Raw genomic sequence first — 72089 nt, forward strand, 5'->3', positions numbered from 1 at the left:
AACTCCTCATCCATGGCTTCTCTCCAATGGGGGTATTTATTGGCAGTGGTGAAATTGGTGGGCTCAATGTAGGTGTGGTATGGAGTATGTGAAGTGGCAAGATAGGCTTTAGGTTTCCTAGTGTCATCTTTACTGCGGGTGACCATAGGGTGGGAATTTATGGGTTGGGTAGAAACAAGAAGATCTACAACGAGTTCTACATTGGGAAGAGTGGGAGTTGTTTTGGGTGAGGAAGGTGGAGAGGAATCATAGGAGGGGAGAAGGGGGGGGATTGGGTTCGGCCAGAGTGGAGGCGGTGGGCGAGCAGAGGAGTCCAAACCAAGTGTAAAGTCAGATAGGGATGGGACTTCCAGAGATGGAGTTGGGTTGGTTAGGTAAGGTAGGAGTATCCAAGGGAGTGAGGATGGAGGAAGACAAGGGGAGGGTTTACTGGAGAGATGGAGGCCCTTCACCAAAGGGAAAACGTTGCACACCGAAAACAACATGATGAGAAATTATCAATTTTCCAATAGTCTTATCAAAACATTTATACCCATGGTAACGGGATCTATAGCCTAAAAAAACTGTGAATTCTAGAACAAAAATCAAGCTTGAGTTTTTTGAAAGGTCTAAGGAAGAGATAACAAACATACCCAAAATCACGAAGGATTTGATAGTTTGGGGTTTCACCAAAAATTTTAAATAAGGAAGAGACATTCCCCAAAACCCTAGTAGGCATCCTATTTAGAAGAAAAATAAATGTTTCAAGCACATGGTTCCAATATTTTCAAGGAGTGTGGGAATGGGCTAGTAGAGTCAATCCAGTCTCAATTACATATCTATGTTTCCTCTCGACATCCTCACTTTGTTAATGGGTGTGTGGGCAAGGTAATCGGTATGCAATTCTTGAATTAGTCAGCAAAAGTGGAGAAAGATCTATACTCTCCACCCCATTCATTGTGAAACAATTCTATATTTCGCCCAAAAAGATTCTCAACCAACTTCTTGAATCTCTTAAACTCACCAAATGCTTCGGATTTTACAGTTAAAGGATACTATCAAATAAACTTACTATATGCATCAACAAAAATCACATAATACTCATAACCTTCAACATAAATAATGGGGGAAGGCCCCCAAACATCTGAATGAATCAAGTCTAGAGGATGCTCAAACGGGTTTAGAAATTCAAAGGGGAGTTTATGACTCTTCTCTTGTTGGCAAGCACTACAAACTAAAAAAAAATCCTTTTCTTTAGTGAAAGGTAAATCAAATGTAGAAATTAAACTGGTGAAGCCCATTAGAGTTCCGTCCCTATAGAAGACACTTCCCCATGATGCGATCCTTCACATAACAAATGTCAGGATGAAATTCAATGACAACATTATTATCTCTTTTAAACTGAGAAATAGAAACAAATTTTTTGTAATTGCTAGCACATGTAAGACATCCTGAAGAAATAATGAACTAGATGAAGAGAGTGGAAATTACCAGTGTGAGCAATTTGCAAATTAACACCATTACCAATCTAAACTTGATCATGACCATGATATGGTTGGGTTGCATTTAGGGATGTGTTGCTCTTGAATCAGGGTACCAAGTAGAGTCCGCAATAGGAGGAGGTTCATATGCAGAAAAATTTGCAACAATTGAATTATTTATTCCACTTTGAAAGGCATGATTAAAATGGTGACGGTAGTCCAATTCTTTATGAACCTTTTGATTACAAATTTGACAAAACTCACCATGTCCAAAAGTTTGAGATCCATTTGCAGTTGGAAAATTTGCATGATTATATCCATTGGAATGAGATTGATGGTAATGATTTGGTTGGGGCCATCCTCTATAAGGTCTTCCACAGCCAGTTGAACAGCCTCTATGTGGGGAGAAGGGAGGCCAAATGGGTCTAGGAGCAGTAGGGGATGCTCCAACAGCCAGATTGGTTAAAGGGGGTAAATCAAGAGAGGAGGTCTCATCTTTTAATCAAATTCTTGAGTTAGCAACATTCCACATAACTCATTTTAGGAGATAGGATTCTCACAAGTAGAGATAGAGGTCAAAAAGGCAGCATATTCAGGGCCAAGCCCATTTAAAACATAGAGGCATAAATCTTCATCTGATAAACTCTTACCAATAGCAGATTTGGATCCGCAATAGATTTAATCTTAAGAAGATAATCATGAATGGTGTTACCTCCCTTTTTAGTGTTCTGAAGATGAAGCTGAGGTTGCATGATTGAGGAGGTCGAGTAGAGCTTTTGCTAACTGATCCCATATGGACTTAGCATTAGTGGATCCAATGATGTGCGTGAACATTCTCAATTAGGGAAGCAAGGAGCCAACACATTAACAATTGATCTTGATGAACCCAATGGACTTCAGGTTTGGGAGATGTGTAGAGGAGTTGCAGTGGAGGAAGCGTCCACAACAGTTGGGGGTGGGCAAGGATCGATCCCATCGATGATTCCATACAAGCCATAGATTCCCAACAAGGGAACAAACTGATTCTTCCACATCAAGTAATTGCTCTCATTCAGCTTAATAGAGAAGAAGTTGTTGAAGAAGGGAACCAAGGGGATGGGAGAGCAACCTGGGCGTCTGATGCTATGATAAAAGTGTTATTTTAAGTGAAAGAAAAGAAGTAAATCAGAAGGAGAACTCAAGAAGTTAACGTGGTTCAGTTGTGTACTTCAACCTATGTCCACAGTTAAGAGCAGCTACTGGTTTTCTTTTATTGTGTTAAATTGTATTTGTACATGGCTTTATATAGAATTTAACAAGAGTTTATTGCTATGCTAAGACTCTTGAAAACAGTGCTGCCATGGATAAGAGTGAGTGATGGTGATAGAGTCCATCTGCTGGGTTGTTTTACATGTGTTGGAACTCTTAGCTTCAGTTTCAAATTTGAATTGATTTGAATGTCTATCTCCACACATGACTAAAATACCTTGAGGTGATTCACTTGAGTTAGAACTCTTCATAATCGAATTGTATTGTGGTGATTCAATTGGGTTGAAAATCTTCAGATCTAGCTTCTGCGAGTTGTTATGGTAGAGTCCTTGTGGGGCTTGTGGAGGTTCTTTAACAAAGCTTAAATTCAAGGTCAAAATTAGGCTCAAGATTAGGACAAAAAGTTAGAGATGGGTTGCGGCAGATTGGGTAAGACAAATCACTGATTCAAGACCTACCTTGGCTAGCCCCTCAGGGCAAAAAATCTTGAGCCAGGCTTTATTGAGGCTCAGGACCATCAGGGCCAAACTTGCACCCCTTGGATTCTCTAAACCAACATCAGATTCCATGCCAACAAGATAAGTCCATCTCAAGTAAGTCTTTGGGTTTTGGGCTTCTTGCTTCCCACAAAAGATCATGAAGTACCAAGCTCATTCCTCATGACTTGTATGATGAGTTGATCTTACCTAACCTATTGTAGTAAAATAGCATTGTTTCATTGATAGATTGCTAGGTTATATTCTTTTGCTTTCTAAATGAATCATACACTATCATAGACTATGTGGTTTTATTTAACCTCTCGCTTGCATAACTATTAGTTAGTATGGTGTTATGGATACTCTAGCATGGGAAGAATATGTTTGGATAGCATAGGAGGCATAAGGGTTCCTGACCGTTATTACGCACGTGATAACTGTGTTTTTTTTATTTTTTTTTTTTTTATTTTTTTATGAGCACTACTTTTTGAATAAAAGATCAGACTTTATTACATTTATATAAGAAATGCAATACAAACACTAACAGGAACCTAACCTAACACGCTCAATCTCACAACATCAGTCATCTCCAATACACCACCCTCATTGGTTCATTTTAAAATTTTGAAAGGACAAATGTAAGAAAAAAAAATCATCAAACTATGACGACCAACTGACTGCCCCTTAGAGAAACCATAACCACTTTAGGCAAAGAAAAACTTTGGTTCCTGAAAAGCATCCTTGCTCAATTCATATGAAACATGTTCAGGCCAACCATCAAGGGGAGCTGAAGCTTGATCCTTTGCAGCTGACTTTCCAAGATAATTTGCGTTATCTTCCAGTCTATACCCTCCAAATACTGCAATATGTGTTGCCACGCATTGATGTACCACAAACCGGAGTATTTTCTTCAAGGATATTGCAAGCCCTACTAATATCATTGAATCTAACTGCACCCATAATTTAGAAATGCCTAATTCACAAACCACCATCGCAGCACCAACCTGGGGTATTTTCCTCAAGGGTTATTGCAAACCCTGCTATCATTGAATCTAACTGCACGCACCCATGTTGTGGTGAAAATACACTCTCAACTCCTGGATCCAGTCCTAGTTCCTGAGACCAAAGCAAAGGTGAAAGTGGGCTGCCTTTGAGGACAAGAAACCACCTCCAATGATTAAGTTAGTTTAGGTAGGTAAACCAGAGGCTCCACTTTGAGGAATAAATGCTCAAGGAAATCGAGAAGAGAATGTTCTTCAAGAGTAAATGCAAAAGAGTAAATGGCCGGAGAACTCAAGTCAGCTTAGCCTTTACCTATGTGTCATTTGGTCATTTTTGCAATTGGACTATACCTAAGAGGGTGGCTGATTCACCGCGGCCCTACGATTAGGATGGCCTAAGTGAATGGCGGAGATGGTCTCTTGACAAGGCTTGTATAGCCAGATGATACGCATGGTTCCCAAGACAACAAGAGCTCCCATGGGCGACAAGTTACATGTTCTTGCCGGGGGGCGGGGGCCCCCCCCCCCCCCCCCTATCAACTCAATTCAGTGGTCGTCCGATTTAGGGATGAAAATGAAGCCCTTCAACCAAACATTTACAATTTACAAAAGCTGTTGTCCTTGCCTTCCTTCCTTTGCCACGAACCCCATATTTTCCTCAATCGAAAACATGTTCTCCCATCACAAGTCGAAACACTCACAAAAGTTCCTCCATAACCCTCTCACGAACTCACATTCTATAAACATATGACCCCCATAGAAGATTCCCTAAAGCAAATAAATACAACATTGCCTTAACGAAATCCTGTCTGACAATCTCCCAATAATGTTGAAAGAAAGCCCTATATACCCATCCAAACCAAGAGAACTATCAAGGTCTAGGTCCCACACTACATCTTTTACTACCTCTTTCTCAAAAGATAAATAATCAAGCATCATTTGATCCTCATCCAAATTAACTTCCTAGCATTTGTTTTTCAAGAGTTCTTTTATATGAGTGAACTTAAAGTTAGGGCGCTTTATATTATCCATCAATGAATGCTAGTAGCTTCTTACAATAAAAGCAAGAAATGTTGTCTGAGAATTGGCTAAGAGCACAGAGCTGACTATAGGCTTTTTTCATCATAATTTTCACATTTGTCTTCTAAAAATATTGTGAAAGGTTGGAATTTTGAAAGATCTTTTCAGTTGTTTATTGAGTGTTCCCCTCCACCTTTCAGACATAAATAATACAGAATAGAGGTTTTAGATTACTGGGATGAAAGAATTTGAGCAGTCATTTCATTAAGAAGAACATGTTTCCTTGAAGATAATTCAGCAGTGAGTGGCAATAGAGGATTAATTTGGAAGATTGAATGTGAGATATCCCATTGCTTGGATGAAATTCACACAGTAGGGACTTATTGGCAAAGAAGGCAGCTGTATCATAACATCGACAGTTTTAGGAGGACTATCCACATTTTGTGACATATTCAACCCATAGTCGAAACTTATTAAGGAATTAGCAAATACACTTGAACGGTTGATCTCACTAAACTTCTTCAGAGCTAAAACGTACCAGTGGTACTTTCTTGAAGGTATTTAGACACCCCGATTTGTGCAATACGGATTCTAAAAGTGTCTTCACCCCAAGATCAGTCAGCCCAAACCTTTAAGGTTACACCCTAGAAAGGTTACTTAAGGTTTAATCATGTTATGTTCACGGCTTAATAGAATAACAACAGGAAGAGAGAGAGAAGGAAAAAAAAAAAGGAAAAAAAAAGGAAAAATAAAAGAAAATAAAAGAAAAAATAAAAGGAAAAATAAAAGAGGAAAAATCCAGTGTAAAGAATGAAGTCGAAAATTGGTTTATATAAAGCTCCAAAGGCTGTGGGTGAAAGGGTAATGTCACATCTCTTTGTGAGGGTACCTTTCAGTTCAACTCCCTTCAGTAATGTACCTATCCAGCTAACCTCCTTACAGGAGAGTGCCCATGACAAAATAGGTTTTTTGGATCGAGACTTAAGACCCAAGTCCCAACTCATATAGATTTATTATTAATTAATATTAATATATATATATATATATAATCATGGCAATGGTCACAACAGGATTCAGGCTTGGTTCGTGGCGCACAAATTAATATTACATGGGCCCTTACTATATATAAACAATATAATTAACTCCTCTCAACCCAATGTGTGAGTAAATAAAATCATAGAATAAAAGACACGATTAAAATATATATTTATATAAAATAATATTAAGTCTTAAACATATTTACAACACCCATTACTTTCATTAAATACAGATTAATCGATTAGATCAACATGATTTAGTCATAGAAACCTTTGAGAAATGTGGTTTTCTTTATGTTTCAGTGTTACCTAAGAGTGTAGCTGTTCCTAACCTAGATTGACTCTTTCAATTGAGCTTCTGGTTGTTTGATCGTTCACCAGTTGTTGTCTAGATTAATCATGAGTGTTGACATAAGAGTGGCTAAGGCTGGAAGTGTCTGGGAGCAATTTTCATGCAGGGAGATTTGTGAGAAGCAGCACAACTATCCATGCAATTTCCCGTGGAACTTCTACTAAAATAATTATACACTTTGGAGATTTAATTAATATTCTTTTTAATAAAAGGATCGAACTTTTAATTAGAATCTTTTTAAAATATTACATTTTCTCAGAACCAAACACTCAATCTTATAATAATAGATGTCCTACAAATTCACTAATTCTAATAGTGATATTTATATTATTTCATTTTAGTTAAATATTATTTTATTTTGCTTTATTTCTTTCACAACCAAAGCCAGTTGAGATGTGTCACCTGAAATCACATATTGCCACAAAACTAGCTGAAGTGCATGGAAAAACGTCTTTAAAGAAAACAACACATGATTTCAATTCACATACATGATGGAGGATAATAAGTTCGAAATATCCTTCTAATTCATTGGATATATTTGTCAAATTTATCGCTAAAAACAGTTAAATTACTATTTATTTTCAAAAAGATTTCTATAATAATCAGTGTCTAAACGGTTATGTCATAAATGGCATTTAACACCAAAAAAAAAAAAGTCATAAATGACAAGCCTTAAAGTAAGGGTATTAATTGCGTATCAAAAACGTTTAACCGTATCAAACCGCGTTGTCTAAAACTGCATCATAGTATACGTTCAAAATTCGGACGGTTCCCAGTTTTGGGTACTCATACCGTCGGTATGTACCGAACCGTACCTTATTGGTACTGTACCAAATTAAAGAATATAAATTGTAATTCTACTATTAAAACACTTTACCCTATTCCTTATTCCCTATTTTAGTTTTTCGTTTCATCATTCACTCCTCTTCTTACTTATTTGGTCTCTATTAATCAGATTTACTTGTTTTATCTCTGTTAATATGAAATTCTATCAATTGGTTGATCACAATTTCATTAGGATCTTAATGAACTAATAACAAAAGTGGCATAAGTTCATTCGAACCAAAACTGTACCGTATTAGATATTGTGTTTAAACCGTTTTTCTGCACTGATTTAATATCGAAACCGCACCGAACCGTCTTTGTAAATACCGAAACCATACCATACCTAATTTGGTTCTGGTTTTCGATATTCAAAGTTGGTACCATACCAAAATTGTACCGAATTACCGAAATCATACCGATTGACACTCGTACCGTACCTTAAGGTAAGGATAGTTAATATGATCCTGAAAAGGATTTTGGGTCTTTTGTGTTGTTACTGTTGTTTATAGAGATATCATTTTCCAGTTTTACGACACAAAACCCAAAACTCATAAACCAATGTTATAAAAAAAACATAAAAGGCAGAAAATCTATGTCAAAAACATGAACGAAAAAATATTACAGAAATTGTCTCCATACAAAACCCCTGTTATAGCCTCTACTCGAGTCCGAATCCTCACCCCGTCGGGGGAGCACAGACTGCTCCCCGACGGCTTCCCAACAACACAAATACGTGGGCCCCACAATTGAAAAACACTTTTTGAAAAAATTATATAAAAATTCAAATTTTCACCTGTGAGCCCCACGTATTTATATGGTTGGGAAGCCATCGGGGAGCAGTCTGTGTTCCCCCGACGGGATGAGGATCCGGACTCCCTACTCAACTCCCTATTGTTAAGGGTAGAATTGTAATTTTCTAATATATTTTGTATTCTAAATTTTAATTAAAAATAAAATGGCCATAATCTCCCCTCAGCATTAACAGGGCAAGGGATGGTGTTAAGTTTTTCTCTCTTTTTTCCCCGGAAAAAGAAAAAGGGGTGCACATTAAAAATTCTTATTTTATTATTTTATAGGTAGGTTAGGTAACAGCATGAAGGTAGGGGAAATGTCTAACCTAGGTCAAACTAATTGTCTCCGCCATACAAAATTAATATTTTAACCCAGCTCAATCTGAAGGTGTTTGCAATTCTAATTTCCACCCATATTGGTTTATTTCACACCTTGGGAATCTTATGTATATGTATATATTATTATGTTGGGATATTATTGTTGTTCCCCTGTAGTTTAATTTTATTACTAATAAAATCCTGTTCTTTATAAAATTACTGTTGTCCCCCTTCCTTATAACGGTGTTAAGTAGCCGTTAAGTTTGAATATGTAATTTCTAATTTGCCCTTCATTAAAATTAAGAAATCAAAAGACGATGCTACCCCGTTTATAAAAACCAGATTAAACGTAAATTTTATCCTAAACTTCATTTATTTTAAATTAATGAAATGGACAAAATCCAAATCCGATTTGGTTTCCCACCTTTACTAAACTTCATTTATTTTGAAAGAAATAAGCAAAATCCAAATCTAATTTGGTTTCCGACCTTCACTAAACTTCATTTACTTTGAAAATATTTTAGGTGGAATTCAATTTCCAATTTGAATTGAATTCGATTTTCCTTCTTCTTTAGTTTCTATTTGAGTTTTATTCAATCATTCTTTTTTTATTTAGTGGTTTTTTTAAAATTAAACGAATTATAGTTATTTTTTTTCTCCACAATTAACTAAGGGTATTACTGTAACTTGACAAAAGGGTAAATAAGTAAAGAGATAAGTATAAGGGTATGTTGGGGTTTTTGAGAAAATATAAAGATGCTACATCATCAGTAAACTAAGGGAACTTAACGGCAGGGAGGCAATAGTAATTATAGACAAAGTTGAAGGTTGGATTAATAATTTTAAAAAGTACAAGAGATACAGCATTAATAAAATCAAAATACAGGAAGCAATAGTAATTATCCCTATTATTTATATAATAATCAAAAGAAAACTATTGGTCAAATATTCAGATCCATATAAGGATTGGACAAATTTGTTTCTACGACCGAATTTATGTCAAATTTGATTCTGTGAATGAGAGGAAGAAACTCTCAAAGTTTCTTCCCTCAAATCGTGTAACTTCCACAGCCATGAATTTCTTTCCCGGCATCTTTCGTCACTTTCGTCGCATGACAAAGTCCAGAAGCTCCAAATCAAGAATTGTCTGCGACGGAGATGTTTGCATCCTCCCCAAGGTGAGAAGCTCACGATCCGTTAATTCTGAAACACCCAAATCCAAGAACAAACCAAGCAGGAGAACCAGAAAGAGAAGAAACTCGATTGCTTCATTCTTCTCCCCAGAAACCACTACCTCGAGCTCCACCACCATTGTTGAACCAAAAACAACACCTGAATCACTTGCTGTTACCGTTCCCTGAAGTGGGCTTTAAAGAGATCTATCGTGTCATGATCGAGAAGGGCTTATCTTCCACAGACGATTCTTGGCTCTTCGTAAGAACCAAATAGTAACCAGTAAGCCAAATTCTGGTTTCTGTTTATAGATGATTGAAAGCAAACTCTAGTAAGTTAGTTTTCGTATTCGATATTTATTTTCTTTCTCAATTTTGGGAGACGTACCAGCCGGATTCCCTTTCAGATTGATGGAGATAAAGATGAATTTCCTGCAACTCTTACTGTTATGATTATGAAATCTTCTTCTTCTGGAGATGTGTCGGAACTGCTGAGGGAAAGAATTTCTTCTTCCTTTCTTCTATATTTTTTTCCCCCTCTTGTTAAGGATTTATTTTTCAATTCTTGAATATTGTAACTTTTCTTTTTCATGTTTTCTCTATGGAAACCTTCTTTTTTTTAATTTTTTTTTCTGAAACTATTGTATAATTTCCCATAATAAGTCTCGAATAGCCCCCATTTGCAGAAATTCTACAATAGTGTGCGACTCATGTTGCACGGGTCATAGTTGCCGCATGGTAATTGCCTGGTTTTCTTCTTTTTTTGCTTAAAAGCAAATTTAGTCCAAGGCTAAGGGCATAAAGCCGAAGTGGCGTGAGATACAATTACGTAACTCCGCCAGTCATTCGAAGTGGAAATAGGTCATTCTATTGGGGCCTGTTTGGTTAAATATCTGGAGATTTCAAATATTTAGAGATTTCAAATCTATGGAGTCATAATTTATAAAATTAAATGTTTGGTTAACTGAATATGTGGAATGAAATTTGTGGATTCATCTGTGATTTTTGTGAATGCGGAAATGTTTAGCGTTTTTATAATAGACATACCCATAAATCTACAAATTCACGTTTTTAGTGTATAAAGATGAATCTGTAGATTTCATGAATCTAGAGATTTTCACAACCAAACGGATATAAATCTCGCAATCATGAATCCAGAGATTTCAAATTTCTAGATTCATGTAACCAAACAGGTCCTTAGATACTGCAAAGTCCTTCTAGCTAGGGTATCGGCAACAACATTTGTCTCCTTAGGTACATTAGAAAACAACAACTGAAAGAGTAGGAAGAAAGTCCTATTGTCACTGATAATTACCTCAAAATTGGATGGTTCTCTGTGCTCCTCATATAGAAAACCATATGATAAAGCCCAACAATCAAGAACCCCCCCCCCCCCCCCCCCAACGCTTGTTACAAACCTTCTGCACCGAGTACACCTTTTTAATTTATCCACTCAAATGATTGTAACGTCCAAGTAAAGTAGTGAGTTTGCACGCAACGTACCCTGCCTGAGATCAAAGCGCAGGGAGTTTTAGACAAGCATCCCTTGTATAGTTGGGCGGAATGAACTGTTTTGAACACATCTCAATGTCTATCAACTGTAAATGAGTGTAGTACAACCCAGCTCAAGAGGTGCTCAATATACGATCATTCAAGTTTGTTATATGCTTTACACAAGTTTGTATGCAGCACAGCCCAGTTACGGCATGCACTCTCTAGATGTCAAGGTCATTGACAAGCCCAATCTCCCTATCCAACCCCATTACACAAACCTGCGACTTCAAACATGCATGGAGACTTTTTTTTTTTTTTACTAGCACTCATTTAGTAACAAAAAAAAAAACACACATGAAACCCAGAGGTCAAACCTAACCAAGGAGCGGCAAAGACCAACCGAAGGGCAGCAGCCGGGGGGGGGTCAAGCCCAAGAGACACGCCACAAAGCCCCGAACAAGAACACCAAAAGCACCAACACCCCAAAGGGGGACAACACACCCCAAGGGGGACAAAACACCCCCGGGGGACAAATTACACGCCCCCCCCCCCCCCGACCCCCAAGCGATGGTAGCAACAAGGCGGATAAGGAACCCATCCCGATGGCGACCGGCCAAGCCGACCAAAAACCCAACCGCCGGGCCCCAAAACAAACAACAAAAAAAAAAAAAAAAAAAAAAAAAAGAAAAAAAAAAAAAAAAGGAAAAACCCAGACAGAGAGGAAATGGGGAAGAGGGAACGGAGATGGAAAAGAAACACCGACGGGTTCCTCGACAAGAAAAGAGAAAAAAAACAAAAAAAAAGAAAAAAAGAAAGGGGGGCGGAGATGGGAGGAGAAGAGAGGAGAGGGAGAAGAAACCGCAGAGGGAGAGGCGAGACGGAGGGTGCGGGGGAACAGCGAGAGAGGGAGAGGAAGGCGGAGGCGGAGCGGGAAGAGGAGCCGGGAGAGGAGGGAAAGAAGAGGCGCGGAGCGCCGGGAGAGAAAAAGATAGAGGGGAGAGAAGAGGATGAAACGGAGGCGGACGCCCCCCCGAGGGGGGGGCGACGGTGAAATGCGGCCGGGAGGCGTACAGAAATCACACTGATAACATGCATGGAGACTTACTAACTGTATGACCCATGAGGTAACTATGGCAAGTACTCAAAAAGGGAGACCAGCAAGGAGTTAACTAAAAAGTGAATTGATCCATAAATGCGAGGTAGTTATATTTGGATACATAAGCTGACAAAAAGCCATCAACACATCTAACTGCTCATATAATCATCATTCAGGAATATTTTATTATTCTCTAACTAATTAGAACCACATGATAAAAACACTGAAAATGAGTCAAATCACCTCACCTCTCCTTGTGCTCGCACCAAGGCCTTTTCACCGCATATATCATCCGAGGCTCATTGTAGGTTCCATCTTTGAATTATCTTATTATATTTAAACATGGGTCCATAATAAAATATAGGTAAATTAAAAAGATGATTAAAAAATATAACACAATTATAGGTAAATTATTAAAAATATATTGAAATAAATCTTATGGGAAAAACATTCAATTTCCATAAATTAAGCAAAAAAAAAAATCAATGGTTATGATTAGATGTAATAAAATCAATGGGCTAAAATTCTAAATGTCCAACTAATAAAAGTTTAAGATTGAATTTTTTTTTTTTTTTTTTTTTTGGGGTAAGATGACATTGAAATTGTAATGAAAAGAAATCAAAATTTTAGAAAAGTTTAGGGCCTGTTTGGTTACATAAATTCAAGGATTTGAAATGAAATGGGATTTCAAATATACGGATTCATGGTTCAAAAATTAATTATTTTGTTAGCCTCAAATCTATCGAAGTTTATAGAGTTTTGTTGGATTATTTGACGTGAATCCGCAAATTTCATCCATTATATACTTATAGTGGAATCCATCCATGGGTTCCACCCAATACCCAAGAATGGCTTACCTAAAAACGTAAAATCATGAGATTTCGTGAATCCAGAGATGTTTTACAACCAAACAAGTATAAATCTCCGATTCATGAATCTAGGTATTTGAAATCTCTAAACTTAGATAACCAAATAGACCCTTAGGGATTCTTGGGAATGGGAGGCAAATACTATTTTTCACATATAAAAAAAAAATTAAGGGAACATAAAGGGAATATGAATAGTTTTAAAAAAAATTAACCCCCTTGGACCTTTAGTAGCTCGGCCTCCATCAAGGACTTAAATCCCCACCTATGGTGTTTGAACAGATTCTTGTTGGAGAGGCTTTAGCTATAAGAGCAGGTATGGTGTTTGCACTTCATTGTCGTGTGTCTCAAGTGCATCTTGAATCATATTGCGAAGAATTCATTCGGCTTCTTTACAACTTTGACAAACTAGATTACCCTCTCTTTGTTGCCTCGGCGGTTGAAGATATCTTCCTTTCATGTGACTTCTCTTCATGTTCTTTTGAATATATCTTTAAGGAGTATAATAGGTATGCCCACTCCTTAGCTCAGAAGGCTCTCACTTTAGCAAGAAAGACTCAGTGGCTAATTTCTACCATGCGCTGGATGGAAGCACATCATTGTTTTGCTCTTTGGAATGAAATTTCCTTTTACCAAAAAATAATAATAATAATAATCTCTATAACCTGTAAAAGTGCCTTACAAGTCTCAGTCGACAGCCTAGGTGAACCGTTTGCACAGATAGATAATACTCATCAATTTGATAAGTCAAATCATAAACCGAGATTTTGCAGACACCATTCATTCCAGTGGAATCTAAATGTCCACTTCATCACATGCAAATACACATCAAAATGTTGAATAGAACCACTTTGCCCAGGTCTACAATTTCATTATAACGAATTGCAATATAACCTACCTTCCACAACATAGCTAATGATTCTACTGAAATATTGCAATCTGTTGTTGTCAAGTAAGTCTACCTACTGAAGTTCAAGGTTCACAACACATACATGATCCATGAAACCAATTTAATAAATCTTTATTATAATTCGTCCATTTACTAATTTTCTACCCGTCAGAAATTATTCTTTATAAGTATCTCACATACATGCATGTTTACATCAACTCAATCTCAATAGGGATATTTGTTGTCATCCCAATTGCCCCCAGATGTATCAGGGTTCTGAAGTTAAACTAAAGTGTTTCCAACACATACCTCATGCTTCACTGATTTTTGCTGGTTCAGCCCATGATTGGTGTAAATAGAGGGTCATGCTGGAATTAAGAGAAACCAACATATTTGCATGTCCACCAAAAATAAAAATAACCTTGCCCATCTCCTCTTTAGTGCCCCTGAAACAAATCTGCAATTATAAGATGTACAACAGCTGGAAAAGATTCATCAAGATGATTCTAACCTATAATGGTCCTCAACTACAAGTTGGGATCCAAGATCACAGCTGATGACAAATTTGAATGCACAAAACCACCTTCCCATGGAGAACTGATGGCAAAACAACATAGTGGATGCCATTCCTCCAGCTTGAGAGCCAAGAATCATCAACAAGACGGTGTCTTGAGAACAGCCAAAATTCCGAACAATTGACAGTCCTCTTGTGATAAGGTAAATAAACAAAATCCAATGGATTTCATGCGTGTGCAAATTATGTATCCGCACAATTTCATGTCAATATCCTTGGCCAGAATAGCACGACCAAGAAAGCAAATACTACTGCAACTGAGTTGATTATGTCTTTCAGCAATATCCAACTTCAGAATGCCATAGCCTTCAACTCATTATATCATCCTTTTCAAAGGGTAAATTGATGAAGGTGATATAAATACTTTGAGGTCTTCAACCAATTTCTCCTGTCATCCTCAGGCATCAGTCCAGAACAGTAGATTTACAATAGATACAGTTGTCAATAACTCTGAAGTATGATGCAATGTTTGAGGTGTTGAAGGAGACTCAACTTCCTTACAAAAGAGTAACTGAACTCCTGTTGAAGAAATAACGAGTTCGTTCCTCACAAACAAGCCGGTAGCTCTTAGAACTCACATCTCATTCCTTCTATTTCTATAAACACTACTCAATTTAGAGCTGTAATGCCAGGTCTGGTTGTTGAGAGTCAACCAAAATACCAGAAGATTGATGCCCAGGAGACCCTGATGATTGGAAACCAACATTCAAGTCAGGAGGCACTGTATCCAGCTTCTGCTTTGGTTCAGTATGTGACAAAAGACCGCGCCACTGGGGTTGCATCTGAAATCTTGATAAGTCGGCTGTTAAAAGTTGAGGGAGAACAACCGGTGTATTGCTTTGAGACCGTGTTTCATCCCCATAATGGACAGGCTGTGGAAGGAAAGCCTGAGGAGGGAATTTATCCCTCCCATTCTGCAACTGCAGCACCCCAGAACCATGAGATTCCTCAAAAAATCGTGAAACAGGTGGGTGTTCTCGAGCTGAGTTGTACACAGATGCTGCAGCAATCTGCATTTTTGACATGGTTAAATTTTCTGTTGAGTTAAACAATGTAGTTCTAGCAGGCATCCAAGAGCGGGTAGCAGTATCTGAATCATCTCTTATTAGGGATGGACTGGACTGCATAGCTTGTTGAGCAGCAACCAGAGTGTGATTTGAAGATCTTTGCGGGTTTTGTGTCTTCTCACCCAACATTCTCATCAAGAAAACTGGGTCACGAATACCCTGTTCTTTATTTCCATGGGGAAGGTATGGTACTTCCCTACTGTGTTGATTAGAAACAAAATCTGGGGATGAACTGTTCACTTTAATACCATCCACACTGCCACTCAAAGCTTTACCGTTGGGCAATTCTCCAGCAGCAACCCCATTGGTTTTTTTCTGTTTGAGTGGTACAGATTGCACAAGATCTCTATTCTGGGAAACCATGTCCGGGAACCTTGAAGTAGTCATTTCTGAACCATGATCAAATTGCTTTGGTGGAGCTACCACACTGGGGTTGCCCCCAACGGAACAGTTATTCAACTCAGCTTTCTTAAAGACATGAATATCTGACTTTGCTGTGGTTATTGACTTCTGCTGCTGAGACGTAGAACCAGTGATTGGCCTGGTCCCAGCAAAACTGAACAATTTCCCATCCAATGTAGACCCACTAACAGGACTAACCATTGCAAGTTCCTCTGTCGAATGAGAAGCTGCCATCTCTAATGAATTCCGAGTTTTGAAGCCCAGGTTAGCATCAACTTGCATAGTCTTCAACCTCTCAGCACTATTCTCCTTTTTTGAAGCAGCAGTGTGGTTTAAATTTGTACCATACGCCAATTGTTTCTGGGTACTGCTATCAAGCATTAATATTGGGATTGGAAGTGGTTCATATGACCCAACCCAGCCATGGCCAAATTTCACTCCCACAGGCAGTGACTGCTCAATTTTCCGGGAGGCAATTTTCCAGGCAACAGGTCCAAGAGCTGCAGCAAAACGAGCCAAACTCCTTGCATAGTGATGACATGCATGAAGTCCGACCTGATTCAGAACATTGAAACCAGACATACATAAGTATAAAAGGTCAGAGTGGACAAGAAAATCAGTGTTTTAGTACCATACATCAACCAGCTGCTTGCTTTCGCCTTCAAAAATTCTAAAAATTGAATCCGTTCTGACTGTAGGTTGACTGGATAAGTTATAAGTTGAACGCCGGTTTTCATCAATCACGGACAACTTTCTTCCAAATTTAGATTGTAACCCCTTCCCTAACACAAACGAGTAAACAAAGAAATCAGCAGACCATGCGCGGAATGATGGAGATAGAAGTGCTCACTGCTCAATACATGCCCAACTTTGAAGCCACATGATAAAGATATCAGGACCTACATCCACAAGGAACCCAGGAAGAAGTCCAGCTACAACTCTTTTAAGTATTGTAGTAGCAGTAGTAGTTAAAGAATGACAATTTTACACTTTTTTAAGAATGGAATCAATTGAACATTTGAACCAATGGTTCAATTTGAGTCATGGTTTGATTGTCTCAATTCTGGTTCAATTAAGTTAGCATGTGATTAGCATAAAAATAACTGAGTGTAATAGGACTTCCACACCTGGCCACAATTTTACACGGGAGGTTGTGTTACATTTCCTCTTTAATTTCTCTTCCTTATTGTAAGTAGAATTAGGAAAAGCCCCAAGGCCCCAGCTATATTTAGACCATTGTTCACAGTAATAGACAATTCAGGTTTTTGGTTTTATTGCTATAGCAAGCTGCAGTTGCCTTTCCCTCATTATGTGAGAATTCTAGCTTAGCGTGTGGGATCTAAAATGAGGTGGGATCGCTCTACTCCATGGCGGTGAAGTGGCCATAAAGACCCTGGAGGTTCTAGTTTAAGCCTTGTTGAAGACAACCTACATTAGCAAGGTTCTACTTCAAGCTTCCAACTCAAGTAAGCCGCTTCAATTAAAAGACTGCAACAAGATTGAGAATAATTTAAATTTCTGCAGATCTCCTAATCTTTTAGAAAAATGTAAGCAAAGTTTTCTTGAGCAATAAATCTCCAGCACATTCTAGCCATTCAATCTTAATAAACTCCAGCCACATCATCCAGTCCAAAACCCCAGCCTTGGATACAACTTGCTATCCAACCAGACCATAAAACCCTAGAATCCACAACCCCAACCATCCCAGCACCCTGTCTTGAAATATTGATTTCATCAAATCCCTAGTCAATCAAACTCAATTACAAACCCATTTAACCATCATTTTTCTTTCAGATATTAATCACAATGAGGTCTCACCTAGTCTAAAACTCGACCCACATTATAAACCCATCCAACTACTAAAACCCATAGATCAAGAACTAACAAAGATCAAGACATCCCAGTTTTCCCAAGGTTGAGATGAGACAGATCGAATTAAAAACTACGGCAAGTTGGTCGAAATCTCGGTTGCAAGATCTCATTTTGACCAGATTCCAATCAAACTTGGTACTTAAAAGGGTCAATAACTTGATAAAGACAAGGAATCTTGCCCCAACTCAATCTGCATTTTGCTGCTAGAAGCTATGCTCTTCAAGTTTTTGGTCAAATTTCACTGGAATCTTTGTCGGAGACGTAATTTATTGTGGACACTTCCATTGTTTATTAAAGCTGGTTAACAGGAACATTTGATTTGATTATTTTTCAAAAACTAAATTATGCATAGAATAGGGGGCTTTAGACTTTTAGTTCATCATAGCTGTTGCAATTTATTGTCTAGAATCAAACTCTAATTTATTTTAAAAAAAAATCTTTTTATTTTTAAATAACAAATCTATTAGTTCCACAGTGCTCAAAATCCTATAATCAGCTGGACACCAAGTTTAAGCCCCATCCCTAGTCAAATCCCCAGAGATGGCCAGCTGAATTGGACCTAAAAAATGCACCAACTCGCCAAGATCTCGGCCCAACTCAGTTTTTGGAGGGATCGAGTTGACTCTTCTTGAACCATACAAAAACTCTGGATCATGCAAAAACCCTAATTTTGACCTGTTCAAGTTAGTCCTTTTTGGATCCCATTTAATTGGACATTTGTTCTATCTAAGGCTGCCTCACTGCAGTGAGGACAAAGGTTTATGACAACAAATAATAATGCAGAAATTCTCTTGGACTTTAGTTCACTCCACAGTCAAACACGGTTACAGTCATATTGGCAAATATAGCCAAATCCATTCGTTTATAAAATACTCTCATACTTTAAAAGGTATCTAATCCTCCATTTGTTCAGAAAGGCAAAAATATTCTGATTTACCCAACCATCACTTTATCTTGGTTAACATGCCTATTTCTGCCATGTGGAATGAGGATGTGGCTTCTAATCACTGGATAATAAAGGAATGTTAATAGAGCTGAGTGGAGAGCAAAAATCCATGTGGCTGACCCCGTTATAATTGGGTGGTGATGTTCGGTATTAATCCTATCCCTCCTCAAGACCTAAGAGTTGGTTATAATGCAGGTTTCGGGTAAGTCGGTCTGACGCCTTAAAAGGTTGTCTCATTGTTATGTGTGAGTCCCTTTTCTTACATCATTAATTTAAGAAAATTTGGGGGTTCAGTTGGGGAAAGGCTAGTAGTCATTGCAGATATTAACGAAAAGTTCTACATTGCCACAATATCAAATTAAAATGTCAAACTCAATCAATTGTCATCCTATGTATGTCCATACTCCTCCCAACCCCACCACAGCCTTTGGAAATCCAGAATTTTGAAAAGTTTATCCTGCCACACAGAAAAAATCCATTTGGCGAGAAACTTGACATGTGAGCAGAGAACCTATTGGTCTACCTGGCAGGAATAGGTCTATCAACCAGGGATTTGTTGCTCATTGCCTCATTGGGCTAATCAGCAAACTTGCTTCTATTCACTTAAAATCTAAAGCACACTTAGATCCCTACATCTCCACCAAATAAAATAAAATATAAAAAAAAAGGGAGAACCAAAGCAGGGCCCCTATTTCTTGTTTAGCCAAATTATCAGCACCCTGATTCAACAGTCTTCAAATTTTCTTTTAGTTTCATTTACACAATCAGCATTTGGGAAGAAAAGCAAAAAGAAGAAGATCCAAATCATACCTGAATGTTGTTCCTCTGTTTTATCTGCCTTGTTATCATTCAGGGAAGAATTGCCATCAATAAGTCCATCAATATTGTTAGGCTTTTCACAACCACCAGCATGCCTCATATTTGACCAGATATGGGTATCTCCTGTTGTAGCAAGAGTGGTACCCGAGGAAAAATCAGAGCCAACAGGCTCCTGTACAGTCCTGCAATAAGGCTTTTTGGTCGGTTTCTTCATGGTGAAATTGGATTTGGTTTTCTGCTCCAACTTGAGCTCTTTCTGAGAGCGCACAATATCAATCCTTAATCTGTGGAATTTCTTTCTTCCTAGATCTTGTATGGACCGTGCCTTTTAAAAACAATTAAGTGATAGACATCAAACGAATTTTTTCTTTGGATGAATGATAGACATTAAACAATTGCGTAGCCTAAACTTATAAAAGAGTGGAAAGAAATAAAAAGTCTTACTTGTTTGAAATATATGGTTTCTGGAGCATTATATTGCATCGCATTTGTGCAAATCAGGAATATATCACTCTGCATCCAAGACCCCAAAGATTAGGAGCCAGTCTAAATCAAATCAAAAGAAGGGGATTGTTTCTCTCCCTTAAAGTTATATCTCTATGCATATCATCAGAGCATTTAAATTCTCTTGGATGAACAAAGTAGGAAAAGGAAACAAGAGACTACCTCCCACTGCAATTCAAACAAATATTACCCCTATGCTGTCATGGTTCAAAGTAACCAAGACGGTACATTACAACCAACATTGCATAATTCTATGGAACAGTTGCAAGGCTCTTAAATTAAAGATTGTCATAAGGCATGGTTAGTACCATGTACTGGGCAACTAATATCTAGTATCATAAGGGGGAGTTAACACTTAACAAAGGTTATTAAAGTATGTCCAACCAATGGATTGTAGTGGAATGTGTGGAGTAAGACACTAGAGGTTGTAAGTCGTAACTATTTCATAACTAATATCCCAGTAATATTTAATAGGAAGAACCAAAGGAGTACGTGACAGCTTTTGTTTGCGTAGGTCCAATTTTTCAAGAGAAGGGAGGATGGATAACTCTCATAAACCAAGATGCCAGGGCTTCGTTTGTAAAGCCATAACTGGTTATTAGGAAGGACCAAAGGAGTATGTGACAGCTTTTTATTTATTTATTTATTTTTATCTCATTTCAGTTTCCTAGTTATCTCTTCTTTCATTTCCCTCATATTAATTTTTTACCATATTTTATCTTTTCTCCTTACCATGTGCATATCATTGTACAAAAAGATTCAGCTACCAAAAGTATACTACTTAATTCTTGACATATATATCTTCTCAAGCAATAAGACCATATTGCTACATTTTCAATGTCCACTTTCCGATCCACGCAAATCATTTGAACTATCATTGGGCCAATAATCATAGTAGTGCCTACGGCAGTGCCTCTTGTTATAGCATCATACCACATTATGGGTTTGGGTCTTCTGTAGTCTTTGGCACATTGTTAATCTCATTTACGATCTGCATGTTGTCATAATTGCTAGTGAAAATTTAGAACCAAGCATTACAAATGAATTATAGTGGTAATATATGTAATGGAGATGAGGTGGCACAACCACATTCAATGGAGGCCCTTAAATGCCCCTATTCAAAGAAGTGATGTAATCCTCATTGAAGGAACTAGGAGAGCTAGGGGCAGACCTAAAAAACCTTCGGAGAAGTAGTGAGAAAGGATATGCATGGTATAGGCCTTCAATCCAGTGTGACCTCAAATAGAGCTAACTGGGAGGCAAAGAACCATGTAGCCAACCCCATTTGGTAGGATAAGGCTTCTTGTTTATGCTGATGTTGAAAATGAGGACGTTGAGATGGATGAGTGGAAAAACTAGGAAGGGTAAAGTAAGATATTTGTTCAAATTAGAGGTTGGTCATATCTAGTGCAAAGGCTCCACATTTAGCAGGGTTTGAGGAGGTCAGATGTATGTAGCCTTATCCCTATTTCCAGAAAGGTTCTTTCTAGGATTGAATAGGTAAAGTAAGAAATGATCATATTAGAACTGATTTAGGAATAGCTTTGGTACATCATAAGTTGTAAGTGGCTTGAGGTGATATGACCATGTTCATTAGAAGTCTTTGGATGCTCCAATAAGAAGGAATGATTTGATTCAGATTAAATAGGTAAAAGAGATAGAGGTACACCAAAAACTACCTTGGTAGAAGTGGTGAGAAAAGACGTGCAAAATTTAGGCCTTGCATCAGCTAAAGGCCTCAAATCAAGTTGATTAGAGAGCTAGGATTAATGTAGTGGTCCAGTTTAGTTGGGATTACGGATGAGCTGCTTTTGTTGTTATTTTTATGTAAATATTTAAGAGGAAAGTTTATTAAGCACTCAAACTCTGTTAACATTTCTGTCACCCTCAACTGAGATTCAGCCAAAGTCTATGTCCCTATGCGCAGACATAATGATTCAAGAAATTGTCGAACACTTTGCTTAACCCGTAGTGTTTCTCAAGTATTGAAACTTACGGCTCATAGCTCAACAACAGTATGCCATGTTGTTGAACGGGAGCCAAAATACAGCGCATGGTTAATCATCAAGATGCATACCAAGCAAAAGTTTGCTTGTAACATTCAGTGCTTCAATATCTCTAAAAGGAAAGGCTGAATAGAGTGCCCTAACTGAAGAACCCATTTAAGCAACATACTCCCAGATTATAGAAATGATTTTTTATTTCCATAAAAACAAATGAAAGAGAAAATCATCTATACAGATAAAGACTCAGAAAGATTCAAAAATGAAGAAGGAAAAACTATTCATGGTTATGTGAAGGAAAATTACTATTAGTAGAAAGAACAACAGTACATTTTTTTAAGAATATACAATAGGATAACTGGAACAAATCAAGGAGCTGAACAAGAAATGCACAAGGTAGGTAATTGGCACAAGGTAGGTAATTGAAGTGACATTTAAAATCCAAACTGTGGTATTTGACCAGGAAAGTAGAATCCATTCCATGTTAAGTCAATAGTTGAGCAGAGACAACTACTACCATTCAGAATAAAATAACAGAAATAAAATATTTCTTGACAACCCAGGTAATCTATCTGAAAGGTCAACATGATCTTCAAAAATAGTTCCAAACCTCCCCTCACACCACTCCCCCCCCCCCCCAAAAAAAATAAATAAATAAATAAAAAGGACTTTGGCTTAAGGTCTGGCAAGGAAATCTAAAAATATAAGAAGATTCTATCAATGACAGTCAGGGCATTTATCAAAAAATGAAAATTTGAGAGATTGAAAAACATTACAAGATGGATAGATCACCATCAACAGCCTCAGGTGCTCATGCCATCAATATTACAGCTTACTATTTCCTAAATTCCTTTAACTTTGCTTGCAGATGCAGACAGATAGATGGACAGAGAAAGATGACATTTTGTACAAGAAAATGATCAAACAACTGTACTTGTAAAAGTACTCAACTTAACCCTTATTGAATTGCCTGATTTTTAGAGAATAGAAGCTAACCACATATTCTCTTAGAAAGCCCCAAACAGATTCCCCAAGTCAACCTTTCAGTAGCAAATTCATATCACTATTCAATATTATGTTTGTGATCCAGTGATTCACTAGGATGACCAGCACATGCCTTCACCAGACGCAGAGCAAAGATCATAAACCAATGAGTTACATCAGTTAAGTATACCTCAAAGATGCAAAAAGCAATGCACCACTGAGAAATTTGGTGTTATCAAATTAAACTTTCAGTAGTTTTTCATAAGGGCATAACTGAAGCATCACTGTGCTAGTAATGTAAATAGAAAATTAAAGGTTTCAATTTTGGGCGAAATAGAGTTTGGAAATAAGGACTTCGAATCAATTTGCTGCCAAATGTCTTGATCTAGATTCAGATTCAGAAAATCAGGAAACAGATCAGCAAATCCTTAGAGCCTTGATGCTATCTGCCCTTGCCAGTCCAAGTTGATTCCTAGATGATATAAACTCACAAAGGGGCAAAGGATGACATCTGAAATGGTTCATTTATAGTTGACTTCCACTTTACAATGGTAAATAGCAAATTCTTCAAATCATTGCCTTGTGAAGCACCAGATATTCAACCAATGAAAGGCTAAGAAAGATACAGAACATTACTTACCTCATTATCGTAGAATAGGCATCAGTAGGGTCCACACAATCAACAAAATTAAACACTTATGAGGTAGGACAAACATATAGAAAACTTGCCGTGGTTCCTGTATACCCTGTACCCAATGCATATCATTCCCCATTTAGCATGGTTCTAAATCTTCAGTTTTACCTTTTTAGAATTAAAAACAGCAGAACAGGGGACTGAATCCATGTCACAAAATTATGATGAAAGTAAATAATTTTTTTAGATTCTCCGAATGCATAGGAGCAGAGGAAAAAGGGCATTACCCAATGCATGAGGCCTCTGCCACTGCAGGGTCTAGGAAGAAGACTAAACTTTACCATGTGTCAATATATGAAATTAACATAAAATAATGTACGCCCTTTCTCAGGTCACACTTTGTGAATTTGCTAAACATTTTTATTGGTGTAAGTAGAGGACAACCATTTTTGCATCAGAACCTCAGACTAATGCTACCAATACTAGGCTATGACTTGACAAAATAAATATCACAAATGAACTCTAATGACTAATGCTATTTGAAGAAATAATTAGGATCATGAAAGCCAAGTACCCAGAAGTTTGTTTAGTGTTATTCTATATTTTTCAATGACCACATTATTCATTTGTATGATTAGATTCCCCCCAAATAATGTACTAAATTCAACATAAAAATAGTGATCAGATTCCACCAATTTGGGTGATGGACTAAATTCATGTTGGTAGAAATGACCACCAGTATTAGAAGGATAAATGAAAAAAAAAAAATCTCATTCAGGTAAACCTTTTTAATATGGAAAAGCTTCAAGGGCTAAAGGAAACCAGATTTTACCAAATAGGAAGGTTCTGTACACTAACGAAGCTCCATCCACACTGTTCCACTCCAACCCCACACACACACCCCCTCCCCCGACATTTGACCTTTAAAACTAAGATTAAGAAACCAACCTCAAACTGTTCCAAGGTAGAGTAGTCCCCACTAGCCAGCTTTTTCCTGACTGTGCCGAAGTCCATTGGGTGCTTAACCACATCATGATAATCAGGAAGCTGCAAGAACCAGCACGATGACAAATTCCATAAAGCATGTTTTATAAAGAAATTATAAATCTTAGATTCATGAGTTGAAAAGCAGGAATGAACAAAAAACATCCAAGTTACCTCTTCGGGATCAACAGGCTCTGCATAAACACCATAAGTGTCTTTCCTGCAGTACTCAACAACAGGGTGCCCCTTAGATTCACAATTGAAGGAACACACAATCACGCAAGCACACATGCGCACAGCCCACACAAACGCCCCCACACACACACACACACACACACACACACACACACACACACACAGAGGCTTACTTCTGAAGCTTGTCTAGAATTAGCTCCAACGATTTCTTATCGGGTAACGGAACGCTCTCTGAAATACCAAATGGAGTGGCTGATCAAATTGCAGAAAAGGAAACCTAAAAGCTCAACCACACCGAACACAAAAATACACAAACATGCGAATCACAATAATCAGAACTAACCTGGGGCAGAGGCCATCTGCGCGGTATCCAAATTTGTCCCTTCCTGGAAAAATTCATAAATGCAAACCGTTAATACCCTTTTTTTTCGGTAGAGCCGTTAAGATCAAAACTCCTAACTGGTAAATTGGGAATCTCCAACATGTTATAATGTTAAGACAATGAAGTTAGGAAGACAAGAGGAGACAGGAAAGGAAAGTGGGAGCGTTATCAGATTCTGTGGGGGGACAAGTTGACAGTTGACCCGACCGTTAAAATCAAAGACAGACACACTTGACAGAGTGAGTATAACAGTAACAACTCCAATTTAGAAAACACTACGAATTTAACGATGCAGAGATCGAATTGAATCTCTCTAGATTCTCCTCTACCATTATTCCAACGGCAGCTCCGCTTCTGTTACTACTACCACCACTTCAGAATTAGTCATTTAGTTGTAGCAGCAGTAAATTGGCAGCCCTACCTTCTCCCGATGATGAGATCCAATGGAGTGAGCGTCATCTTCCCCATCACAATCGGCATTATCACCTTTACCGTAAGCAGCTTCGTCACCATCGATCTTTCGCTTCTTTAAAGGTTTATTCCCCTCTCCATAGTCGGAAGAAGAAGCAGACACCGCAGCACCCTTAGCAGGAGCAGACGCGTGGGCCACGTTATCTTCTGTCCGAATCAGGTTTGTTGAGGAGTCAACACCACCAAATTCCGCTTTATGTGGAAGCTTCAACACTAACTTCAATTTCTTCTCTCTCCTCTCATCCTCATCATCATCATCTTCATCCTCATCTTCAACTTCAACATCTTCATAGAAATCGTCGTGGTAGGTGAGATTCCGACGACGGATACTCCGGCGTAACTCATTTTCCGATGACCTATCAAGCGTTTTCCGGCGGAAACCGTCTTGACGGCCGAGATCGGCCTTGGTTGGCCTTCCTTTCTTCTTCTTCGTGATTTTTGTCTTACCCATCGTTGATTCGTTTCCTCCTCCGAACCTCACGCCCTATCTTTATCTCTCTGTCCTTTTGGTCTGTCTCTTCCTTGCGCCATTTTCATTTTACTTTTCCGTTCGGTGGGCTTTTTCAGCTGCTTCGTGTTCACTTTTGGTTCCGAAGCTAAGGCTTGGATTACGAAGCTCTAGGTTCGGATAATTCTAGAATATCGTATGATTACTCCTCCGTGAAATCCGGTGACGGCGTCACTCATTTGACGGCGTTTAGAATTTAGGAACAAAATGAAATACCGAGGAGTTGGGCGTCTCGGGACAGTGACAATCGTCACCAAGTGGCACGCTTTCAAGGTCATTACAATTTGCGCAACCAATCAACGGTTGCGATTTCAGATTTGTTTTATTAGGTTGACTTTTTATATCGTACTTCCTTTCTAAAATTAGGAATCGGAGTCGGATAGATGCATCATGCATGGTTTATTTGTTTCTTACGAAGGGATGGAAAAAAAAAAAAAACAGATCGGATCACTAGAGTAAAATACGAGACTTAAAAAAATAAAAGAAGGTGATATTTGAACTGAGGTGTGAATTATTTATGTATTAGTTAAGTTAACCTTCTATTACTGAATAAATTTTCAAAAAGAAAAGAAGAAAAAAAAAACAATGCTGGTGACTAGAATATGTCTTCTTCTTCTATTTCTTCCTTTGTTCATTATAACGAGCAAAACAACTCCTAATAGAGAAATACTTAAAGAATTATCTTGAGAATAATGGAATGCACGACAATGGAGAGATAATTTAGCAGATATGGTTAAGAATCCCAATCAGGAAAGCAACGATCACTATTGTGAGAAATATCGAGAGGGTTTGAAAATGAGACGAGAGAAAAGAATGTGGGTAAGACAAGAGATCTAATATTCTATCATAGAGAGGATTTGCGAGTAAAACGAGAGAAAAAGAGTACCTGTGAAACGAGATTTCTTTTTCATTTCTTCAAGACGACAACAAAAAAACTATTGGGAATCATAGGGTTTCAGTGATGAACTCCTAGCTTGATGAATGCATGTGGAAGGGTTTTTAGTGAAGCTGATAGAGAAGGAATAAAGGAAGAAGAAAGAAACGTTACGCCAACGAAAATCCACATCTGGTGATATTAGGTTAAACCTAACTAACCCATAAATAATGGGATGAAAAATATGTATTTTATTAGACAATTCAGATTTAATTTAACAAATTTGATGATGAATATTTAGAGTCATTCATCTAACATATTCACACATCCGTTCAGCTACATTTTAGCCAAAAAAAAAAAAAAAATTTACAAATATTTTTCTCTCAAAGTCTCACTAAATAAGTCCGATTTTTAAAAGAAATGGAGTAGCAAGTAGGCTTTCTTAAAGTTTGCCTACTTTTTCACCTTAATGAACCAAATAAAGTATGCTTTAAAATTTTATTGAAAAGTTTAAATTTTTTCACTCCTTTTTTTTCTACTCCACTTCAAATTCAGCAAACAAACAACACATTACTAATAAGAAAAAAATAATAGATGATCGGGTCCAACCGTGGTCAAGTTAGTGACCCCAGTCGAGACCGTTTCAAAGGTTGAACCATAAGTAGCATAGGTGTTAAGAAACTCGATAGTTATGGAAAGAGGCGTGCTCTCATTAAATTCGGGATACGCGATCGTGCCATACTAGGAAACTACAACTGGACTCAGAAAGAAGGGGGAAAACCCTACGATCGGATGGCCACCAAAAAGGATCATGAATGAATCCAATGATCAAGAATAAGAGGTAAACCCTATATAAACTAAAGGGTTGCACAAAGTAGAGGTATCTGAATCATTTCCCTCCATTATCCTTAGTAAATTAAGCTATGCAACTAGCTAGAGCTCTGTGGTGATTCACTTAATGATTTAACGTTCGGAGGTGGCTTCTTGATCACTGAGTCGGCCCAGTTCTAATGGTTGTTTTGCAGGAACTCGAGGTTGGAACAATTTTTAGACACATCATTTGGCACCATCTGTGGGAAACGCTTATAAAGTCATAGTAGTTACCAGATTTAAGATTCAGAGGCATCAAAATTAGACTTTTCAATCTCCTTTAGATGAAAACCTTGCTCCTCCAAAGGGGAATAGTATTCATGAAGGAGAACAACATGAAGAAGAAGAAATAGTTGGAGGAGCTCGTTTGAATGATCCAAATGGAGAGGTCCAAATGATTGCAGTCATTCAGAAGTAGATGAATCAAATGCAGATTCAGTTTCTAGAGATGCAAGCAATGCTTCAAACGATGGCCAAACACTTGGGAGCCCCAAGGAACCCGAATCTCCATGATTGTGAGGAGGTGAGAAGGCAACCCCAAAGGACTGAAAGGAGAAATTCCCCAGTAAGAGGATGTTCTCGTTGTAGGGAAAGAAACCCAATCGAGGGCCAGAACTTTTGTCAACCATTGGAAAGGAACCAAGGCCTACAAGAGATACAAGGAGAATGGTTGGAAATAAGAAGAACATGTGAGTTACCAAGGAGAGACGATCAAGAGGTACAGGATAGGTCGTAAGGAAGTTGAACAGGGACTCTAACTAGGATCGAGAGAGAAGTACGTACGCACTCAACAACATCCCAGGAGTAGGACATAGATAACGTTTTGACTGATAAAAAATTAGAGGATATAAATCAGAGATCGGGGCAGCTCACAAAGGGCAAAAAGACGGATGATATATACTCGATCATTAGAAAGACTTTGTTCATTGAGGCGATAGCCAGGTATGAATTCCCCCACAATTTCAGGCTCCTGGCCTTCTCTTTGTTCGATGGATGTGGGGATCTAGTAGCTCATATGAGTTACTACCAACAAATAATCTCTACTTCGATGTAAAGTGTTTGGGTCCTCACTAATGGGGGGCAGCTCAGAAGTAGTTTTCGAACCTACCATCAGGAAAGATAGCTGACTTCAGCGAACTTGCTCGGAAGTTTACCGGTCGGTTCCAAAGTGGAATATAGATCAAGAAAACCGAAAAGATTTTGTTCACTATCAAGCAAGCAAAGAATGCGTCTATTCGAAGTTACTTTCAAAAGTTCAATAAAGCGACCATGGAGATCGAGAGCCTTAATGAGCAAGTGGCCAAGACAACACTCTTTATAGGTCTCTCTAACCGACGACTTCTAGAACTGTTGTTGCAGAACATGTTGACCACGTATGCGGAACTTGTCCAAAGATGCCAAAAGCAAGCAGAAGTAATAGAATTTCTGGATGCTCGCCAAGGAGAGGTCTTAGGCTGCAAATAAGGAGCAAAAAGCTTCAGAAAAAGGCCAAGGCTTGAAAGAACAAAACAATGATCGTGGAAACAAAGGACCATCAGGGTGGAGATAGCACTTGCCTAACCATTCTGAGTACACTCCATTGAACGCCTAACCCTCAGAGATCCTGATGCAAATTAAGGATCAAGATATCTTGAGATGGCCACCCAAGATGGCATCCAAGCTTGAAGAGAGAAACATGAACAAGTACTATCATTTCCATAGGGATTATGGACATTACACTAATGAATGCAGGCATTTGAAGGCAACTATTGAAAGGTTAATATCCCAAGGGCATTTGGCAAATTACATAAAGCATCGGGAAGACGTCCGAGAGAGAAGAATAACTAGAGAAAAAAGAAGGGAACGATCGGGAAGCAGAGACCATCGGTCTGAAGCTTCTAACTCTAAGAAAGGAAAAGAGATAGTTGCCGATCTCCAATCCTCACAATATTTGGAGGATCATAGCCTGAGTCCCTTAGAAGATTGAAAGCTAAGTCAAAGTTTGTAGGATCGGGAGAGGTCGTGAAGAAAAGAAAGAGGCCAATTCTCGAGGAGGCCATCGTGTTTGGTGAGGAAGATGAAAAAGGTGTGTGTGCTCCACATGAAGACGCGATCATGATAAAGGTAGAAATTGGCTGCCGTGAGGTCCACCGAATGCTAGTAGACACAAGGTCATCAATAGACCTCTTGTCTTATGAGGTGTATCAGAACTTAAAGATGGAAGAGAATCTAATTAAACCTACCTCAACTCATTTATATGGGTTTGCTGGTCCTCGACCATGTCTAAGGGATTGATATAGCTGGATCTGATAGTTGGTATTTTTCTGAAGGAGGTAACTATTTGGGTAAATTTCTTGGTCATTCGAGAACTCCCCGCATACAATGTCATCCTCGGGAGGCCATCCTCACTAAGCTGGGATCTGTAGTGTCAACCAAGCACATGAATATCAAGTTCCCGACCAACAATGGTGTTGGAGAGGTAACTTTTGATAAAAAAAACTTCTAGACAATGTTATATTTCTTATTTGAAAGGCTACGACCTTTCCGATCAAGGTTCATGATGATCAGGATGAAGAGATCGTGCAAAGACCCGAACCTATTGGAAAGCTTGAGAGAATCCAATTGGATCCTTCCATTGAGGAGAAAACAACCTTCATTGGGTCAAAACAATTTGCACACTTCAAGGAAGAATTGAAAAAGTTCCTTCGGGAGAATATAAATGTGTTTGCGAGGTCAGTTGCAGATATGCCAAGAATAGACCGAAGTGTTGCAAAGTACAAACTATGGATTGAACCGAAGGCCAAGCCAGTTATTCAAAGGAGAAGGAATTTATTGATCAAAAAACATGAGGCGATCAAAATTGAAGTAGAAAAGCTGAAGGGATCCAACTTGGTTAGCCAACGTTGTGATGGTTAAAAAAGCCAACATGAAATGGCGGATGTGTACCAACTACATATACTTAAATAAAGCATGCCCGAAGGATTGCTACCATCTGCCCCGAATTTATCTCCTTATCAACATGACAGCTAGATATGAGACTTTGAGTTTCATGGATGCATACTTGGGGTACAATCAAATTCTGATGAACAAAGAAGATGAGAAGTTCACTGCATTCAAGATCGACTGAGAAAGCTTCTATAAGGTCATGTCGTTCGGGTTGAGTAATGTTGGAGCAACATACCAATGGGTTGTGAATAAGATTTTCAAAGACTTGATCGGGAGAAATATGGAGGCCTACATAGATGATATGCTCGTGAAAACCTTCAACGTTCGATTCACGTCTCAGACTTGGCAAAAGTTTTCAATGTACTTAGAAAATATCAAATGAAGCTTAATCCAGAGATATGTGCCTTCGCAATATCCTTGAGAAAGTTCTTGGGATTTATGGTTTCTCAGAGAGGAATCGAGGCAAACCAAGTTAAAATCTAAGCGTTGATAGATATGGAACCTCCAAAGACCGTTCTAGATGTATAGTGCTTAACGGGATGAGTGACTGCTTTGAACAAATTTATTGCACAATTGGGAGAACAATGCTTACCATTCTTCAAAGCCTTGAAGGATTTGAAGGGCATCAAAGAAGCACGATGGACAGATGAATGCCAAAAGGCGTTCAAGAGCCTGAAACAAATGTTGGGAGAACCATCGTTTTTATCCCAACCAGAGAAGGGTGAAACATTACAAATATATTTGGTGTCTTTGGCTTTGGTAGTAAATGCAGTCCTTGTTTGGGAAAAGGACAAAAAAAAACAATGGCCAATTTACTATATCAATCATTTACTTCTTGGATGCGGAGATCAAGTATACAGAAATAGAAAGAAAGGCTTTGGCCTTAATGATGGAAGCAAGAAAGTTGAGGCCATACTTCCAAGCTCACCCAATTGAGGTATTAACTTCTTTCCCCCTAAAGAAAGTACTTCATAAGCTAGACCTATTAGGGAGAATGGTAGGAATGTCGCCCCAAAAAGCGAATGTTGAGGGACCGATACAGCTCCCCCAATCTCTGGGTTTCGTCGACCATTAAAGGGGGGTTAAGTTCCGAAATTTCTGGCGCCAGTGGTTCCAACTCTAAGGCCCTCCCCCTCCCCCCCAGAAGGGGAGGTTGGGGCAGCTCCCTTATTGGGATAGGGACCAAGTTGACCTCTTTTGTGGGCAAACTTGTTCACCGTCACAAAAGGCACTCAAAATGAGTGAACCCGGGAAAACCTTTTCTGAAAGAAAGAAAACGATAGTAGCGAGTGCACAAAAAAGCAGGCGACCCGCCCTCCCCCTTTCTAGTTTAGGTGTAGAGGCATGATTCGTGGAACGAATCTCACTGCACTGACCATAGTAAACTCCTTCTCGTTGTTCCGAAATAGAGGTCTGATTTGAACGACCAGGTACAACATCGCATTTGATACTTGAGGAAGGTACAACCCAACTAAAAAGTACATCAGTAGATGTTACAATTATACGTAGATGCGTTTTGGCCGGTACAACCACTCTACTGCCCACTATGGCATCTTTGATTCTCGGATCGGAAACAGAAACCCGTTTCCGACGGTTATACGATTCCAGAAGATGACCCAGAATTGGGTCAATCACGTTTCTTAGGAGAGCGCGAGCCAACACCCATGATATGAAAACCAAAATTAGAATGAGAAAGGAAAAAGATATCGTGATGTAAGTCCTTTATTCCTTGCATCATAGGTGTTGCCGCGAGTTGGAAAATGCCATGTGAGCATTTTGCCACATGGCCTCCATTGGTTTTGATGATAACAAAACATGAAACTTGAATTCACCATGTTTTGATGATAACAAACATGAATTATAATTCACCATGGAAAAACATGTAAATAACATGCATATGAATGAGTGTTTATTGCTATTAATTATCATTCATATTTTCCAATTATTCATGTGTTTATCATCATCGAAAAGGGGGAGATTGTTGGGAAATGCCATGTCAGCATTTGCCACATCAACCTCTATTGGTTTTGATGATGATTAGCATGAATTACTAATGGCTATATTGAGTTGTGATGTTTTAGTTCAAGATGAGAACAAGTGGACATACTCCAAGTCAAAGCCATACGATCATGCTTAAGTCAAGCCCAAACCAAGATCATGCCAAGATGGACAAGAAATCTAAGTCAAGATGATGATTGCACAAGATCAAGTCGAAGATCAAGACTTAGGCGGAATTAGGGCTTAGGACACTCTCGCATACACATATATGTAAATGCATCAATTATATGTAATTCATGCTACTAGAGTGACCTAGGACATGTTAGTGAGGTGTACAATGCTTAGGGTTGACCAAAAAGTCCAAAAACCCAAGCCATGTCCCAGCCCCAAACTTGTTCAGCAAAATAGAGCTCAGACGGTCAACCGTCTAGTATGTGTTTCTGATTTTTTCAAAAATAGAAGGCTAGATGTGAATTTCTGTCTGGCAAACGGAATTCTGTCTGAGCTAGTCAAGCCAGACGGACGACCGTCTGGCCCTGACTTAAGTGTAACGGTTATTTTTCAACTGCTAGTTTTTGAGACGGTTGATTGTCTGGGCAGACGGACGACCATCTAGAGTAAAATTTCACTAAAATTTTATATCCGTTGGGGAAATGGGGAGTGCAATGAGTTAAGGTCTATAAAAGCCCAACCACCCCCATTTGAGACAAAATTCTCTCCCCCATCAAGCCATATACTCACTAACAAGTGAAAGAGCCAATATTGAGTGTCTTAGCACCATCACAAGCACTCCTACTCCACTCAACTTTGAGGGTCATTCCAAAGTTGCTAAGCAAGCTCATTGAAGCCAAGCTTGGAGTCATTAAAGGTCGTTGGAGCCTTACCTTGATGCATTGCTATTCTTGAAGCATTCATTCATTGCATCATACTCTCACAAGAGGTAAAGTGTCACACCTCTTGTTAAGGTAATATCCGACACTTCTTGTATTTGTATTGGTTGTTGGATTCTAGTATAGGTTGATTAGAATTTGGTATTGGGTGCTCTTGCTCATTAACAAAGATTGATTGGGTGCTCTTGCCCTTTAACAAAGATTGATTGGGTGCTCTTTGCCCGTTAACAAAGATTAATTGGGTGCTTTTGCTTGTAAACAAAGATTGTGAAAGGTGCTCTTGCCCTACTTGCTAAACAAAGATTGTAAAGGGTACTCTTGCCCCGCAACAAAGATTATTGTAAGGGTTTGATCTCTACCCATTATATTGAAAGAGAATCAATAGTGGAATACTCTCTTGAGGCCAAGAGAGGAGTGGACGTAGACTTGTATAGTCGAACCACTATAAATACTTGTCTTGTGGTTGATTGTATTGTTTAATTTCATTTGAATTTTCAATTTACCTTGTATTTCCGCACAAATTGAGAATTTGGGATAATCCACGGGGTACAACCTAATCACCCCCCTCTAGGTTGCACCATCACCACGGTTCCGCAACATTACAAAGAACATTTGGATGGTCGGTAGAGCTTGGCGAATACCAAGTAGATTTTAAACCCCAAATAGCCATAAAGGCTTAGGCTTTAGTTGATTTTGTGGTAGAAACCATAGCTCTAGCAGAATAAAGAGTGGAACAAACTATCCCGATAATGTGGGACATCTATGTGGATGATTTAAGTAACAAGCAAGGTGCAGGAGCTAGAGTTCTACTAAAGAGCCAGGGAGGATTCATTATTCGGTATGCATTGGAATTTGGGTTTGAAGCAAGCAATCGAATTTGAGTATGAAGCCTTCTTGGCAGGCCTTCAGTTGGCAAAGGCAGTAGCCATTCTAGAGATAACTGTATATAGTGATTCTCAACTTATAGTTAATCAAGTACAAGGAGAGTTCAGGACTAAGGAGCCTCGAGGTACAAAAGTATCAGGAAATGATACAAGCACTAAAGAAGGAATTTAAAGAGGTACGGGTTTTCCAAATCTTGAGGAAGGAGAATGAAATGGTAGATGATTTATCGAGATTGGTGAACACGAAGGTAAAGACCCTTGAACCTTCAGTCTACATCAAAGAGCTAAACTTCCCTAGTACAAAAGGCAAAGAGGTTGCGTATTTGAAAGATGAATGGTGTTGGATGGACCCGATCGTGGAATATCTTCGAGATGATTAGTTTCCAGAAGATCTGAAAGAAGGAAGACTCACTAGAGTTCGAGCTGCAAGGTTCACCCTCCATAACGGGACATTGTACTGAAGATCCTATGCTGGACCACTACTAAGATGTTTGGGGCCCGAATGATTGAAGAGTGCATTAGTAGAAGTGCATGAGGGTATTAATGGAGCTTATATGGGTGGACGAGTGCTGGCACATAAGATACTTAGGCTCGGGATATATTGGCCAAAGATACAAGAAGATGACTTAGAATACGTGCGTTGTTGTAGGAACTGTCAAATACATTCAATAGTGTCAAAAAGCCCAACAACACCCTTGACATCTATCCTGAACCCGATCCTGTTCGCCATGTGGGGATTGACATCATGGGAAAGTTCACTAAGGCTTCGGGTGGTCGGAGTACCTGATAGTCGCAATTGATTACTTCACCAAGTGGGTTGAAGCAACTTCGCTTACTACAATCACCGAGAAGAGGGTCGAGAAGTTCGTATTGGAGTTCATAACATGCCGATTTGGCATCCCAAAAGTACTTGTTACTGATCACGGGAGACAATTAACCTAGTTCTGTGGAACTTACATGATCGAGCACCAAATGTCTTTTGTAGCATTTCCCCAAAACAATGGTCAAGTAGAGGTAACTAAGTGAACCTTGTTGGATGGAATCAATAAAAGGTTGGAATCAAACAAAGCTTTGTGGGTTGAGGAACTCCCAAACGTACTTTGGGTATGCATAACAACAATTCAAACACCAACAAGAGAAACACCATTTAAATTGGCCTATGGATAAGAAGCTTTAGCCCTAGTTGAGATAATGGCTGGAACTCTCAGAGAAAGAGAATTCGAAGAAAAAGCAAATGAGCAGGGTCTGCTTGATAATTTAGAATTCTTGGATGAAGTCCGAACGAAAGCTATAGCCGAAATACAATATTATCACATAAGTGTTTCATCATATTACAATGCCAGAGTAAGGCATTGTCGGTACCGTTTAGGGAGATCTTGTTCTAAGGAATACAGTTGCTTCAACCCTCGACACCAAAAGAAGTTGGATCCTTCCTAGGAAGGACCATACATGATCGTGAAACCGGTAGGATTTAGTGCTTACAGAGTAAAGAATCTAGCAAATGATCGAGAGTTGGACGGATCCTAGAATGCAAGACATTTGAAAAAGTTTTATCTTTAGTTATTTTTATGTAGCCACGATCGAGATTTTGCGATATGCCTTGAGGTTTCAATGAAGTTAAAGTTTCAGAAACCAAATCTCTTTTGGAATGGGGGTAGGTGGATATAGTTGGGATTCTAAAGGCTTCGGGCTATGCCCGACTAAGACTTTCTAACATTTAGAAAAAAATTCAGAAATTTTCTAAGGAAAGGCTTTGGCTATGCCCGACTAAGACCTTTTAACATTTAGAAAAATTTTCTGAAATTTTCTAAGGAAAGGCTTTAGCTACGCCCGACTAAGACCTTCTAACACTTAGAAATTTTTTTAGAAATTTGCTAAGGAAAGGCTTCGGTTATGCTTGACTAAGACCTTTTAACAACAACAACAACAACAATAAGCCTTTTCCCAACTAAATGGGGTCGGCTACATGGATTCTTGCCCTCCAATCGGTCCTGTTCAAGGCCATGCTAGATACAAGGCCTAAGCTATACATATCCTTTCTCACCACTTCTCCTAAGGTTATCTTAGGTCTACCCCTAGCTCTTCTAGTTCCTTCAATATGGATTATATCACTCTCCGAACAGGAGCATTTATAGGTCTCCGTGAACGGGCCGGCCACCCAAACGACTTCTCTAAGCTTATCACTTATGGGAGCAACCCCGGACCAACTCTAATATGATCGTCTTATCTTATCCACCTAGTCTGCCACCATCCATCTTAGCATCCTCATCCCGAGTTTATCTATATGATTCTTTTAACAGCCCAACACCACACCGACATCAAGCGGCGGACAACGCCATAAAATTTTCCTTAGCTTTAATGGAATACGCCGACACAAAGACCCCGGATGCACCTCTCCACTTCATCCACCCTATTTTAATTCTTTGGGAAACCCATCTTCTAAATCACCCTTTACATGATGAACCAGGTACCTAAAACAACACTCGAGGAATCTCTTTATCGTCAAGTACACCACCATCACCGCCCGATCATGACTAAAGTTACAAACAGATACCGCTTCGATCTACTAAGTTAAAGCCTTTGATTCCAAAGCCCGCCATGATTCTAATTTGGTATTAACCCCACTTGGGTCTCATCAATCAACACAATATCATCCGCAAAGCATACACCGGGGGACCTCATCTTGAATGTCTTTGGTTAATCATCCATTACCGGGCAAATAGATATGGGCTTAAAGTTGACCCTTGATGTAGCCCAACTGTTATCGGGAATTCATTACTTTGTCCCCCCACTGTTCTAACACTAGTCACCGAACCATCATACATATCCTTAACTATATCTACATATTTACTTGCCACACTTCTTTTCTCTAGTACTTGCCAAATTAACGCTTTAGGGACTCTATCATAAGCTTTTTCTAGGGACTAAGACCTTTTAACACTTAACAAAAATTTAAAAAATTTTCTAGGGAAAGGACTCAACAATGTTCGACTAAGACCTTCTAACAGTTAGTGAATTTCTCTGGAAATTCCTAAGTAAAGGCCTCGGCAACACATGACTAAGACCTTTTAACACTTACTGAATTTCTCAGGAAATTCCTAAGTAAAGGCTTTGGCTATGCCCGACTAAGACCTTCTAACATTTAGAAAAATTTTCAGAATTATTCTAAGTAAAAGTCTATTATCTACCCGACTAAGGTTCTATTGTATATTACAGAGGATTAAATTCGGTTTAAGATTACGAGAAGACAAGTATGCAAGAAATTGATTATATTCAAATGGCCAGAGGGGGCCAACCCTTACACCCCCCCAAAAAAAAAAAAAAAAAAAAAAAAAGAAAAGGAAAAAAAACTGAATGTAGTTGGTGTAGACAAAGAAAAAAGAAGTAAAATTTTCACGGCTAGTCTGGAGGATTTTCATGTATGGGGTAGGCAAGGTTTGGGACCTGCTCAACATTGTAGTCTAGGAGGTCAGCATTCTCTTTCATAGCCTCGAGTTCAGGGGTTGTTGGGGGTTCATCTCTGAGGTAGCCCTCGACGTTTGGATTAACATGGTCGGGCTTGGTGAGTGTCCATTCGGGAGCTCCCAACTTCATCTCCTGAAAGACTTCAGCATTGCAGACGTCTTTATGGGGATTGGTCGGGAAGGAAGAGTCTTGCCTCAGGATAGACCTCCAACTTTGTTTTGACCATCACGGTAGGCCATCAAGTTGTACCGAGCAAGAAGAGCGGTGAATGGCTTGCTATTTAGACACTTTTGAATGTTGGCTTTACAAACCTTGACAGAGAGGCTTTTGGGACCCAAGGGAATAGCTGCAATCAATTGGTCTTGAAGATCATCCCTTTCTCGAACCAGGCCTTCAACCTTCAAATCAGAGGCCGAAAGCGCATTTTGCAGCCTCTTTACGTCTCTCTCAAGCTCACCGACCCTCCCGATGGCTGCTGCAAGCTCTTCTCTAGCTTTGCGAAGTCTAGAATTGTCTTCTTGAAGATGAGAGACCTCTTATCCTTGGTCTTCATCTCCTCATCATTTTGTCTGGATTTGACACTCAGATGCCCCACCCTTAGCAATGATTCCATATGGTGATGGAAGTCATTAGTGAGGAAATTTCAGCAATGAAATGATAAGAAAAAAGAAAAAAGAAAAAAAAAGGAAGCAGAGAACAAGAGAAAAGAAGACTAAGCTAGAGACTTACATGATTGAAGAGTTTCAAACTCTTCATCGGGCATAATGTTGAGAGCCTCCCAATTGGCAGGCATTCGGGCATTGGTAGCCCACTCTAGAGCCAATCTCGAATCACGGGATACTCTATCCCTCACCGATAGCTTCCACGGTGTGATGTACGCATCACTTTACCCAGCCTTGGCCTTTTCCTATGCAACATCGTCGATAAGGTCGTGCCTCCTCTTAGCAAATTTATATCATCTTTTGTCGATTTGGCAATGTCGGTCGGCCCCTTACCCTTGGCCGTCGGGTCAGCGTGAATCTTCAAAAGGGCCTTAGGAGCCTGAGGAGCAGCCTTTAGGGTTGGTGCAGAAGCCTTGGACTCCTTCATATTCTTTCGGGCAACTTTGTCCTCAGCTACCTCAAAGCCTTGGTTGGCGAGGGCCTTCACCACCTTTTGGTTATATTTAGGCGGCAGTACAAATACAAAGGAAAAGAGACAAGTGTCAGAAAAGCACTAAAAGCAAATAACATATAAAAAGTAAAAGAAAGAGGGTTTAGAGCTCACCGGGGCTAGACCCCACCATTGAAGAACTGCTTGGTATTCCATGGCAAGGCCATGGATCTCTTGACGCACTCGAATCAACTTGATCATTTGTACGACGCTATCCTCGTTGAGAGATAGAGGGAGAGGACAATTCACCTGGGTGAAAGAGCTCTGATGACTCTAGATGATCAAGAAATTCAAATCAGAAGGGGGCGCTCAGCAAAACAGGAACCGATGATGCCATCCCTTATGGTTAGATGAGCAAGTCCCCTCAGCAAGGATGTTGCCCAACTATCCTAATTCACTTCTAGGGCATTTAGAGAAGAAAACCTAACCAGGAGGGTTGGATTTTTTGAGATAGTAGAACTACGAAAAGAGAGGAAGAGAAGGGGTGATTCGTAGTTCCAAGCACAACCGGAGGAAGCCAATGATTTGTCGCCAGCTATTCAAGAGGAGCATATCGAGACAAAGGTCCCAGTGGTTCAGGATTTTGGCAAAAATAGTGGAAAAGAAAGGGAACCTAACCCTGCTCTTCGAGTGTCTACGTAGAGGGAAAATTCCTCAGGAGGATTGGAATCAACCCTCTCATCAGGGTTAGACACATTAAGGAGGTAGGAAAATGGAATGGAAAAAATGCTTGAAATTTCGTCCACTTCAGCAGGACGAACGTGGGAAACATAAGAGCTTGGACCATTGGAGGGACTCTTTCGATAGTGGGGAACTCCCAACAATAATTTGCTTGGAGGCCTTTTGCTTTCGGGAAGATGGAGAAGAAGCAGTTCTTCTGTTCTCCATCTTGTTCCCTAGTTGTTCCTTGGGGGTGTATCGAAAGGAGGACAACCAACGGTCGGTGATCCTCTCATTCTTATCACCTGATAGCTCAAATGAGGCTGAAAGGCTGGGTTGATTAGTAGAATCATCTCCGTCCATCATTCGATCGACGGAGTCGCCATTGGAGGTTTTGCCACTACCCATTGGAGAAGGCAGAACGAGTTCTAAAGTTTTGTTTGAAGAAGGTGAAGGGTTGAAAACCTAAGTAAGCTACAAGAGAGGTCATGAACCCGAAAAAAAAAAATGAGGGGATAGAAGAAGAAACAAAGATGAAGACTAGGGAACTTACTTGATTTTAGAACGAGTTGTAGATGAAAGCTGGAAGTTGTAGATGGAATTAAGCTAGAAGGCTTGCGATTTCAAAACACTTGCTAGAGACTTCAAACACAGACGAGTTCACGAAATGACAAGGTAAAGTTGGAACTGAAGAATGAGGAGGTTTAAATAGATTTGACAAAATTTTGAACGAATGAGAATAACTTCGATCAACGGTTGAGTATGAATAACGGTTCGAGTGTGACATTCAATGAAAGAGATCAATCAGAGGTCAACGGTTGCAGAATGCTGACGGTTTGAGAAGAGGCCGTCATGATGGCACTTGCTCCCTATGGCCACGTGGCTTTGGAAGCGTGGGTTATGAAAAGTGGATGCGGCTTGATGAACGCACTGTTGTGTCAGATGAATGCAATAAATGTAATGAGTAAAAGACTGGAAGACGTTTGGACTATAACCTATTGTTCTAGAGGTTCACGATCGAGAAAAGGCAAACCAAGCAATTGATGGTTCCATCCCAATCGCTTGGCCAGGGGGGGCTCATAATAAGAAGGAAAAAAAAGCTGATCGGGTCCAACTGTGGTCGGGTTAGTGACCCCGTTCGGGACTAGTTCATAGGCAAAGAGCAACATCAGAACAAATAGCTTTACCTTCCTTTCGTGCAAAGTTACACAAAACATAGTATAATAAATAGAAATTACGGCAATTTATATTAATAAAATAAATCAAAATAACAACAATTAATTGAATATAACGTAGTTAGTTATTCATCACCTTTCAATTGGATTCTTTTCTCCAAAGATAAAAAATTCCCTCCCACAAGAAGGTGACAAAAAGATAATTAAACCTAATCATGCAAGAGGAATAACAAAAAATAAAGTAGAGGTTAATTTGGGTTTAAAAAAATATCTCAAAATCTTCCCACAAAAATCCAAACTAAAAACTAAGTTAAAACTCACCTTTTTAACCTAAACCGGCTAAAAGTTATAAATTCGTCATCGATTCGATTTCGAAATGAAACGAAACCTTGGGAAAGTCTAATTGACAATAAAAAGATCATAAGAGTGTCTTCAATTTGATCCAATTCGATCTAGATCAAAAAGCCCCAAAATTGGCTCTCCTAAATCACCTGTGGGCAATTCGGAGAGTCAAAATGCGAAATCCTTTGCAAGGGATCACACCATTATCTCTAAAGAGCAACCTCAAAACAAGAAAACAAGATCATCCAATAAACCTAACATTGTTCCCTTCCAAGATCCCTCAAAAGAAGAGAAGAGAAGAGAAATACTCACAAATTGTGTCTAAGAGAAGGATTAAAGAAATCAAACATTTCCTAACGTTTCCACAAAGAGCCAAGCCACAAAGCACCTTTGAATGGATGTGATCCACTCTTCTCCTTGGTTTCTCCTCTTCCCACAGCCTCAACCTCATTCTAGCAAAAAAAAAATGCATTTAGAGGTGAGTTAAAACATAAAATAGAGTTTTAAAACCCGAAATCCCGTTTTTGTCCCAAAGCAGAAATTCGTGTGGGGGGTTGGTTCACCCAACCGGCCCAACTGACCAGTCCTTGGTTGGGCCCCGAAATGGACTCCGATTCCGGTGATTTTGGCTTAATGGAAAAGTCTTTTGACAACCTTCAATTTGGTACCTTAATCTCGTCAATCGGATATTCCATCGCCGGTCTATGAATATGCCAAAATTGCCTTTTAACACCATCGTGATTAATCTTCTCTCTTCTTTTAAACTCCAAGAGAGTTATCAAATCATCACTAGGTTCATCCAAAATCATTAGGTCCACTTTAGAAACTTCGGGCTCGACTCGAATGGCTCATAGTTGTTGCCAACTCGAGGCCCAAGTTCGTAGTCCTGGAAACATGGGTTAACGGGTTAAAAATATGGGGGATTTCACAATGGATCCAAGGGTTTATAAGTGGTTATATAGTTCTTGTCTGTTTCTTTCTATTGTGCTGTTGAGTACACCTTCAGTTGCTCATGTTGAATGAGTTCCAGACTGTTTTGTTTTGTCATAGGTATATATAAGTCTCAACTTTTGATAGTATTGATCTCCGATGTATTAAGGACATAATCCTTCTTTTACGCTGCGCTTGATTGCAAAGGTGGAGTGGAAAAAAAGGGGGTGGGAAAAAAAAACATGTGGGCTCCATGTGTAATGGGGTGAGAAAGTTAGCATGCTACCTTAGACACAGTTTTGTGAGTATTAAATATGGGTCCCATTTTTTGGTTTTCCACATTTTTCCTCAAAATTCTACATATTTTGTGGGGTTTTGAAAAAGCATGGGGTGAGAAAGTTAGCATGCCACCTCACCAGCTTGTCTCCAATTTTCCCACCCCCAATCAACCAAACAAACCAAACTTTTGGGATTTGATGGAAAAATTTGCTTTTGCAAAAAATTTTCCACCCTACCTTTATTAACCAACAACAAACGCAGCCTTAGGGGGGGGTTTCAGGGTTAACCTCTTTTCCTTGAGATTTGGTTTTATTTCAGCTATTTGATGAATGCATCATTGTCATCCCCATAGAACAAAATTCGGTCGAAACTTGCAAAATTTCCATAGAAATTTTCCATTTTGGAACCTTGAAACAAAAAACTAGGGGACCTAAAACAAATTCCAAGTTTCGATTGAAACGGTCAAAATTTCGTCAAAACCTTGAAACCTATTGAAACTTGGTTCAACCTAGCTGGACCAGCTGGTTCATGAAAAAAAAAATTCCCAAGTTTTGTGGAAAACATAGGAAATTTCGTAGGAAACAAGAGAAATTTTGTGGAAACTTAGGAAATTTCGTGGAAACATGAGAAATTTCGTGGAAACCTAAGAAATTTTATGGAAACTTGGGAAATTTTGTAAGAAATTTGAGATTTTTTCTTGCAAGTTTTATAACTTTGACAAATTTTCAATTTTTTGTTTTCCTTTATGTTTCCCCAAATACCATGACAAAACCCCCCACGACTTCGCATCCAAGCAACCTCAACCCGATTATCTAGGCAGTGAGACCGGACTATAAAGTGCGGTGCAAACCGACAACCATAGGCATAAAATGTCATGGGATGTTTATGTTCGTTGGTTGGAGGAAAGGATGTTACAGATATAGTACTACTCAGCTCACAGGATGGATCCACCGATGCACTCCATTTTATACTGATTTGTAGTTTCTTTTATTATCAGTTACTTTATATTTGATATTTTGAAGTTAAAAATTATATATTGAATGTTATGTACTTAAGTAGTTAAGTTTATAGTGTACTTCTTGGACAACTCTACATTGATGTTATATACATTGAATGACAAATTTAAATTGATTTTTTTTAGCAAAATGCATATGCCAATGTGTTCTTTATACTCTAATTAGCTTAAATGCAGAGTACCACCCTAAAATACTCCCTAAAACCTATTGAGACTTGCATGAAAAAGTCCTAAGTTTTCTTGAAATTTCTCAATTTCCCACTTAGGTTTTCCATTTTCACCCGATTAAAACTTGAGTTTCCCACTTGAATTCTTTTCTATGATCATCCCTTCCATATGTTAAGGATTTAGTTCCTCTCAAAATTAGGGTGCTTGACACATGAATTTGATGCCTTCGACAGATAAAGATGACTTTAGTATGGTTAAATGTGATGCACCTGCAATGAAAAGAAGGATCTATTAATTAGGTGCACCTTATTCATCTTCTAATATTGCTGTCTAGATGAATATGATTTTTTGAGAAAGAGATAAAGAACCCTAAAGTGCAGCAAACACTAAGCCTATCAAACCCAGAAAATCAACAGGTAACCAGAGATCTTCATCTAATTTGATTGGGCAAAAACCACGTCTACGCCTCATAAAGCAATAATATTCCCTAATGGGCTTAAGATTTTCAGTTTGATTTCCAAGTTCATTTTCACTTATGTGGTGCTTGAAACTTGTATAGATAAAATTTATAAAGAGATTCCAAGAGGAAATTTTGTATCCATTAGGAATATTATAGAATCTAAAGCCATTTGAAAATGGGGAAAAAAATAAGGAAAAGAAAACAAAGCAACTTCTGACACTGAGCAAACAAAAGCGACAATTTATTGAAACACGGAAAATTTCCTACTACAAGTTGGTTTGAAGCAGTTTCAAAATTGGTCTGATGCCTCTCCCAAGCACAAAGAGAGGAAAAGTCGTCTGGTTTCCAAGATTTTCCACAAGTTCTTTTCTCTATAATCACCTACATCAGTTGTAGAGGTATGCTTTCTTCTTTTTTTTTTTATTTTTATTTTTTGATGATGATAAAAGAGATAATGCATTTAGTGAAAATAGTTCTTACAACTACACTAAAGGTTGGAGAGATTTATATTGCTCTCAACAAAATTAGGTGGAATTAGTTTTAATAACCAATTTTCTAAAGGGTGGGATCTAATATCACATGTTTGTGAAGTTCTTAGTGATTCCTCGAAGTTCAACCATAAGGGGTATAAAATTTAGAGGCCATATGTTGTAGTTGTTGTCTTTGAGCATGTCTAGGTATTCTTTCTCGTGGCACTAGATCTTTTTTATTTGTACTCCTAGTTCATTCGCTTTAATTGCTCAATCCTTGCAAAATGCCTTGTGTTGCTACCTCGATCCATCATTGGTCCAGTCTCTATTTCCCCTATGCTTACAAAAATAAAATTTTCATTTAAAAAAAATCTCACACTCCAATCTATCTTATTTAGAAGTTCATTATATAGCCCCCAGCACACAATAAAGTGGGTGAACAAAAATATTTTATATAGTCATATATGCATGGATTTGTGCTATATATGCGATTTGCTTTGGGTTGTAGAGGTATGTTCATCTTCTTTTAAAATATATTTTCAAAATTTACCTTATTAGTAAGTTATACCAGTTGTAGGAAGTCCATAATTCTCTGTTTCTTCTGCATCAAAATAGAATTACAATTAGAAAACTAAACCATGAATGATCCTAGACACTGAGATATTTTCAATTACAATAGGCCATTATAACAAACTCATATAGATATAAAATCATTTAGAGTGTATATCCTTAACAATCCTCATTTTCATAGATCGTAGTTTAGTTATAAAGCAAACTTAGACCAAATTCCAATCATGCGATTGCCAAGGGCATGAAATTTTCAACTAGAAACTACGCGAAATTTTCAATCAGAATAATGTGACTAACAACAACAACACATCACACGTGCATCTGCACGTGCTTCATTACTAGTGTGTGTATATATATATATATATATATATATATATAAAATACCTTAAATGGGCTTTAGGAAGAATGTTAATAGGCTTAATGGAAAGGTTAATGGGCTTAGGTTTACCAAAAGACTTATGAATTTCCTTTTGGTAATAGAAAGGTTTATGATATGGAAATGGTGTAATGGGTTTTGGGTTTGTGGGTTCGGGTTTAATTAATGCAAAATGAGATGGGTTTAGCCGTTCATAAAATAATGGAAGTAAACTTGGGTCCATGTTAATAATATGGAGATGGTGGAATAGTGAGGATGGGCCTATGAGCATTTTTGTCTCAGTTTGTGGGTGCAAGTGGTGTGAGAGATACTGGAGCTACTTTTGGTAATTTATTTTATTTCACTTTTTCTAGCAAATTTGTTTTATTTGAATAACAAAATATGATGAAGCCTACAAGTATGAAAAGTTTAATTATCAAATTTTTTTTTTTTTGGATATGAGGTTCATCCGGGCCAGCTTGCGTGCATCACGATTTACATCCTCAAGGGAGCTTTTTTATATTAATGCCGCCGAGTGGGTGCAAACCCAAGACCTCCCCTAGGGAAGTTGATCTTTAACCGCTTTATCATTATTGGTTACATTTAAAGTTAGCTACAGAATCATCCTCACAAAAGTTGCAGCTCTATTAATTCTAGAAAATAGCTACCATGCAACCCATACGTATGAATCATTGGGTTTAGAATCTAAAATCTAAGTTACATTGGAATGTAGTTCAGAAGAGCTGTTATCCAATAATTAGTAGGTCTGCCATGGCAGAGTCGTTTCATTGGTAGTGATCAACACTTCTTAATAAAGAGGTCGTAGGTTCGACCATTGATGGTATATATAATGTCTCATCCTTGTATATAAAAGTCATCATTTCTACCAATTTCATATAACCATAAGAATTTCTTATGTATGAATACAATAATCAACAGCTATTAGAGAAGATCTTGTTACTTCAAAACAACTGGCTGAAATCCATGGGGATTCTCAAAGGATTTAATTCGACTAACAAACAATATAAATACTTGTGTTTATATAAAAAATACCATATGTACAAGATCATATAAATCAGGGTGAGAGAGAAATAGATCTAAATCTGTGTGTCTTTATATTCCCTCATTTAAAATAGAGGAAAAAGAGAAAAATAAGACATATAAAGTGCAAGCATATGATATATCACATGTATACCCCAACCTTATCTATTTAATAATACTTCCAATTACAAGATCTACCTCTCCTTAACATGGGGCAGTGATTGTGGCATACAAGGTTAAGAATATAATATAATTTTCATATTTAAGATAAGGGGGAAAAACATAAAAAAGAATGTGTGTAGCCCATCCATGAGGGAATATAATTTCCGTTGTGTTTCCCATGACATGTTATTATATTTGTGACTCTTCAAAGAATACTTTTGTTCCAAAAGACTGGCAACCCCTTCCATCAATCTTCATATAAATTAATTACTGGATCAATATTTTACAAATTTTGCCACCCCAGTGGTTTTCATTGCAGTGAGTTTACTCATCATTTTGAAAGTGTGGTATCAACCGAGGGAGGGTGTGGAAATAGATGATATTCAAAATGTATCTTAAATTACAATGTATGTTTTCTTAAATATTTCGTTAAGTCATGGTTAGATAATCAATCTGGATTTAACATTTTTCTGTTCAGAAATCAATGAAATTTCCGGATACCCTGTGGCTTCAATGTCAGATTTGTTTATCTGATGAGATTTTTAACCTATATTTCCTCAAGAGATATCCTTTATTGATAAAAAGAAAAAGCAGCAGAAGAGAGGATTGAAACGATGAATGTGAAGATCCCAAACCAGTTCTCAAAGAAATCCTTGCGACTGCTAAATTGGCAAAAAGCCTAATGGCAGCACTCATCATCTTCTTGACAAATCTATTTGTTTTTCTAGTAATAAAATCTCCCGTCGTTTCTTTTAACTAGTTCAAAGAAGGTTCTTTTGAACTATGACCTCTGCGATACATAACCTCACCTTCTTTCTTAGTCTTGAATCAAGTACATAGCGATCAAGACTAGAAGTCAATCTCTACAATGTAGAGCTCTTGCCCCTCCTCAGGCAAATCATCCAGGTTTAGAGTCATAAGCCCACAAGAAGACTCGGAAGCAAATTCAAAGCTTGATCAGAATCTTCTTTGATCGGTGAAAAGGTACAATTGTAGTTAAAGATTGAATTTCAAAGTTTTTTTTTTAAATCTTTTTAATCAAAGAAAAAGGCAGATATAATACTGATTAAGCATCATACGTAGATCATTAGTATGAAACTAAAACTACCTCGTCTATTGGTTGAGGTGTTAGTACTAATAGACTTACTAGCCAACCTATTAAGAGAGTTAAGGAGTGTTGGGGACTTATAATTAAAAAATGTGGCATTTGTTATAAAATAAAGAAAGTATATTGAATACAAAGAAGAAAGACAAGATGAGTTCAACTCTTCTATTGAGTTATTAATTACATATTTATAATGGAACTAATATCTTCTCTGATATGGAAATATCAGAATTTACAAAGAAATGCAATATATGATTCTCATACACAATAAGATGATCTTGATATGGAATGATAGATTGCCGTCCAAGATAGAAGGTGCATAGAATGGAAATGGATGATAATCACAATACTCTACTGAATGTCCAAGAGATTATTACGGAAGAGACCGACAAATGTTATGCATTTGCCCACTGGAAGAGGAGATATTCTCAGCAATGAAGGAAATAGGTCCTCTAAAGAGCCCAGGCCCTGATAGTTTTTGGCCCATATTCTATCAGAAGTTCTGGAACATCATCAACGTGGAGGTAATTCATCTTGTGGAGGAGTTTTTTAGTCATGGAGTGCTGAATGCAGACTACAACCACACATTCATTTGTTTGATTCCCAAAACACCATCACCAGAGAGAGCTGAATAGTATAGGCATATCAATTTGTGCAACGTAGCAGTGAAGATCATCACAAAGATCATGGTCTTGAGACTCAGAAGTGCTCTCCTAGGTATCATTTCCCCTTATCAATCAACATTTGTGCCTGATAGGTTAATTTCGGATAATATATTGATGGCCCACGAGTTGTTTCACCATATAAAACATAGGAAAAAGGGCAAGAAAGTTCTTTTGGCACTCAAGTTGGATATGAAGAAAGCTTATAATAGACTTGAGTGGCCATTTATCCGTGCTGTTTTGATAAAATAGGGATTCTCAGGGTATTGGGTAGAGATGGTTATGAAATGCATTGATTTTGTCTCTTATACTATACTTGTAAATGGGGCTGAAAGAGGGTCATTTACACCACCCAGGGGTATCAGGCAGGGGGATTCTTTATCTCCTTTTAATTTCATATTATGTGCTCAGGCTCTCACATCCATTATATCAAAGGCAGAGAGGGATAACCTTTTACATGGCATTCAAGTGAAGTTTAGAGCCCCATCTATATCTCATATTCTATTTGTAGATGACTGCCTGTTGTTTGCAGAAGTGAACCTAAATCATGTAAACAAATTAAAAGACTGTGTGAAGCGATACTGCAAAGCAAGTGCCCAAGCTATCAACTTCCAGAAATCCTCAATTACTTTTAGTCCAAACACTCCGAGGAAATTTAGAGCCTTAATTTCAAGAAAGATGAAGATTCCCCAAGGACAAGGACCTTCTAAGTACTTGGGGCTCCCATTAGAAATAGGAGTGTTGAAGACTCAGGTGTTTAAAGAAATTACAGCAAAGACTGTCACAAAATTAAGGGGTGGAAGAATTAGCTACTTTCTAATAAGGGAAGGGTGGTATTGGTGAAAACAGTGGCAAGTTCTATATCAACTTTTGCAGCTTCACACTTTGTTCTCCCCCAATCTCATCATGAAGAGATTAGGAAGGAAATGACTAAGTGTATTTGGGGCCAGAAGGAGGAGGAGAGGAAAATCCACTGGATATCATGGTCGAGGCTATGTAAGTCAAAGGAAAGAGGAGGATTAGGGCTAAGAGACCCTACTCTTCATAATCGGGCATTATTATGTAAAGTGGCATGGAAACTATGGAGTGAACCTGAATCACTGTGGGCAAGGTTTATAAAGGCTATCTATTTTCCTCAATGTAATTTCATGGAGGCAAAATCCGGCAACTCACCATCATGGGCTTGGAAAAGTCTCATTGTGGGGAGGGAAGTCTTGAAGGAAGGGTTGCTTTGGAAGGTGGGGAGGGGCAGTTCTATAGATGTTTGGGAACACAAATGGATCCCTTCTTTTCCTAGATTTCAAATATTATCACCTAGACCTTTGGGTTGTAATATTTAGATGGTGGAAGATCTGATTGATCATGAAGGTAGAAGGCAGAAGGAAGACTGGCTAGTTGCACTGTTTAGTCACAGGGAGGTTAATGCTATAAAGAAAATCCCTATATCCTTATTTTGAACAAAGGATAAGATAGTGTGGGGTGGTTCAAAGAATGGATTTTTTAGTACCAAATAAAACATACCACTTTCAAGTTAATGCTAGGAAAAGGCGCAAGATGGCATTGCCATCTCCACTCGAATTCACCAATGGGAGGAAGTCTCTGAATTTGTATGGAAGAATATTTGGTCTTGTAGAGTGTTGCCAAAAATTCATAATTTCCTATGGAGGATTTGTGCAGAAGGAGTAGCATCAGGAGAAGGAATGAAAAAGCGACAATTGAAGCTGGATTTCTCATGAAGGAGATGTGGAGAGCAGATTGAGTCAACCAATCATATCCTTTTCAACTGTCCCTATGCAAAGACAATTTGGATTGGTCTTAACATGGATTTTCTTGTAGATAGAGGACAACAGGACAATCTACATGGGACCATAGAGAAATGGGGAAAGATAAAAATTCCATCAAAAGCAAAAAGGAGAGAGCTATTAGCAAAGGTAGCATTCACTTGTTGGGCTATTTAGTTAGCAAGGAATCAATTGCTATTTAATGGGAAAGGTCTGTCGGCTGAAGAAGTAATAGCTAGAAGTTCTAGCCAATTATCTGAATTTTGGGCAACAAATGACTTTTTTGGAGAAGAAAAGTGAGAGATGGAGAAAGCTCAACAGACCATGGAGGGGTTAAACATCCAAAGAGAAGAAACAGTGCTATGCTGCGATTGCTCTTTGGAGGATGGGAAGAGTGGAATTGGGTTTGTAGCTAGGGACTACTATGGAGCAGTGATACATGCAATATTGATCCCAATGGAATTTGATGAAGTGTTATGTGGTGAATGGCTGTTAGGGAAGCAATGTTATGGGCTCCGGAGAATGGCTATTCCAAGATACTTGTGTATACGGACTCTATGGGTTTGGTTTCAGCTATTGAAGATGATCAGTCAGAAATGTCGCAGGCAATGGAGACAGTAACACATGATATCCATGTCTTAGCTGTAGATTTTGTGAATTGTAAGGTTAAATTTATTCATAGAGAGGGGAATGTGTTCGCCCACTCTCTAGCTAGGAAGGCTATGTCCATTTCCAGTAGGACATCTTGGCTATATTCCACCCCTTGGATCACTGAGTTTCATGCTCAGGATCTGTTGTGCTTTACTAGTTCTTCCAATAATTAGTAGGTCTACCATGGCAAGGTTGTTTGATTGGTAATGATCAACACTTCTTAATGAAGAGGTCATAGGTTTGACCGTTGATGGTATATATTCTCATCCTTATATATAAAAATCATCCTTTCTACTTGTTGATACGGAATCTCGCTTGCCCTTCCCTGTCACAAACCTGCAAAATACGTGCTCGACCTTGTGTGGTCGAGGTACTTCTCCGACGAGCAAGTTAGTACCAATGATATGATCTCAACTACTCAATAGCGAATTCAAGTAATTGATCACACAAAATATGAATACCTACCCTATAGTGTTTACTTGAGGTGTTTATATAGTGTATGATAATAGAGTTATATTCGGAATGTGACTCTAATATGAATTGTTCTCAATAAAGAGTTCTTTTACCTAGCTGACTCTCTTCTCCAGTTGTTGGATGGTAGGAATCTACCTTTGTGAGGTTTCCTCATCCTGCTACGCGGATGTGCTTGTCACTATGGTTGGTCCTACCATGAACCGCCTGGTCGAACCTTGTTAGGTAGTGAACCTGGTCGGATCGTGCAACCGCTAGTTCAGATCGGAAGATATAGAATGACTGTTTTAGTCATTAACATAAGCCCCCCAGTCCATTGTGGTCGAGAACTGTGTGCTCGGCTCAAAGGAGTATACCTTTCCCATTTATAGGGTGCATGGTCGAATCGACCAACACATTCTTCATCGAAATCTGTAACGTCCCACTCTTGAGTAGCAGTCATTTTTTGCGCGGATGCCGAAGCACGTTCTTCGAGATTTGTGTGTGTTTGACACGTGTCATTGCTGTCACTGCACATTAAATGTTTGCCATCATGATGAAGAGACTGTTGGTCTCCCACCATCCACGTGCTACTCTTGTCGTTCTTTAGATGAGGATCCTTGGATGGTTTAATCTCCACTGTTCATTTATGGGATTTATAGGGCCATTGGATTAGAATCTTTTCCAATATATAAGAATGACTGTTGTTTCCTTCCTCATTTCTTCCTCTGGTTTTCGCAACTTCGTGCGTGAGTGATTTTAAGCGTTGCTACATCGTTCCTCTTTGTCAAGCTCTGCCTCCTGCAAACCGGATTTTCACTTCGTCTCCTCCAACTATCTTCTTGAAGAAGTAAGTCCTCTTTGCTATCTCCTTGATAATTCCTTTTGATGCTGTGTTTATCTCAGAAAACCTTATACGTTTTTCTGTTTTTTGTTGTTCTGTTTATGCTTCTGTGTATGCTCTCCTTTTTGTTTTGTCTAGTGTGCTTTCCTACCCACTTCTGCTTAAAGTCTTCTTTTTAGTTCAATAGAGACTCATGGTAATAGTAAAGAAGGGTCCTATGGCCTTGAGTCGTAGGAGAGATTTAGTAGAGGAAACTTCTGATGATCCCGAGCTCTCGGTAGGTCCTGATCAGAGTAATGATGATAGGACCAAAGAAACCCATGAAACTTTATCCCCCAGTAAAGATGGTGAAGGGGATGTAGAATCCCGACCACAAGTAATTGGCAAAAGTGCTCGGGCTCGCTTTAAGGCTGATAGACAACGTTGGAAAGGTAGTCTGTCCTTAGAAGAGTATACCATTGAAAAGAACAAAGATCTCACACCCGACCATATTGATTATGATCCATACTCTTCGGGTCTCGATTTCCTTCCTTCGTCGATGACCGAAGAGAGGTTAGAGTATCTTCGTCATAAATACAAAATACCTTCGGATCATACTATCCGTGTCCCGAGTCCTGATGAATGGGTGAACTCTCCTCGGCCTGGGGAGTTTGCACTTTACGAAGATGCGTTGAGGAGTGGCTTTCACCTTCCCGTCCATCCTCTCTTTAGAGAAATTTGTATCAATTTCGGTATGTGTCCTGGGATCTTCGTACCGAACAGTTGGAGGAATGTCATTTCTTTTGAGGCTTCTGCCAAGGAAAAAAGGTTAATGTCCGACCATCTCTTGCTATTTTCCTTCATTTTTTTATGACAAAAAAGCAATAGCAAGATGGGTGGTTTTATTTATCGAAACGGACAGCTTCCTAATGTGGTTGGGAAGGTAACTTTGTCGGGACTAGTACCCCTGCAGTCTAATACCGGGGGTGGCGTCCCAAATATTTCTTTGTCCTACCTCCTTCCAAACCTTCCTTTCCTATATATTGGGTCCGAGGACCGCTTCAGGGGTCAAATGATTTTCCTTCGCTAACTGGGACCGAGGAGCATGCTAGGGAGAAGGTTTGCCATCTTCCTTCCGAGGATAGAAACATGTTTTCCGTTCATGGGTACTGTCCGGAATACCCCAATATTCTGCGTCATTGGGGATTCCTTCCCAGTGAGTGGCACTTCTATTCTCTTGGTTTATAGATTATGTGACCTTGTCCGAGATTAACAGTATAGATATACTTTTTATGCAGTGAGGCTCAATCATAATGTTGCTGAGGCTGCCGAGGCGGATGCTGCAGAGGCCGAGGAGAGAGTATCGACTAAACTTGATCGGAGTCGTACTAAAGGTAAGCAGAGTTCTGTTTCTACGGCTCAAAAGAGACCTCACAGTGTTCCCGAACTTCCTCCTCGAGTGAGCAAGAAGAAAGCTCCCATGTCCTTCATTGCTGGCTCGTTCGAGGAGAGTGTGTTACCCTCTACTCCCAATCCTGATATTGCAACAACCCCTTCCTCGGTGCTCATGCCATCGTGGTCGCTCAATTCTTCTTCGCATGTTCTAAGCAATCAAAAGGATGGGACTGAAGTGGCCAAGGAGTGGTTGCCGGGAGTGACCCTTCCTACCGATCAGAAGTTTTTGTACTTCAGTTCGAATGGCTTCATGTTTCTCAATGGCGAAATTTCTTCTTTTTTTAACCACAAGAATTGTTTGTGGATCGATACAGAGTTTATGCTCAACAACCTCCTTGTCAATTCCTGGCATGTCTTCAGCCGACCAAGCGAATACATCAGAATTTTCTTTAGAAACTCGGTGAGTTCCGATTTGAAATTTGCCTCTTGCTCGGACCCGATCATGGTGCCTTGTTCCTCTTGGTCGGAGTTGAGGTGGATTCTTTCTAGCTTTTCCACTGGTTTGGCTCTTTGCAAAGTTTCTTCATCGCGATCATCCCTGACTTCAATAGTCATGGTCGAGTTTGTCTTTCTCTTCTTTCGCATGTAGTTGTTGTAACTTTTCCGGCTACTTTTTTGGTCGGCCAGACATTCTCCAATTCCCTTTGTGGTCGGGAATTTCATCTTCATGTGTAGCGAGGAGACCACTGCTTCAAGTGCGCAGAGTGTTGGTCGTCTTATAATAGCATTATATGCCGATAAGTCTTGCACGACCATAAAATTGGATTGTACGATCCTATCTCTTGGGTGCTCTTTGATCCGTAGCTCTAATTGAATCGTACCTTCTGCTTGGGTGGATGATCCTGTGAAACCATAAAGCTGGGTTTCACATGGAACGAGCATATTCTCCTTTAGCTTCATCTTTTTGAATGCCTCCAATGATAATATGTCTGCTGAGGATCCAGTATCTACTAGAACTCTATGGACTTCAGTTCCTTCTAGGAGAACTTTGACTACTAGGGCATCATCATGAGGCATTGTGATGTCTCATAGATCCTTGGAAGAAAAATTAATTGGCTCAGTAGATATATTTTTATTGGTTTCAGTATTCCCAATATATCGTACTTTTCTCTTTGTTTGTTGACTTGACTCTTCCACCGAGCCACCAAATGCAGTATATACTGGACTTCTTTTCTTTGAGTTTCATCCGCCTCAGGTTGGCGTTTGGCCGGACTTCTTCTTTCTTCCCTGTAGTCCGACCTCTCTCTCTTTAGGGCAGACTTGTCTTGTGGTCGGCCTTCTTGTTTAGGTTGGATGTACCTCTTCAAGTGTCCTCGGGAAATTAAATTTTCTATCTCCATCTTTAGATTTTTGCAATCGTCTGTCCAATGACCGTGATCCTTATTATATTCACAATACTTTTTCTTATCACGTTTTCCCGGTGGTGCTCAGATTTTTCCCGGCCACTTCAGAAGCCCATGATCTTTGATTTGCATCAAGATTTCTGATATTCTTGCATTTAGAGGGAGATTACCGATCTCTTGATTTTTTGGGGGTTCTGCTTGACCATTCTTGGTCGAGCTTATCCCTAGCATCCTGGTCGAAGGTGCTCGTTCTCGACTGCTCCTTCTTTCGGCCCTAGGCTCTCTCTTTTGAGACTTTATGGTTTCCGAAATTTCTGCTTGTTTATGGCATCTTTCGTTTAGTTCTGCATATGTTTTCGGCATATCCAGGAGTAGTTGCTCTAGCAATCTTTCATGGGTAAGTCCCTGGTATAACGCATGGAAAGCTATTTTTTCGTCCAAGCTTTCAATCTGCATGGTAAGGTTGTTGAATATTTGGAGGAAATTCCGTATGGATTCCATTCGACCTTGTTTTATAGCAAACAAAGTATCCTCTTTTTTCTTCATTCCGACTCCGCTCTGGAAGCATAATATGAACATTCAACCTAAATGATCGAAACTCTTTATCGAGCCGCTTGGTAGCGCCAAGAACCAATCCAATGCAGAACTGGTCAGAGAGGCAGGGAAACTTTGACACATAGCCGCCTCGCTATGCTTATATGTTGACGTGGTCGACTTGTAGTGAGTGATGTGATGTTTTGGACATCGCGATCCATCAAACAACGTAAAAGTAGGGCATTTGAAGCTTTTTGGCATTTCCGCCTTAGAGATAGCTTGGATGAAAGGATTCTCCTTTAGAAAAGCATATAGCTCATCTTTGTTTGGATCCTTCAACTTCTTTAGCTTCTCGTCTAATTCTTTAATTTGTTTGCTCATGCGTTCCTCACGTTTGCTCGGTCCGGGCTCGCTTCTTTTGTCTTTTGGTTCTTTGGGCGGATTGTTGCTGCTACCTCGGTCGTTGTCCTTGTCGATCAGAGGATCCTTACTTGGAATTTCTTTCTCAGATGCTCGGGACTTCTCGCCTACATTCTCTTTTAACTTTTGTCCGTTTTCTTGAGATGGTCGAAGCATTTGATCGGGAATGATTAAGAGGTTATTCTTGCTTCCCTCAAGTACTTTCTAAGTTTCTTTAGGGTGGGCAATTATATGACACATGGCCATCTTGACTAGTTCATTCAAGGAGGATATCTCCTTTCGAAGCTCTATCTGTTCCTTCTGGAGTACCCCAACTTGATTTGCTAATGAACCTTGCTCCGAGTGTTCGGGGTTTTTCTCCACTTGTTTGGGATTTTTCTCCCTCTGTTTGGGATTTTCCGGAATTTCAGGTGGAGGATCTCCCTTAGAAACATCATAACCAACCTCCTTCTTGCTCACGATCTTTGATCTTGGTCGCATCATGACTTTTTGATGCAGTTCCCACAGACGACGCCAATTGTTGATACGGAATCTCGCTCGCCCTTCCCTGTCACGAATCTGCAAAATATGTGCTTGACCTTGGGTGGTCGAGGTACGTCTCCGACGAGCAAGTCAGTACTAATGATATGATCTCAACTACTCAATAGCGAATTCAAGTAATTGATCACACAAAATATGAATACCTACCCCATAGTGTTTACCTGAGGTGTTTATATAGTGTATGATAATAGAGTTATATTCGGAATGTGACTCTAATATGAGTTGTATTCGGAATGTGACTCTAATATGAGTTGTTCTCAATAAAGAATTCTTTTACCTAGCTGACTCTCTTCTCCAGTTGTTGGATGGTAGGAATCTACCTTTGTGAGGTTTCCTCATCCTGCTACGTGGAGGTGCTTGTCACTATGGTCGGTCCTACCATGAACCGCCTAGTCAAACCTTGTTAGGTAGTGAACCTGGTCGGATCGTGCAACCGCTGGTACAGACCGGAAGATATAGAATGACCGTTTTAGCCATTAACACTACGAAAAAAAAAGAGCAATTTTTGGGTCAAAAACAACTTTCCAATCTTGTGAGTTGTCTAAAATAACTTCTCAATTTCATCATTATTCCTTCCTCATTTTTTCTCTAGTCCATTTTGAAATAGAGCGGTTTTCCAACTATGGAGAGATAGTAATGCGTGAGGGTCCGGCATGAATGAGATTGGTGAGGAAAACGACTCTTCAAAGTCGTTAGTAGCAATTCTTCCGGGCTGTTGCGGTTAGGGTTCTTCTAGACCTGCAAAAGTTGAATTAAACTAGGTTTCGTAAAACGTTAAGAGACCGAGTCTGACCAGAAGAAGAAAAGCGATCTGGTGGAGAAATCTTGAAAAGACCATTTGATTTGATCAATAGAGACAGCTTCATCTAGCCGGGTCTTGTCTTTAATGGAGGGTTCATGCATGAAAAAGTCCATCTTCTTCGTTGTTATGGATTCTTTTGCTGCTTTGGCACGAGGCTCTCGTCGGTGACCGCAGCATATACACGGGTCAAGCGTCAAGCAACATCTATTTGAATTATTTTGTCAAAGACTTGTTCTGCGATGCTGGGTCGAGTCTTTCTCTTTGAGTTATTTTCTCAAAGACTTGTTCTGCAGTTGGAAAACCAGAGTCATGACGATCAAATTCATGCATTACTCAAGACTTGACTTGGGCAGTTGCTTTACTTTGTAAAACTAACGTCAGCTTACTCCAACAAAATTCCATGTGATGTATGAAAAAAGATAGTGTATAAAGGAAGAATAAGACCTTGAAAAACCTTGTCAAAATGAACACCAAAAAATCAAGAATTGAAAATAGAAAAATAAATAAATAAATAAATACTAAGGCCAACCCTAGTACGAAGTAAGTATTCTGGAGTTATTCTCTCTAGTGTTGAGGACGGCATTGGGCTTCCTGATCTCTAAATTTTGCTTCTTGCTCGTCAGAGGCATTACTCGACCAACATGGTCAAACACGTTCTTGCAGGTACACTTGTTCGAGCGGTCAAACGAGATTTCGCAATAACAAAAAGAAAGTCGAAGATACACAAAGATTTAATATGGTTCACACACACCAATTCCGTATGTTTTGTCTATGGATAAAGAAAAAATACTTTCCACTATGTAAGAGAAGAATAGAATGAAGATCTTACACACAAATGGCCTTGTAATAACTCTCATCCAAAACTCTAAAGCAAAAATTCCAAATATCTCAATAATTTCATGTACAAACATAAAGTACATATATATAGACTTCGATTAGATAAACGGGTAGATCAATTGGGTGGGTGGTATGGTACCGATGAACATGGGTGTATTTTTGGGGTTTTAATAATAATATTAATTGAGGGTATTTTAGGGTTTTAACTACTTAGGTATTTAAGGTATTTTTGGGTTTTAACAATAATATTAGGTTGAAGCTAATTTAGGATTTTAACTACTAGACTAATTGAGGGTAATTTGGGGTTAAAACTAAAATATTCTTTTCAGTTAAGGATATCTTGAGGTAAGGGCGTCAATTGCGTAACGAAACCGTTTAACCGTACCCAACCGCGCGTCTAAAGTCTAAAACCGCACTGTACCGTGCCGTTTAAAATTCGGTACAGTATATACCAAAACCAAATTTCTTCGGTACGGTTCCGGTTTTAGGTATTCATACCGCCAGTATGTACCGAAACCGTACCAAATTGGTATTATACCAAATTAAGTTATATAAATTGTAATTTTACAATTAAAACACTTTACCTTTAGCCTATCCCTAATTCCCTATTTCAGTTTTTCGTTTCATCATTCACTCCTCTTCTTATATTTACTTGTTTTGTCTTTATTAATTAGATTTACTTGTTTTATTTCTATTAATTTCAAATTCTATCAATTGGTTGATCACAATTTCATTAAGATCTTAATGAACTAATAACAAAAGTGGCATAATTTCATTCATACAAAAATTGTATCACACTAAATACCGTGTTTAAACCGTTTTCCCGTACCAATACCGAAACTGTACCAAACCATTTTTGTAAATACCGAAACTATATCGTACCGTTTAAATTCGGTAGGATACGGTTCTAGTTTTCGGTATTCAAAGTTGGTACCGTACCGAAACCGTACCGATTGACACCCTTATCTTGAGGTGTTAGAGAAAGATTTAATGGTAAAAGTAGAATTTAACCAAAAAATTTAATAAAAATGAGTTGTTTGAAATATTTGGTAAGTAAAAGGGGAGGTAAGTGATATTATCTATTTAAAAAGGGATCCAAATGCCATTTGAACAACCAAAAGGCGAGGTAACTGATATATACTTTTTTTTTCGTCTCCCAAAGTTTTTACCTTTTTTAATAGTCTTATACATTTATTAGACACAAACTAAAATTAGAATAATAAAAAGTATATATAAAAATCTAAACATCAACGGAGAATTTTGTTTGTTATTCACCTAGACATATAACATGGTTACAATAAACCTACTTTTATATATTAGATTAGATTGTTCAAGTTAAATTCAAAATTAAAAATATGTTGATAACAACATGAATTCAAGGGATACAACTACATTTTTATTTCTTAAAATACTCTTATCTATTCAACCAATTATAAATCATGCCTAAAATTATAATTTTAATTATTAAATACAATTAACAATAATTAGTATTAAATTCCATCTCTCGGTGTCATTTACCTAATTAAGAAGAGTTTGATACACAATTAAATAACACTCATTCCTCTTTTTATTATAGAAGAACAGTCCTTTATTTGACCAATAAAAACCGTCATTCCTTTTTTAGAAGACATTATATTTATAATTTCTTTATTATTTTCGTAAATCGTTTCCATTTTTTATTTTGTAAATCGTTTCCTAGATAATAAAAAAAATAAATAAAGGGAAAATGGAAAAATTATATCAGTCACCGCTACCAAAAATCCAATTGTTTATTTACCTTTTAAAAATGTCATTTATTTACTCAAAAAATAAGAGTTATAATATAATAATATTATAAAACGGAGAATACCAAAAAATAAGGAGGAAAAGAAGAAAACGATTCATTTTCTACTGATTTTAATTTTCATCATGTTTGCTGGAAAGACTATTATAAGGGTTTCTTATGGATTTGATGAATTGTGTGGCAGTGAGAAGGTGCAATAATAAGTTGGACATGCAACATGCATGGCATAGGAGGCGGAGGAAATGCATAGCTTGCTTGTTTTTATTTTTTATTTTTTAATGATGAAAATAAAAAGTTATATTACTTAAAAACACTTACATATATAAGATTGTTGGTTAATAGTTTCTATGTCTACAGAAGACACTGTTAGAGCTAGATTACTAAACCATTGCTGAAGCACTGAGGATGGGTAATACATCAAATCTATTCCCATCCTCAGTGCATAGCTTGTGTTATGTTAGTTAGTTGCAGTAACTTATCTATTATAGATAAAGGCCAAAAAGAGGTAATGGGTTTGGGTAGGAGATGAGCTAGTGCAAACTGGTTACTCTAGACTTCTCCCACTTCAATTCCAAGATCCTATGCAGCATTGATTCCTAGTTGCAGTCCAACAAGTGTTGCTTCCAATGTACCTTCAGTGTTCATCTTGCCAAAATTGATGGACCTAATATGTCCATCGACTGCAATCCCCATGCTCCATCCAACCGCATTCATTCGTTTATTAAAAACCCTTGCACACATATTAACACAATGTTAGTATTAATTGGTATAAAGGGACATACACTTTCTGCTACCCATGTAGGTACCATCAAATTATTATTCGGGTCATCATGAAGACGGTCAAAGTTCTCATTGGCTGGTGTTTGCCTTAGTAAGGTTCCAACCCAACTATTAATACGAGAAAGAACCGATAGTGGGCTAGAATTTTTTGTGAAAAAACCTTATAGTTTCTTTCATGCCATATAAAATAACAAGTGATTATAAAAACAGAGAAAATCCATGTAGCCATTGGCTTATCCAATTGACGTTGAGTATTTTGACACATACTGAACATCAAGGTATCATTCCAAAATTCAGTTCTCAAGCCTAATGGCCCAGCCGCATGGATTCTCTTTGTCCAATTACAAAAAATTAAAATATGCTAGATAGTTTCCCTTTCCTTCCCACACAAAGCGCACTTAGGTTGGATGTAATTCCACTAAGCGATCTTAGGTCAAACCAGTAAGCCACCTTTTAGTGCCCGCCAAAAGAATACTAAAATTTTGGGTGGATCGGTAGTTTCCACATAAACTTCCACCACCTAGCTCTCTGATTAGTCTGTGATGATGATCTGGAATCTACTATTCCTCGAAGAGCCAATTTAACCGTAAATTCCCCATTTGGGGATAACTGAGATACCCAGACATCATCCAACTCAGACAGATCAGTTGGTAGATGTATATTGGGGATGGAGTTAAAAGAGTTAGAGGACACTTCCCTTTTGAAGAGTTGTGGAACATTGAATGTTTCCGCCACCGTAATTCGCTTTTGCCATATTGCAAAGTCTTGAACATTTGTTAACACCGCATGTTGTTGCAGTAACCAAGGATCGAACCAGAACGAGGTCTACGCTCCATTTCCTATCTGTCGACGCACCATTTTTTTTAGTTGTGGGAGTATACTTGAGATACTGTTCCACGTCCAAGATCCCTTCTTCTTACCCACTTTTAGATAAAGAATCAATGAATTTTTGAAATACCTGGCCTTCAAGATTCTAACCCACAATGCCTGTGGTTGCGTGAGCAACCGCCACCCTTGTTTAAGTAATAAAGCTGAGTTATAATCCTCTATTCTCTTGAATTCTAACCCACCCTTCTCTTTTGGTTGGTAGCATTTCTCCCAAGAAATCATATTCAGTTGCCTATGCTTCCCTGGCTTCCCATTCTAGAATTTTCGGCAAATCGCATATATTTTTGTACACATATTCTTTGGGTATCTGATGCTTTGCATCTGATATAGTGCCATTGATTGAATTGTAGACTGCATTAGAACACCCCTCCCAACAAATGTAAGATTATTTGCTTTCCATCCGCCATCTTTCTCGCCATCTAAGCCAAAACAGGTTGAAGTAGCCTTGTTTTTCCTTTTCCTACCAACAATGTTGTTCCCAAGTAGGTAGTTTCCTTCTTGATTTCTGGGATTTGCAAAATTGCCAATATCCTGTTTCTATCTGTTCTAGAAACACTTCGACTAAAAAAAACTCCACTTTTGTCAAAATTAATTTTTTGTCTTGTCAAATCCGAGAAAAGTTCCAATATTGCTTTTAAAGCAAGTACTTCCTCTGTCTTGGCCTTACAAAAAAGAAACGTATCATCAGCGAAGAAAATGTGTGAGATTTCAGGTGCCCCACGTCCCAATTTTATGCCACTCAAAAGATTCAGATTTTTATACTCATCAAGTAAACGAGATACAACCTCCATAATTAAAAGAAAAAAGTAAGGACTCAAAGGACATCCTTGTCTCAATCCTCTATACCCTTCAAATAAAGGATAAGGAGACCCATTTAGTTTTATTGAGTAAGTAAGTGAGGAGATTAGAGCTTTGACAAGGGAGCACTATTTTTCATCAAACCCAAGAAACTGAAAAAGCTTTATAATAATATTTCTGGCAGCTCTATCATAGGCTATAGACAAAAAACTGAAATGCATAGCTACGAGAGATTATTGAGCAATTAAGTGCACAAAATATGGGGACTTGTAGCCTCATCCCCAACATGATTGGTCTCTCTCACTCTCTCTTTCATCATTTGAATGTCACAATCCTATGTATTATATTGATTTGTCTTTTCCACTTTCTATTTATGGGTTTTGGTCCTTTCTAAATTTGTTGATTAATTGATTAAATCAATAAATATTTATTCATCTATAGTTAGTTTTTTTTTTTTTTTTTTTTTTTTATCAGCATTGAATGTGAATGTTGGTTATAACAAGCATCTCATGATTCCAATTTTACAATTGATATAACAAGACTCTACTTGTTATTCTTTTTTTTTTTTTGGTAAAGACTTGTTATTCTTTTTAGGGATAATCGTAAGGAGTAGTGATTTTCACTATTTTGTATTATATTTCCTCTCAAACTTTGACTTATGATGTCTTTTTTTACAGGTTTAACCATATCAGTTTGGAGGAATTCAAATCAGATAACATTCCTTGGTGGATTCGCTTGAGATGAATTATTGATTTTTCTTCTGAGTTATTGTGTCTCTGCAAAAATGTACTTTGAAGTGCGGGAGAGAAAAACTTTGATCCCTGCTAATTATTATATACTACCACTACTAAGGGAGGGATTGCATGCATATGGTACCTTTCCCTAACTCATATATACCACTAAAATCTGTAATTCCATTTCTCAAAATGAAGAAGATAGAAAACTTTTGCAAAGGGAACTCTCTGATGGGCTATGTTATCAAATTAGTCTTGATTATTCACTTGCAGCGATCTATTTGTATGAAGCTTGAAGTTCTGCATTTGGGTTTGATTACCATAGACACATATAATGCAACAATCATGTGTAAAATGAATGGGGGCAAGAGCTGTAGAGCTTATGAGATTAATGGTCTCCATGCACTATTGGGAAAAAAACCTGTTGTAATCTATGCATGGACAATAATACTTGATGATCAGCCCATTCACTTCCTATAGGGGAGGCACTAATCTTAGTTTTTTTCAAAAGCTCAGCTATCATCATGATCATGCTAAAACAACCTAGATTAAACCATCTAGAGCCATTCTTCCCTATTACCTTTCTTGTATGTTTGAGAATGTTCACATCTCAAACATCTGAAAGGAGCATCAGATTGTTGAAATATTTGATTCATGAGAAATATCAACTAAATCCAAGGTAAGTAAACCCATGTCTGCCATCTCTCCTCCTTTTCCCAATTCTTCTTATATCTATTTTGCATTCCCCCTTGTGATTAACTTCATTTTCTATGAACTAAGCCACTCACTTGAAGAGTTGAAATTGTGAAAACACAAGTTTGAAAATTGACTCATCCATGATTTGATCTGTATGTACTCAGAGGAAACTGTGAGGAAGCATGTTGAAAGAGCCTCAGATGATCTCAAATCTGTCATTACAGCATACGATGAGAAACACAAACATGAACTACCCTTACATGACCACGAAGCGCCAGTTTTCCTAAGACTTAACCAGAACTTCAAGAACTTAAACCCCATTTTGAGAGAAAACATTATTTTGATAATGTATTTGTTAGACCTGGTTAGCTTAGGGAGAGCTTCCATGGAATGATTATCATGGAGAATGAATGACTTCTATTTACAATTTCAATGCCAATGAATATTCCTAAACTTGTTTATCAAAAATTAAAAAAAAAAATGCCTACACCTGAAACCTGCCATTTAAGACCTTTGACCTTAGTAATGTGGATGGCCATTGGTCCACTTCAGGGCTTACCTTGGGATGTAGCAAACTAAAGAAAAACTATTTATAATACTCCGCCCATGAGTACAAAAGAAGGGAGGAAATTAAGAATTAAAAAATAAATATAAAGATATAAATAAATAAAATATTAAAAAAGAAGAAGTATATAATCATGTTAGATTGGAATAAATAAGGAGGAAAACTCGATAGAAAATGAAAAAAATGTTTCTATTATTATATTCAACTATAATTTAATAATTAAAAAAAAAAAAAAAAAAAAGCAATGAATTGTCACACGCATTTGTAATGCAAGAAATCATAAAAACACAAAGTCATGGGAGATGACTACATTTTTCTTCCAAGATACCTTGGACATTTACTACAAACATATAATTAACTATGTTAAAAATTGTAATCTAAACTTTCACTTAATTTTGATTAATGCTCACTTTTATTTTTCTCTTTTACATTTTTTTCCAAAGAAAAAAAACTAATTACTTGATATCATCTCATGATTATCTCTCCTTCCAAAATTTTTAGGGCAATATGGGATTGTAATTTTATTGTTCTTTTTCATAGTTCCATTTCTAACAATTAAAAATACGTTTTTACTATTTCCATTTTCCTTTTAGAAATAATTATCTCATGATTCATAAATTTTGAGAAGATAATTTGTAGATGATTAATATGTTATTGTGGTGTTTTGCTATATATTAATATGTTATCAATGTAAACTATGACAAAATTTCTATGTTTCTAGAAAACAGAAGGAGCATTTTCAAAGCCAATTGACATTACTAACTATTTATAATTTCTTTTAGTTATGGTGAATGTTGTCCATTCAATATATTATGGGTGCATTTTAATTCTGTAAAATCCATATTTACAATCAAATTTACTAAATATTTGACAGCCTTGTATATAACTAAAGAGATAGAGTCAATTAGGGATAGGAATAGGCCAATGCCAATTAGGGACAAAGATAGTGCCATAAGAATAGGACATGGTGATTAGGGACAGGGGTAGGGTCAAATAGGGATAGAGATAGGACCCTATCAGGGATAGAGGTAGGGCTAAGGTCAATCAGGACAAAGACAAGGCTATAGAATACGAATAGGGCGATATGGGATAGGGATACGACTAAATACAGATAGGGATAGGGATAGGACCAATCTGGGACAGGGCCAAAACCATAAGGGAGAGGAATAGGGCTATCAGGAATAGGGATTGTGCCAACCTGTCTTGACCTTGCCTAGTTGGGGACAATCTAGGTGGGAATGGACTTAGTTTAGCTCATCAGGGCTTAGGGTTAGGGACAAGAATCGTAAACCCCTAATCAAAGTCAAAGTCAAATTATGCTTAGGAAAGAAAATTTGAAATTGGGATTAAAATTGAAAAAAGGCCCAACCAGTCCCTATTGCAGCCCTAATGACAGTGAGATGATTTCTAGGTTTTCTTGTTTAACCATGACTTTAGAGATTGCCCTCAATGTTGTTATAAAAGTTGAATTTTTGACATTAATTAATTCGTCTTGTTCTCATGACAGTCGAAATTGAATTGGCTTAAAAAATATCCATTCTCACATTAATGGATTTGACAGATGAATTGTGTTTTGCCGTTCAAGGCATTTCATCTTTTAGCAACAAACCAGATTCATTTTAATATTTTGGAGGAGAGGCAACATTTTATTTAATTGAACATGATAAATCTGCATTTATTCGTTTTTGACCAGATACATGACTCTATGAAATATAATTAATAGAATTATTGGTCATGTTTATCGAATTAATTAAGATAACGTTGAATTTATATAAGTTGATGAACGTTATCATACTTTAATATAAGTACCATGCGTTCCATACCCAAGCATCCTTGAATTAACCACTTCATTTCGTTTTCCTACTGTTATTGAAGTCAAGGAAGAAACGTGTGAACGGTTGATATCATCTTATTGTATTGATCAAACTAGTCATGGCTTTGAATCCCTTTGGGGCGTGGCCCACCTATTATATGATACTTCCACATCATGCAAGTTTAAAGTATCAGTATCGAGTATCGTATCAGTCAGGTGATTTTAAGAGACGTATCATCCTGTATCAAGTAATGTATCGTTCTGGCTAATGTATTTTAGTGTAATTTAATGGAGAGACGTATCAAGATGTATCGTATCGGTTGTGTTAAATATGGATATGTATTGGCTAGTAGCGTATGGTATTGTGGGATACTTTAAACCTTAATGACACTTGTCTATCAAAACAAGAGAGATAATAATAATAATAATAATAAAACTTCATTCTCTATTCCATAGATTTCGGCTTTCATAAAGATTTTTCAAAACATGCCGTACTATTAGGGATATAGACAATCGAAATCTGCTTTCGAATCTGCATTAATATTTGTTTCGGGGTATTTGAATCCATTCGATTACTAATAAGATATGGATAGTCGAATATTGTAATATGAACTTTCAACTGATTATTATCTTGACCATTGATTTTCCATTAAATTACCTTGTTAGAATCTTTTGTTTATTTTTAGAAAAAATTTTAACTAAAATATGTGAACATTTTTTTAAATTTATATTAAAATATATTGTAAGGAAAATTAAAAATAAAGAAAATTATCATATTTCAACCCTAATCCTCACAAATAAAAAGGTAAATGAAAAATATTTCAATAGAAAATTTTCTGAATCTATACAAATATAATAGGATATAGATTTTTTTTTGCAAATCTACCAACCAATCCATTTGTACCTCTCCTGGAGTCGCATGCAACCCTTTTTATTTTGCACCTTAAATGAAGTTTCCTTTTACTTATTATTTTTTTTTTTTGTTTCAACTACTTTGGTAAACTCTTCACTTGAGTCTATATGTAAGGCGTTACGTCACTTTCTCCATTCAATTTCAATATTTTGACATTTTTTTTTAATAGAACCATTTTGTCATTGGGAGAATAGAAAAAAAATACAAACTTAAACTGAACCCCACAGTTGAATGAGTACCATTTCATTCCATACAAACCATTTGAATGGATTCTATATGGATATACATAGTCTGTCATTCATTTTTCTACCATTTCTTGGAGTACACTACATGGTTGTAACACCTGACATTTATTATTCAACACCTAAAATTTTTTGGACGTGCAAATGTATAACCAAAATCTCTATATTAAATTGCTTCTTTTCGACTAATTATTGTCTAACCGATTAATTATGCAGCTAAATTACCTTGAACAGCTAGTCAAGGGAAGAAGTTCGAAAACTATTTTATATACTAAGTTCATCTGCATCTTAATTTCGTTTAAAATATTAAATTCATGTATCTTTGGAAATTTTCCTTTATTCATACCTTAGATGGATTTTTACAGATTTGTCAACTTTCGTAGTAGTACATGCTAACATTAAATCACTGGACCACCAGGCATCGTCAAACTATTTGAAACTAGGGATATAGATAGATAACTAAAATCTGCTTTTGAATTTGCATTTGTAATACTTGATTAGGGGAATTTGCCGCCTTTGAAAAATAATAGGGTGTGGATATGACAATAACCTTTCAGTCGATCAATATTTTTTCTACACCTTCTAAGAATTTTATACAAAATAAAATCAATAGTGTGTATAGAAGGCGAAGAAACAAGGGATTTGTTGGGTTCAGGTTCGCTTAGACTCTGGCGATGCTGTTTTGATGATTCAAGAGCTGCATTGAATTAGTCCTTGGTTTTTGAGAAGCATTGTTGAAGACTGTTATGGATATTTTTGGCACTACTTCACAAACAACCCTAGCCGAACCTAGGGTTGCCTAGCCGCCATATCATCACCACCCGTCAAGGGCAATTTTGGCATGACACATAGACACATAACAACCCTGGCTGAACCCTTCTCTCCAACATAAGATAACCTCCAGAGTTCTGCCTTATCTCAAATATAGGTGAATCTTCATAATTCTACATTGTCTTGAACATAGTTGGATCTTTAGAGTTCTACATTATCTCAAACACACAAGGATCTCTAGAGTATTACATTATATTAACAACCAAAGTTATCCCAACAACCAAAGCATCTTCAAAGTTCTACCTTATTTCAAATACACAAGAATCAATGTCAATGAAAACCTAGCATCTAACCTTACTTGGGTAAATGTAACTCTACTAGAGTGCAAGAGTCCTTAACTTGTGATGAACAAGGACTCTAACTTATTTATATGACCACAACCACAAATAATCAAGGAAACACAATCATTATCTCTATAGATGTAGGTTGCGCAGTACAACTGAACCACGTAGGCAATGCCTCTCTCTCTTTCAATCTCTCTTTATCTCCGATGTCTCCTGTCTCTATCTCCCTAGCCATTCATGGCTTCCAATAAAGACATTCATGTTCTTAAGTATCACTTCATTGATTGTCTCTTTGTTCATCAATTTCGGGAGAGTAATTTTGCTGCTGTTTATCTAGCGGGCATCTTGTTTATTAAAGATGAGATTAATTTTGATCTTGGAGGGCTACCATTCACACTCGTGATTATATGGAAGATGTGAATGTAAAAAATTATCACAAAATGTAATATTTTCTCTATTTATATACGCTACTTGTTCCAAGAAAAAAAGGAAGAAATTATAGCGAAAAATGTAGAGAATAGGATGAATCCCTCTAAAATTTTTCTTGTAATTCATATTTAGGATTGTGATATGTGGCAGTTAGTTATCCAACGGTCAGAATTAGAACCCAACTAGGAGTTAAATCTAATAAATCCCTAAAATTAAGCCTAAAAAAAATATGAGAGATGGAATTGGGAGAAGTTTTAGGGGGCGTTTGGTTCCGCAATTCCCTGGAATCCGCTTCTGTAGGGAACCATGAGTCTTGGGAATTAGGTTCTGTAGAATCATATTCGTAAAAAAAAATTGTTTGGTTACCCTGATTCTGGAAAGTGAATCTGTCTGAATCTTTCACGATAATGATGATTCTATGGGACTCACCCATATTTATATTTGGGGTTGAATTAGGTGAGTCTGTTTGGAAACCACCTCTTGGTGGATTTAGTTTTTTAGTGTAAATTGTGGATTCCTGGTGATTCTTGAAGAATCTAGATTCCGACTCAACGTGTGAACCAAACAATTTATTTTGTTGGAGTCATGATTCCCTGGAATCTGATTCCAGGGAATTATGGAACCAAACGCCCCCCTAGAGATTCTGCAATGGGTGGGAATTGTGGAGGATATGAATCGCTAAGAATAGTAGAAGAAAGAAAAATTCCCAAATTCTCAAATTCTCAAATCTTAACCTCAACCTTCCAACTGAAACGTGAAGATGTGAATAGGTGTGCGTAAAATTTATATTCAATTTGCTTTCAGACCTATGATAGGAGAATTCGTATGAACAAAATAACTATCCAAATACTATTCAAATCCAGTTGACTTCATAAAAACTAATACGATATTGCTTGAATCCACCGAGTATAATAGAACGCAGATATTATAATACCACTATCTAATCCGCTTACCCATTCTTTGGAGGTACATGCATGATGCATGTCTTCGTTTAAGCTCTTTACATAAGGTTTTCAATTTCTTTTTTCCTGCGAAAGTTCTTTACATGAGTTCATGTAAGGCATTAATGACTTCTTTGTTTGCTCCGTTAAATTCCCACCCTTGGATAATGAAACGTTAAGTACCAAGAAAAGAATAAATTTCTTTCTCATAGTTGATTTTGTATGAATATAATGTGAAAAGAAATGCTAAGTCTTGGAAGTAAAGGAAATTATATCATACATTTTACTAAACCTTCGCAGCCCACCATTAATTTAGTCTTCATTAGTTTTTACATTTCCATTAGTTGATTGAGTCTTCTTTTGACTACTACGCCTCCCACAGCCTATAAGAGCCCACTTCAGATCTTTCAAAGACAGACCAGTTTGCTTCCTCATCTTCCAGAGTTTCTTCTTTTCTCTGCAACAAGCTGAAGCTCTCCCCTAAAACAGTACGCCAAAGCCCTCTTCCTCATACATCAACCATCTTCTTGTGAAAGAAAAAAACATGGAGATCGAACAAGCCATGGTTGAAAAAACCTACTGGCACCCAAAGGCAGAGCTTCATCACCATGACAAACATCCCATGATGAGCAACAATTTGTCCACAAAAAGTAGTATTTTGGACACTGATGATCCCCGTGGCCTTCGATCAGAGTCCTTCGGTATGCATGACATGGAAGTCACTAAAAGTGATTCTGCAGAAACCAAATTTGAGTGGTTACGGTCACAGTTGATCGGACAAGATGTTGAATTCAACAGTCCTTGTGGGAGACGCCTTCTCACCTATGCAGACCACACGGCCTCTGGTAAAAGTCTTCGCTTCATCGAAGATTATATCGCCGATAGTGTTCTTCCCTTCTATGGTAAGTTGATTTGTTTGAATTAGAGTATTCATGATTCATATTATTCATGAAGTGGGTTAAACTCATTCTGGTTGTGTGCATTCCTACAGGTAACACACATACTAGTGACAGCTATGTGGGGCTCAAGACCACCAAGATGGTCAAGGATGCCACTAGATACATCAAGAATTGCTTAGGTGGAGGACCAGATGATGCTCTCATATTCTGTGGCTCTGGCACCACTGCTGCCATCAAGCGCCTGCAAGAGGTGATGGGAATCGCAGTACCATCAACCATGAGAGATAGGATATTATCAACCCTACAGACTGAGGAGAGATGGGTGGTCTTTGTCGGGCCATACGAGCACCACTCCAACCTCCTCTCATGGCGTAATAGCCTAGCTGAGGTGATAGAAATCGGGCTTGACAATGATGGGTTGATAGACATGCGAGCTCTAAGTCAACAACTTGAGTCTCACAAGGATTCCAGGCGTCCTATGTTGGGATCATTCTCAGCGTGTAGTAATGTTACCGGAACATACACTGATACACATGCCATCGCCAAACTTATTCACCAGCATGGAGCTTTTGCATGCTTTGATTATGCAGCAAGGTTAGTCAAGCTAGCTAATTCGTGCTTAGAATATATTGGTTTAGATAATGGCTGTTTCTTCAATTATTTATTCTCTCTAATCTTGATAGAAATGATTTATTTGGATACTTGCAGTGCTCCTTACGCAGAGATTAACATGAGATCTGGGGAGATAGAAGGCTATGATGCTATATTCATGAGCCCACACAAGTTTGTTGGTGGACCTGGTACCCCTGGCCTCCTATTGATGCATAAGGCCTTGTACAAGTTGAGTTCTTCTGCCCCTTCTACTTGCGGAGGAGGAACTGTTGATTTTGTCAATGCTTTTAGTGAAGAAGTAAGCTCCCTCATTATTCTAGGTTACCATTCCTATATTTACTACTTTATATGACGGGACTTATTAGCTAATCTGTGAATTAATTAATGTGAATCAATCTGCAGC

General features: G+C 38.0%; 2 protein-coding genes across 4 annotated transcripts in view; one reads left to right on the forward strand and one right to left on the reverse strand.

The window, feature by feature from the left end:
- Positions 1-13382: 13382 nt before the first annotated feature.
- On the reverse strand, positions 13383-26397 carry LOC149002543 (uncharacterized). Of its 3 annotated transcripts, XR_016170180.1 has the most exons (10): positions 25833-26397; positions 25373-25415; positions 25203-25260; positions 25009-25054; positions 24799-24897; positions 20170-20238; positions 19717-20050; positions 16725-16870; positions 14629-16643; positions 13384-14491 (listed from the first exon to the last, which is right to left on the reverse strand). XR_016170180.1 is itself a non-coding variant. In XM_089136644.1 (9 exons), the coding sequence occupies exons 1-9, from the start codon at positions 25922-25924 to the stop codon at positions 15234-15236; spliced, it is 2301 nt and encodes a 766-aa protein (XP_088992770.1). In that variant the 5' UTR covers positions 25925-26024; the 3' UTR covers positions 13383-15233. The 3 variants fall into 3 exon arrangements, 2 of the variants coding, with proteins under 2 accessions (XP_088992770.1, XP_088992769.1); XM_089136644.1 differs by having other exon boundaries at positions 13383-16643; positions 25369-25415; positions 25833-26024; XM_089136643.1 differs by having other exon boundaries at positions 13385-16643.
- Positions 26398-70606: 44209 nt separating this feature from the next.
- LOC149002544 (uncharacterized) overlaps positions 70607-72089 on the forward strand; it is a 2764-nt gene continuing 1281 nt past the window's right edge. Inside the window, exons 1-4 of the mRNA XM_089137688.1 lie at positions 70607-71077; positions 71167-71668; positions 71783-71984; position 72089. The exon at position 72089 is cut by the window's right edge and continues 485 nt beyond it. Of these exons, the coding sequence (XP_088993814.1) occupies positions 70720-71077; positions 71167-71668; positions 71783-71984; position 72089 (1063 nt within the window). The 5' untranslated portion in view covers positions 70607-70719. The remainder of the gene's footprint in view (positions 71078-71166; positions 71669-71782; positions 71985-72088) is intronic.

The sequence above is a fragment of the Hakea prostrata genome, chromosome 10 (genome assembly GCF_041222555.1).
Source record: "Hakea prostrata isolate BN-2017 chromosome 10, UWA_Hpros_2, whole genome shotgun sequence".
Lineage (NCBI taxonomy): Eukaryota > Viridiplantae > Streptophyta > Magnoliopsida > Proteales > Proteaceae > Hakea > Hakea prostrata.

Bases quoted from the DNA above. Each gene is read 5' to 3' on its own strand.
- LOC149002543 (XM_089136643.1), bottom strand. From the start codon at position 26,333: ATGGGTAAGACAAAAATCACGAAGAAGAAGAAAGGAAGGCCAACCAAG. The intron at 20,239-24,798 runs GTTGGTTTCTTA...TCTTGGATGCAG, and splicing joins CTACCTTGGAACAGTTTGAG to AGTGATATATTCCTGATTTG. The intron at 16,644-16,724 runs GTATGGTACTAA...GTTCTGAATCAG, and splicing joins AAAGCAAGCAGCTGGTTGAT to GTCGGACTTCATGCATGTCA.